This window comes from Watersipora subatra, unplaced genomic scaffold (assembly GCF_963576615.1).
Source record: "Watersipora subatra unplaced genomic scaffold, tzWatSuba1.1 SCAFFOLD_97, whole genome shotgun sequence".
Taxonomy (NCBI): Eukaryota; Metazoa; Bryozoa; class Gymnolaemata; order Cheilostomatida; family Watersiporidae; genus Watersipora; species Watersipora subatra.
In genome coordinates this window covers 256683-317849 of record NW_027045249.1, presented here as the reverse complement: position 1 = coordinate 317849, position 61167 = coordinate 256683, and the positions used below count along the sequence as shown (strand labels likewise).

At 33.9% G+C, this 61167-nt stretch overlaps 2 protein-coding genes across 4 annotated transcripts; one reads left to right on the top strand and one right to left on the bottom strand.

Moving 5' to 3' along the window:
- Window positions 1-820: 820 nt before the first annotated feature.
- Window positions 821-12801, bottom strand: LOC137410084 (uncharacterized). Of its 3 annotated transcripts, none has more exons than XM_068095664.1 (11): window positions 12668-12801; window positions 8537-8606; window positions 7908-7971; window positions 7499-7792; window positions 6294-6394; window positions 5833-5923; window positions 4972-5091; window positions 3001-3106; window positions 2585-2673; window positions 1648-1890; window positions 821-1342 (listed from the first exon to the last, which is right to left on the bottom strand). In XM_068095664.1, the coding sequence occupies exons 3-11, from the start codon at window positions 7953-7955 to the stop codon at window positions 1319-1321; spliced, it is 1116 nt and encodes a 371-aa protein (XP_067951765.1). In that variant the 5' UTR covers window positions 7956-7971; window positions 8537-8606; window positions 12668-12801; the 3' UTR covers window positions 821-1318. The 3 variants fall into 3 exon arrangements, with proteins under 3 accessions (XP_067951765.1, XP_067951767.1, XP_067951764.1); XM_068095666.1 differs by having other exon boundaries at window positions 12731-12786; XM_068095663.1 differs by lacking the exon at window positions 12668-12801 and adding an exon at window positions 10186-10567.
- On the top strand, window positions 10629-18908 carry LOC137410083 (uncharacterized). Its single transcript, XM_068095662.1, has 13 exons — window positions 10629-11040; window positions 11228-11358; window positions 11486-11754; window positions 14248-14322; window positions 14978-15142; window positions 15462-15501; window positions 15610-15767; window positions 15968-16141; window positions 16389-16776; window positions 17047-17308; window positions 17558-17754; window positions 18137-18226; window positions 18344-18908. The coding sequence occupies exons 1-13, from the start codon at window positions 10910-10912 to the stop codon at window positions 18643-18645; spliced, it is 2382 nt and encodes a 793-aa protein (XP_067951763.1). The 5' UTR covers window positions 10629-10909; the 3' UTR covers window positions 18646-18908.
- The last annotated feature ends 42259 nt before the right edge of the window (window positions 18909-61167 follow it).

Here is a 61167-nt window from a genome sequence, read left to right as displayed (position 1 = left end):
AAGAAAATGTAGGCCTATTACTTAATTTTGCAGATATTAAAAACGGCTTGGCAGTATACCGCGATATTGGGCACAGCCTCAGTAAAATCAACAAAATCTTTAGAAAAGTAATAACAGTAACGTGTTGCACACCATCGGTCACTATACTTCGAATGATTATTCTTATTACTAAATTCAATAATAATCTTATAAAATTGAATAATTATTCTCACAATTAAATATTGTAATAATCTTATAAGACTCGTTAGGAAAATATCATCATCATTTCCTTTACTTTTACTTGGACATCAGTTAGAATACCTGTAAGTACTCATTATAAGTGTCCAAAATTTCAGAGTCCGGTAGAATCAGCAAACAAGAAATGATTACTTTTCAGTACACTGTAAAAAAAATCTATGCAGTATTCAATCACCTCAGATGGTCATTTTTCAATGCACCTGAAAAACTACACACTCGAAAATTATGCAATGTCCATGCGCTATTCATTCAATAAAAACACACTTCTATTCATCGTTTTATGCGATGTGCAACTAAAAATTAACGCACTGCTGATGGTCATTTTTCAAGGCAATTTCTATTCACACTGTGCATTAATCATAAAACCAAAATATGTACGCACTTAGCGTTTAAAAATTGCAGTTTTTAAACATTGACTGAGTTTTCTATACGAAGACGATTTTCACACGCTGAGTGCATTTAGCATTGCAACCTGGTTTTACACGCTTGGCGCATTATATTTTAGGGTCAAATTTGAACGCAGCAAGTGTTTACAAGTTTAATCACTTTACAAACAGCTCTGCGTTTTTTTCAGCCAAGGATATTTTTAAACAGCGAGTATATATAATTTATTATTAACATTTAATAAAAGCACTAAATAACTCGAAAAACACACACAGCATTTAATAAAAGCACTAAATAACTCGAAAAACACACACACCATTTAATAAAAGCACTAAATAACTCGAAAAACACACACAGCATTTAATAAAAGCACTAAATAACTCGAAAAACACACACACCATTTAATAAAAGCACTAAATAACTCGAAAAACACACAGCATCTGTTTGATCAAGATCGATTTAGAATAATAATTAAAAAAAACTATCTACAATAATATAAAAGAGAGCACGATTCCATAAAATCCATTGAGTAAGCCCAAACCCCAAATCACGTAAATAATTCGCTCTAAAAGTGGTGTCACTTTGGCATACTGGATTGGAAAGGTTACTATTTCGTGTGAATTGTGTTCTATGAATTTTGTTGTTATGTTTTAGACTTATAGCGTTCCAGGCTTTGCCGGCACTTGCTTTTCTTCGCCTACTCATCGTCGGCTCGGCTTTCCTGCAAAAGAGAAAAAAAATGTTTCTATGATTTATGATAATTCCAACATGAAAAATAAACGTTAAAAATAAGACTAGGAAGACGGCAAAAAGCTCGACCAATGAGTTTAGGATATGAGTGTTCTCGGAAATTTTAGTTTCAATGATTTTACAACTGGTTGAAATCGTTTTTTGCGCCAAAAGTTACATTTTGGAGTTCTCTTCTCATGAATTATATGATAAATTGCTACCATAGAAATTCATTCGAATCCTACTTAGTTTTTCGACAGATATAAAACTAGCATAGCTGAGTCATTAGGTACTCACCCGCTTCATTTTTTCCATAAATTTGTCGACAGACAAATACTTGCTTCCCTTTCTCACGGTGCTGGAGCCCAAGAAGGTAAACTCCAGCAGCTGGCCAAACTTCTTGGCGTCGCCAAACTCGATGTCCCCAATGTAAAATACTGCCAGAAGTTTTAGCAGGACGAGAGGGTCCTCACTAACGCTTAACTTTTCCCCATCCACACAGAGTTTCCCAAATTTGAGGTGGGGAAGAGAATGGCTTACCTAAAACAGTAAAAAGTAAGTCAGATTGGAGCCGAAACCAGTCCAGCCAATTTATGACGTCAACAACATGCCTATAGAAACATCCTAATAACCTCTAACACGCTGAGTTGGAGTTGCGAACCCATAGCCGGGCTAATGTATGACGTCAACAACATTCCTATAGAAACATCCTAATAACCTCTAACACGCTGAGTTGGAGTTGCGAACCCATAGACGGGCTAATGTATGACGTTAACAACATTCCTATAGAAACATCCTAATAACCTCTAACACGCTAAGTTGGAGTTGCGAACCAATAGACGGGCTAATGTATGACGTTAACAACATTCCTATAGAAACATCCTAATAACCTCTAACACGCTAAGTTGGAGTTGCGAACCCATAGACGGGCTAATGTATGACGTTAACAACATTCCTATAGAAACATCCTAATAACCTCTAACACGCTAAGTTGGAGTTGCGAACCAATAGACGGGCTAATGTATGACGTTAACAACATTCCTATAGAAACATCCTAATAACCTCTAACACGCTGAGTTGGAGTTGCGAACCAATAGTCAGCCTAATTTATGACGTTAACAACATTCCTGTATAAACATCCTAATAACCTCTAACACGCTAAGTTGGAGTTGCGAACCAATAGTCAGCCTAATGTATGACGTTAATAAGTTACCGAACTAAGAAATCCACTCACTTTGTGTTCGGGTGTTTCGGCCAGCATCTTTTTGTCTCCAAGGCGCTTTCCAATCACGATCACCAGTTTCTCAAATCCATAATCATTCGCTGCAAACAAAGTATTTTTGTTATATTTAAACTTTTTTTGACTACACACTACCAGGTAAGACCTCCAACAATAGAGACTAGTTCTTGTTTAAGCTGCTGCACATGTAAAGCATTGGAATGGAAAATAGGGTGAGACAAACTCCGTAGATTACTATTATCGTGAGGTAAAAAGCCAGTAATACTGACTAAAATCATGGGCACCCGACTCCGACTTATATCATTTTGGCGGTTGATATTATTTTGATAATTGAGCCGTTGCTAGCGCATAAAGTAACATATTGTTCTGCAAAGAAAGTACGTAAATTTGAAGATAATAAATACACTTACGATTAGTCTCTTTTGGACATGCAGCCATGAACAAATCCTCTGCTCGCTTTCCCAACGCGTCCAAATCCAAGTCCCGATTCAGAAGGAGCTCAAGCTCAGGTATAAGCTAACAAGCAATAAAAAAATAAGCAACTTCAAAATATCGACGCTAATTTGAAAGAAGAAGACATTTTAGCAAGCGAGAAATAAAGTACAAACATTTATCTTCAATATTCTTCCTGTAGCAAATCTATAGAATTCAAGAAATATCGACATTCAGTCGACTTGCCCGTAAATAAAAACTAGTTATGACCCTCAATGAACCACTTTACTGCTCTTACATGAAGTAATTCTAAGCCCTCAACGATATAGACCTTTAACAAACTTAATACGAGTTGACAATATTATTTATATAATCAAAAAACTTTGGTGGTGAATTTTTAAAAGCTGTGGTCAGATAGATGTCCAGTCAGAAACACATATCTGACCTGACCACAACGCCGAAATTTTTTTAGAAATTCAATTATGCTGAAGCCTACTTAGATAGTAATAATTACAATGTAAAAACCTAAACGCATAGGGTCAGATGAATGAAATCGAAGCTAGAAATGTGAGTTGTCTTATATGTGTAGTTTAAACGATGGATAACTAGCAGGCATGTGATTTCCAAAATTCATTTTAGCTTGCTGACGGAAGTCGTTGACAAAGTACTTTGAGCAAAAGCCCGAGGCAGCATTTCAATCATAAAATTATGAAATAAATGTGTTTATATACTGAAGTGGATAGATAAAAATACCACCTAAGGTATACTTAAATGGTGAAGGCAATGAATAGCGTACAGTAAGCCAGCGTTCGGAGCTAATACAAAATAGCTTAAAATAAACTTTTTAGCTTATGAATCACATCCCTGACTGTGATTTGCCATAATTTGCCTGTATAATGCTAGAGGTGCAGGATTATCTCTTTGCCGGAAAACACGGCAAGGCTGTCGTGTTTTCCGGCTAACCCTCTCCCTATTCCACCTTAGATTAAACACTGTCCTACCAGCAGGAATATGTTACAAGCCCAAACTACAATTTTATAGAAAACACATACTAACAATAATGGTTTATGCACATGGGCAAGTTGGAGTGGAATACATAATAGTAAAACAATACCTTACTCTTTCTTGAAATTTATTCCTTTGATTTTGGGCCCAAACATATTTATTTTTAAAAAATAGCCAACAAATCTAGACTTCATAACTTTTTGCTCATAAATTTTCAGAAATTGCTTATTACTAAGAAAACAGGCTAGGAATTCTGACTTAGAGAAGGTATGCCATACATTTTCAGTGAAAACATAGTTCAAAGTCTATGCCAAAGACATATTTGGGAGTAGAGTGCTGAAGATTTTTTAGAAGACCATAAAGTTATCCTCTGATTATGGAGAAGAAAACTCCTAATAGATAGGCAGTAAGTCTGCTCAGTGGTAGGATTACGTTCAATGCTGCGCCAGAATAGTGCTAAATAAAAACTTGGCAATCGTTTAATCCAGTGGCCAGATAGGACAGGCAACTGCCGAAATTGACCATAATCCGGCAAGTCATCCATCGTTTAAACTATAAATTACTGTGCACATATTATAAATTCCCTCCATAGAGAGAAACTAACTGGAATTTTCCCCTTGCAATGAATTTCAGTTCAACTCGGTCTCCAATAATATATAACATTTAAAGTTTCAGTTAATCCCAAGACTAAGACATTATTCTTTGAGAAACTATAAAGAGTGACGAGTCTAGTCAAGTTTATTTAAAATTGTGCTTTGGAAGTAGGTAGCCATCTTCAGCTCATGCAAATTGGTATTCGGTGCAGGTTGTATTGCAAAGACTTCGCTTGTAGCTTTTTAATATCAATCCACTAAAACACTACGTGAGACCTGGGCTCAAAATAGGATACTGGGAGAATGGGCAAAATTTTGAAAGTTCATGTTATTTTGGAGAGTAATACTTACAAAAGCCTCCTGTCCATAAATTGGCCACTCAACAACCATGCCACTCCAACCATCTTTCATGTTCTTAAAAGCCTCTTTCCTAATAGACAATGATGGACGAAGCATCTCCTTTACCGCACTCTGCAATATGAAGACTGATTATAGAGTTCTTATAGTTTACTGTGGTTAAAGTTAGGGCATCATCAACGAAAACTACAAATTTTATTCAACTTGCTATAAAGGGTGAAAAGTTACCATAAAAATTTCAACAATAATCAAGTTTAGCCGTGCCATCAGGGAGTATATAACTGGTTACATAATAGATTGTTAGAAAAATGTCCACCTTTTCAAAGAAGTGGAACCCTAAAAGCCGTGACACTGACACTCCATGCCTCATTATAATATTATTCGAAACGCGACTGTCAGTGAATGCTGCCATTAGAAATATAAGCAAATCTTTAATTTAGAAGCGATTTTGGCGGCGACAAAGTGGAGCCCGATCATTAGCAACAATGATGTATAACAAGAATGGTAATACCACAACAAAAATTACTTGAAACATTTAGCGGATGAAACAAAAGGCGCTCGAAAGGCTGTTGCATAATCAAGACTCCCTCATATATTTTAAAAACACAATAAAGCAAGCTGCACACACCTAAGAGATCTACTGAAAGCAACACAAGATGTTGGTTATAAATTAGTACCACTAGCCTAGATCAAATTTGTGATCCTCATTGTCTGCGTTGGAGTTGCACCCACTATAAGCGGCTACTTCGATCTTATTTTATAGTGGGGGTAACTCCAACGCAGACAATGAGGATCACAAATTTTTATCTACCGCTAGCCCCTGATACTCTTATTGAGTAAACTATGCTACCTTACCTGTGGAATTGTGTCAAGATTTTGAACCCGCAAATTCCTCTTTTCCTTGCTCGGAGAAACCACTAGTGCCTCTGCCCTCACCACTATATCCCTGTAAGAAATTAAAAGATGAAAATTATGGCTACAGAAGACAAAGTGTTTGTCGCATTTTTATGAGTTATATGAGTAGAAATCTTATGAAACATTGAGATGTCTATTTGTCCTTGCAAAGGGAGGGGGATGTGCGGATAATAGATTACAATGATTCACTTCAAACAAAGATCAAAAGCATAACATACATAAAAAACATATTATAATGCTTATAACATACATAAACATACAATATTATAATGCTTATCATCAAAACCTAAGACGTCAATATAAATTGCGATTCTGATTGACTATTCATCTCAAACGGTAAATTTTAAATTATTTTTATGACGTCAACAATAAAGAGGAGAATTAACAAGTAAAATACGAACCCGGTGACCGAAGCAGCAGGTTCTTGATCGAGTTTTTGTTTTTTCGCATAGTAGCTTCTTTTGTTTCTTACGCTGCAAGATAACTGTCTTTTGAAAACCTTCTACAAGCAAAGAATGTAGATCCTGATAAACTATAGATGCGCAAAAAAATAGTATGATTACAAAACTAAAAAGGGAGTATAAAAATATCATATGTGTATAGATTAGCTAGCATGAAAACCAGAGAGAGTTGCTCAGTTCTAGTCCATCAGACAGAATATTTTCCAATCATCTTGAAACAAATTTAAAGTTTACCCAGCTTTGGACTCTTGCAATGGTGGTTATGCAAATCAACGCTAGATTACACTGGCTCATAGCGTTTACTATGATAGTAAAAAAATAAAGCTAACCCTTCATTCCTAATATAAAGCTGAAATGAAGCTATGCCTCCCCAAACAACAATTAGAAGCTCAATCATTTCAGTTTCAGTTGCATAAATATCAACGGAAGGGCTTACATTTTCTGGATCACTTATTACACTTCTCATAATAAATATGAAAATATCACTCAATAGCCCATATTAACATTCATAGTGAATGCATGAAAATAAATGACAGAGTAGACAACTCCGACAGGTATTCAACAAGCATTAGGTATCTCTCTCCCTCCCTGAGAGGGTCAAATGCTTAGAAAATTTCTACATACACGAAATAACCCTTGATGGATAACGGATATGATGTAAGTTTCTGTATAATAAATTGTGGAAAGCTGCACGCCAATGCCAAGTATTGCTAAATGAATCTGCAGGACAGTAGGCTACATGCCCGGTAGTAAGTAGACCTATTCACGATTATAAAAAAAACTCACGTAGCAATCCTTATCTTCGGTATAGCTAGCGAAGATAAGGATTGCTACGTGTAAAATGCATAGTGTCTGCTCGAACGATAAAGTGTGACTACCAAGAGTTGCCCATTACAAGCGCTTTCAATCAAGGCTAACCTACTAAGATTCAACAATTCAAACAGCACCATACTTAGCAGGTCTAATGTACGTAAAAATTTACATTACAAATTTAAGTTGTGCAATCAATTCAACATTATCGACAGCCAAAGAACAGCCAACGAATTTAGACAGGTCGACAGGATTTATTTTCTCTAGCTAACCTCAATAAATATTAACAACAGCAACAACAACAACATAATTTACAGTATATTGCTGTTACTCACTCGCATAAACAATGGAGAGCTAGAGGGTGTTGAAACAGTCGCCTCAGCAGTGGCAGAGGCTGAAGCAATAGGTTCGGCGGCAGGTGATCCTGAAATAGCGGAAACAGCAGAGGAAGGTGTTGAAACCGCAGGTCTAGGTGTGGTAACCACAGGTCTAGGTGTGGTAACCACAGGTCTAGGTGTGGCCGGCATGGAAGCAGGTGGTGATGCGACCGCAGCGCCGAGTGTTGAAGCAGTTTCATTAGGTGTTGGTAGTGTAAGCGCAACAGAGGGGGCAGCACTTGGTAAGTTATTCTGAAAATGCAAAGACCAATAATAGAGGCGCCTCCGATATAAATGATATGCATAAAACTATTATACTCAACAATAATCAAGCTAAATTTTGCTAAAAGAAGAACGTAAAATTTACCTTTTGAACACTTTTGACAAGCTCTTTGAGTCTTCGTAGGTATTTCATACATTTCCCCAGAGAGCTATAAGGAAAGTTCACATACTTAACATAATGCCATAGTAATACTTACTAGTAAAGTTTACAGCATAGGTAAATGTAAATCCAAAACTGGCCATTTCAGAATGTCTTTTTGGATCCACATAAAAACGTAACGCAATGCAATCATAAGCAATTCTTAGCCAATTCTTAATTCTTCCTGTCATACAAGTTAAAATGGCGAACAAAAATGATTGACATTGCTAAAGCCTAAAACAAATTGCAAACCCTAGCTATCAACTAATCCATTTGGGGAGGTAATGTAGTTGATCTTTGTTCTTCGCCTAGACAGTATTTTTGTACTCCTTGGCAATAAGAACTCCTTGGCAAAAAGAAGCTGAGTTGCAAGTAGGCCTAATTTCTATTTGAACCACAGGCCGGCCAAGGTGTTTGGTAGCGCTCGGACGGTGGTGCTCGCCCGAGCACCACCGCCCGAGCGCTACCGAACACGTTGGCCGGCCTGTGATTTGAACAACCAACTGGCGGAGGTTATAACATAGACATGAATACCATGATCGCGTAGTCTATCAGACCAAACAAAGACAACTCACCCAACACCAAGCTGCTGAAGCTGCTCTGGTTGCAAGTCAGGTATCACTTCTTCATCAAGGATATCATTATCTAAAATGAATTCATAAAAAAATCAAACCATACCAGTCTTGTTGGAGGAAAATAATTCCTAGTGAGTTAACTTATATCCTTAATTAGAGAGAGCAGTAGCAGCAGCCCCCACAGACTCACAGAGTTAGAGTTGAATTCAAAGTTACAAAAAAATAGTGACAACCTAATCATTCCAACTTAATTCTAAATCATTGATTTGGGCACCAATGTTGAAGAACCTTTGAATACTCATTGTGGCTTCAATTAGCTCGTTAGAATATTCTTAGCCAATAGCGTATCTGGTAACAAATCTATGCTCATACAGTGAGTCAAGTATTTCATTTATTTGTATAACTTGACAACCATACAACCATACAACCATAAAGTGACACTAATGAGTAACTGAAGGTGCAACTTTTTTGTGATTACAGCTGTCAGAATTTAGTTGCCTTAGTTGGAGTAAAAGTTAAAAGTTAATGAAAGAAAATATTGAAATATAATTCCGACTTAGCAGCCTAGTACTACTAGGCTACTAAGTCTTAATTATATTTCAATCTTTTCTAGGCTAGTAGTAGTACCACAGCCACCCAGGCACAAATGGATGGTGGGGTGGGTGGCTGTGGTTGTGGCTAGTACTAGTAGTCAACAAGATAGTGTAAAAATTAATTATTCAAATGCTGGCTGGCTGCACCAAGGAGTTGGCTACACAAATGTATTTAAGGGTAAGAACACAAGATTTGAAACGAATGATGTTGGAAGTGTGGTGATTGTAAAGATTACTTCTTTCTTTGGCCTTCTTTCTATTCTCTGTTTAGTAGGCTTACATAGGCATTGTGTTTTATACCTTTGAAATTTTAACTACTCTATGGCCTAAACAAGAAATTTTAATTACTCTATAACCCAGGCTTGAATTGTGTCGGCAGTAATCTTTTCTCAATTGAAAACCTCTGAATGTTCTTACAAACAAAATTTCCTTCATGACTTCTATCAAAGACTAAAGAGTTGTATGTGGGATACATACAACTCCTTGCTCCTATCAATATGTCTGTTGCGTTGCATAGGCCTGCATCAAGAACTCCCTGCATGCATATAGCTATCTATTTAATTATGATAAATAATATTCATTCATTGCATATAAATAGGTACGCTTTAGATCTTCTACTGTTCGGGTGACTGCTCTCAAACATACTACTTTATGTAGCGATTAGGCCTCTCTCACAAAAGTAAAAAATATTATTGTTTCATGTTTTCTATAAAAAGGGATTGTAAATTAAAAGAAAGTTGAAACTTGACTTAATAAAGCGAAGAGCCTTTTAATTTAGGTTGATTTCAAGGTCTTGATTTCAATTCAGAAACTTAGGCCTACACCTTTCATTTGTCTAATCCTAGATAGTTGTGATTTTGATTCTGATGATGATTACCCGTTGGGTATGAAACTACTAGTAATAAAATGTTTTAAACGAATTCTATTTTAATATATTTTACGCTTTGTTCAACATTGGGCACTTTAGTAGATGCCTACTTCCAAAGTATATAAAATAAAAATTATCTCGTTGAATTTTAGTGATCAAGTCAAACTATAAATGTAGCGTATACTCACCAAGTAATATTTCGTATGCCGCTGTATCGCCTATCTCTTCAAAAAGGGTTTTGAATTGTTCCATTATTGCAGAAAGTTTGTAACGGCTATTGCTAAAAATCTTAGCCCAACGGATTCAAACGCCAAAGTACTGTAGGTTCAACGGTTACGATACAGTATTCTGACTTGAAATGAACCAACTACACCAAAATTATAGTATTCTCTCTTCATAGCCAAGCCTACTATATTTTATTGGACAAGCTTTCAGCCTAAACAATGACTGCATTGCTATTGGTCTATTGCAACCAATCACATTGTTATTGTCTTGCCTATGATAACCCTTGATAATAAGTTTTATCTGAGTTTATAGATTAGTCCATAAAAAATGGTAGATTGCTTTTGCAATTTTAAAACTTGTTTTAGGACATGTTGTTGACGATACTGTTGTTGAATATATTTCTGCGAACCCGAATCCTGGATCTTGTGGAGGCCCAGTGGACTTTCACTTCAAACTGCCCTATCTTGTACCGAATTCCGACTTAGGCAAGAAATTGTATAGGATATATGTTGGATTTTTGTAATAAGTGTTCTAATATGCCAATTTTCTTTCTGAACAGATCAGACTATAGGGATATTTTGATATTATTTTGTTATTTCAACAAAGTGTCCTCTGAAATGTTAGTAACACTTGCTCTCATTGAGCCATTGGTATTTTGAATAATTTTTAATATTCCAATTTTAGGAAATGCTTTATAGCTGTTCCATATGTGGATTTTCTCACAATTCAAATAAAGTCTTCACTCTCCATGTCATCCGAGTTCATAAACATGATCCAAGGTTTCGGATAACATGTTTCTGCGGCATGAGTTACGGAAGGTATGATATGAAGTTGGCCCTAAAGTCCTATTTGGTATTTTTAAATCTGGCTAATAAATGTCATGTCATATGATAAGGGTTCTGTTTTGAAATTGAGCTAACCATAATGTAAAAGCCCCATTGGAATCAATTTGCCTGATAGGTTGTCAATTTAAAATACACTGAATGGTAGTTGCTTGTTTTACAGCTATCTCAGTTATAGAAGGCACGTTCGTAGGAAACACAAGGACACTGAAACTCATATTGAATCAATGCCTTTAGAACCAGTTGTAGAGCCAGTTTTAGACCCAGATCCGCAATCTCCTCATCATCGTAACAGTAAGTATAAACTCATTATCAGGAAATTCAGACACTATTGGCACATTCTTCCTAAAATTATATTTTTCTCAAAATGGACATGCCAGTCAACAATAAAACGCAATCTTATTCTTGTTAATTGTTTCAGATGAGCAAACTGTTAGACCTCCTTCACTGGAGAAGAACTGTGCCAAATTTATGCTAAGTCTTGCAACAAGTAATATTCCCAATGTACACATTGAAAAGATTGGTTCCACTGTCACTGAGCTGTTGAATGAACAGAAACGATTGTTAACGGATACAGTGCAAAAAGAACATGGAATAGATGTTGGCGGTTTATTCCCCTGTCATGGATTCACGCGTCTAGCCACTCAACACACTAGAATGCGATACTTTAAAGAGAAGTTCAACCTAATTGTGAGTTCTTAATGTGTTTGTACTAAAAAAAGTCAAATTTTAGTTGACACACTGAATCAAAAAAATTATCTAGCTGTTTGCTGCCTATAATCTAAGAATACAAAGCAAATTCGGAAAAGATGCTGATCAAATCCTTAATATTTTTAAACTAAAGAGTATAATATAGGCCTATAATTCTTCTTGCGTTAACTCTTGGGAGTTTTTAAAAGATTACGATCACTCAGTGTTTCATTTTAGTTAACCCTTTCAGCCCTAATTATTTTCCAGTTGAGTGCCCCCCTGGCCTAATTAATTTTTCACACTCAATATTTAATAAAGTGAGGTGTGTTAGATTGAGCATAAATAAAGCTGCGTTCAAGATAAATGAAAATAGTTTTTTGTAACTTGTTGGTAACATTCTTAGCTACATTTTGATACTAACATATACACATTAGGTTAATCTATATAGGATGTTATTGATAAGATTCAAATCAATACATTTTTTGGAAATCGAAAAGTCTAAGTTTGGCTGCTACTACAAGTCAGCTTTTTGGTTGATAACACTTCAGTAACATATTAGGATAACAAGAAAAGGTGTTATCATCAAGTTGCAAAAAAAAATTTGGAGTTCTAACCAATAGAACTGAAATTATGAGCCTATACGCAATATTATGGCATAATGTAGTTTCCGTTCCATTGTTCAATCAATTGGTATATAAGGTCTATATATCATATTTACATTCTATAAGGACAACATTTATTGCAGTTATGATAATAAACACGAGATGCAAACAACTGGAGTACAAAACTAATATAATGTATCGTTTTTATCAACTAAAATTGTGAAAAGATTTGTCAAATAAAATTTTTTTATTCGAAAAATTTAAAAGTTATAACTATTTAGTAATTTTGATGTTGTGCAATTGAAACCCACTTTGTGCTACTAATAAACGGTCATAGTGTTGTTGTAGATCACTGTCACTGCTAAATTCTTCACCTGAACTAATTATTACGTTAGATTGTAAGATTTAGCCGTTGTCTTTCGGCAAACGCATTCAATATGGCGACCTCCAGAGTTGAAGTTTGAAATCTATCACAGGATTTGCCTAGTAAAATGCTTTTATCCAACCACATTTCTGGTATCAAAACAATCCTCAGACTGTTATCTTTCGAAATAAAGCTATAAAAAAACGATAAACACAAAAGGAGTATCAATAAAGTTACTCAGAAAGTGTCCCGAAAGTGTTGGCTTCAGGCCCAAGTGTGAACAACTTCTCCCGAAATAGTTGGCATCAGGGGTGAGAGGGTTAATGCTTTAGTGTCACAGAGTCCATGGACGTATATTAGCATCCATGAGTTACGAGTTTTCGTGTTGAAATCTCTAGTGTGATAATTGTAATGTAAACAAAAGAACAATGCTGTGACTGTGAATCATAATCATAGTAATAAAGGGTTATCTATGCAGTGAATTTAAAAATTAGCATGATATTTATGCCATAATATATATTAATTATGGCAAAATAGTGAGAATAAGGGCTCATTCTTGATCAATCTTTTCAAACTAGTGTGTTGAAAATTGCTGAATATAGCCCCTGTCACGGAGTGATAGCAAATATGTAATATAAAAAGTCAATGCAGTCCTGGGGCATATTAAAAAATATATTTGACCCACTAGTTATCCTGAATGATTGAGGCCGCGCAGCGGCTGAGGGAGCGCGCTGGCGGAGAGGGTCCGGGAGGGGCGCCCGAGCGCCCTTCCAGTGGGGGGTCCGGGGGTCACACCCGGAAAATTTTTTTCTAAAATGGTGAACATTTACAGCATTTCAGAGCGTTTTGCAAGATTCTACTGAGTCCACAAATAACCAAAATTCGAACATAATATATAATATAAAACAGTCAAAAGTTAAAAGCGAGTACGTATAAAACTACAAATGTATTTCGTATGGTCAAAAACTAGATTTTATATCAAGTTTTTAACCATACAAAACAGATTTGTAGTTGTATATGTACTCGCTTTTAACTTTTGACGATTTTATATTATTTTAGCTCCCAATACCTATATACTATATATCTATATGTCAGTGTATTATGATGGCGCTAGAGATTTAAACAAAACTAACTAATGTCGATTGGCTCAATGACAGCAACATGTTATCTCATAATCTCCTTTGTGATCTTTACTAGATTTAATCATGTTAAGGCAATACAAAGAGGTACTGTTATGTTATGCAATAATACATGATCTCACTAATGAGTTTTGGTTATTTGACCCACTAGTGAAATTTTCACTCACGAAAACTCGTAACTCGTGCCCTGTCAAATACGCCCCTGAATTGCAGTCAATTGACAATATTCACATTAGATCACTTGCCTTGGAACCATTGGGGTGTTTAGAGAAATAAAGATATGATAAAAGCCTGTTTGGAAATAAGCCTCTTTCGTTTGAATTTTCCTTAAAGTGTACACCAACCAATTAATTGTATCCTAACCTAAATGTCGTGTTGTGGCTTGTAGGAATCGACTCCAATTCGCTACAACAACACCGCTAGAAGACCATTTTACTATGTATCCGTACTATCAACTCTCCAGGTAAATACTTGTGCGCTTAATAACTGCAAACATGCAAGATAACTTCTGAGAGAAAATATATGAAAAAGGTTGTCAAATGTGCTGCGCTTGTCATAGTTCTGCGATTTCAATAAGAATTGATTCCTGCTAATTACCGTTAGTGAACTGGCTATGGACAAGTAATTTTTTCAGGATTAGCTCTTTAAATTTTTTTCAGTGACACAGCTAAGTTAGTGTAACAAGTTAGGTTCCCTAGGTTGATAGTTGGTCTACAGTTAGTGAGTTTATTTATAGTGACTTATTTTGCTAATTGGCTTGGCCATGTTCCCATTGTACTGAACATATCTTTATTTCAGACCATTTGTAAACCTAATTTGCTAATGATTATGTAAACAAAGAGCGCCTTAGCTGTTCCCATCAACAATATAGCAATGAACAATAAAGCACTTGTCACCCTGAAGAGTTGCTCTAATTTATCAGACAAATATAAACATCACACAATAGGGTTCCATGAGGAAATTGAGTCATCTTTGACTAGAAACACAACATTGTCGACCAACTATCATCACCTCATGGAACCTAACTAAATGCTAAAAGTACAACCAACATTTTGCTTTCAAAATTATGCAAAAAAGCTTTAGTCTATGTTCTCATGTATTCATTCATCTGTTTGCAGATAATGTTAGATAGTCCAGAAATCCGGAATGTAGTACAGTTTCCAATATTCTCTCCAGATGGGGCAATCAAAGACTGCATAGATGCTGATTATGCACAGAATTCTGACTTTTTTGCTGACGGGCAAAAGATAATGGTAGCAGCCTATTATGATGATATTGAAGTGGTATGTCAGCTCAAATAAAAGTGTGTTGATTTAAGGATCATAAAGCCCTTCAACTATGCTACACAAAACTTATTGGCGACTACTGCCTTCTCAAATTTAAGTGCTCATCTAACACAGAAGAATTGGGCATAATTCTGCGTAGGCCTATAAATAAATTTACCATTTATGTTTCGGTTGTGTCAACATGCAGATGTTCAGGTCCCATCACTGACCGTCGTACATGGCTTTTCAAATACTCAATAGTTTTCATTTTTGTTGATCCTTATCACATGCGTTGGTTTGAGGTCATATTCTTTTGATAATCGTCATATTTTTCTAGGTGAATCCAATTGGCTCCAAAAGAAAAAAGCACAAGATAGGTAAAGTGGAATTTTGCTGCATGTTTTCAGGAACAGAATTTCGTGGTTTTACAATATTTGTTTTTTTTTAAACAGCATATCTCACACTGTTGTGTTTTTCATGGTTAGCTCTTTTCTATTGGACGTTACTGAATGTCCCGCCTCAGCACAGATCCCAATTGAAATTCATACACCTGTTTGCTGTGGCATACTCTGCTGACGTTAAGGAATATGGAGTCCAAGCTATCCTTCTAAAGTTTGCCGAGGAAATTAATGTACTCAAGAAGGTAATCATAATATTCTTATAGTAATAGGTTAGCTTTGAAAACCGGAGCTAGAGCCTGGCAATGAATCTAAACTTCAAGTTATTTGACCTCTTTTCTGGCTAGTGAAAGAGTTTCTTTATGAAAAGTCTATGATCGAAAATGTATTTTATTCCATTGTTTGAAAAGGATAAAACAGTAAAGATTCTATGTCTTTTATTCAGGATGGTATTGAAGTTGTGAATCGGGACGGAAAGGACATCTATAAAGGATCTTTGCTTTTTTTTATTGGCGACACTCCAGCAGCCAATATGGTAGCAGGGTTTAAAGAAGGAGTGGGAGGGGCAGCCATGAAATGTCGGACGTGTTATGGTAGCTCACAAGAGATTATCCAACAGGTTTGTGTGTTATGGTATACAGTTTATTGCAGAAGTGTGCTTGTTGTGTTAACTTTTTTAGTTATGCACTTATCATAAGACTTTTATCTTGAATAGAAGCTATTCCGTGCGCTGAATCAGGGATTATGTTAATGCTGTCGCACGTCGCTACTAGTGTGTGGTTGCTAAGTTTCTGAATTTCTAGTTCTTTTCGTCAGTGTGATGCGAAACTTTGTATTGCTTTCTATTGCTTTTAAACATGCTACAGTTTAACCACACGGAGTTTAGACTGAGAGACATAGAGAGTCACCGTCGCCACTGTCTCCTTCTCGGTCCAGAGATGCCTGCTCGGCAGCGTGTAGAATACTCAAAGCGATACGGAATCAACTCGCTATCCATATTAGATAAGATCGATGGATTTGATGTTTGCCAATGCATTCCTGTTGACATTATGCATATTGTGTGCGAAGGAACTCTTCCTTATGCCATAAAGGGGTTCGTATCTAGGCTACTGGAAAACCGAATAATTTCTATATCGTCATTGAATGAACACATCAAAAACTTTCCATACAGAGGAGACGACAAGAAAAATGCACCCAGTAGCTTGGAAAGATCTTGCTTCAATGGACTAGACACCGGAAAAATTGGTCAATCTGGTTCGTATTCAGCCTACTGCAGTTGAATACGTTTTTGTTTGATTTCGACAGTCAATGAGGAATGCTAATGATCTAAATTCTAAACTGGTGATTTGTGGAGCGACTTTCCCAATCTAAACCACTACAATATTTTAGCATTTTTTTAAAGTCCTATTATGTTTGTTGCTTCGTGTAAGAAATAAGGTAAAATAGTTTTTCAAATTTTGATATATTTTTCCTTTTCATGCAACTTATGCTTTTTGTAGATCTAATCTATAACTCTTTTTTCAGCAACTCAAACTATCTGTTTGGGCTTTCTTCTACCTTTAATACTGGCTGGCCACAATATTGAAGAGATTCCAGAATACAGACTGCTGTTGATGATGGTTGAAATTACCTCCGTTCTGTTGGCATATTCGTTCAACAAAGACCAGATTACAACCGCCGCAACGCTAATAAAATTATACCTAGAAACCTGGGTGACCGTATATGGAGCTCACACCATTACTCCCAAGATGCATTACTTGGTACACATCCCCTACTACATAGTGAAGTGAGTTCTCAGGCAAAAACTCTATAATTTTATCAGGCCAGTATAAATATATATAGCATGATTCATGTCATTCCAATTTAATGGCAAGCGGTCCGCTGGCTGCGGTATGTCGGTTGGTTCAGCATCCCACTTTACAGTGATGTTTTTTTTAAAAGTATGTCTCAATCTCAAGCATTATTTTACTATGTAATTATCAGTTGTCACATAAAAACTTTAAACTTCATGTAACTTTATGTAACTGTTTACCAGATTTGGTCTTCCAAGAGGAACCTGGTGCTTAAGGATGGAGGCTAAACATGCGTTCTTCAAATCATTACGCATGAGAAACTTTAAGAATGTGCCGCTAAGTCTAAGTAACAGACACCAACTCGAGTTTTGCCATGATTGGGCAGATGCCAATGTGCATGGCGTATTGCATCACAACAATGCCAAAACCAAGGGCGCACGTAAGTATTGCAGTGGCTGATATCTCAATAGTGTTCGAGTAACGGAGTTGGTGCGTGCATGGAAATATGTTAGTTTACTGAACATTTCTAGAAATTGGGGTACTCTTTTGAGGTATTGTCTGAAGACTTTGGAGTCATTTTGTTATCAGAGTACTCCTCTATCGGAGTACTGGCTTTTCGGTCACCATGTGCAGTAGTCATAGGCTTTCCTGATAGTTCTCATGCATCGAGTTTTGAAATCGCTGCTTTACAGTAACGTGTTCTGAGGAATCATCCACTTGGTTTTTGTCACCTGAGACAGATAGCTGTTGTTAAATGCTATGGCTAATTTCTGCTCTAACTTATCGAACAGGCTTTGAGTAAGATAATTTTTTCTTGATAGGCACCGCTGAAGACAGTCCTGAACCACCTGAGCACATCCAGGAGAGTTTGGGAGATTGCACACAATGCTGCAACACCATCACAATATCTGGTAAGTAATGGGATACGCTGTAAGTAAGCTCTATTGAACTGTTATTGTTATTCAATCACTTATTTATAAACAAATCTTCAAAACACAAAGATTATTCTACACTGTCTTGCTTTGTAGGTTTTAGATATAGCATTGGGGACGCCTTTCGTCTAGCTAGCGATACCTATGGAGTAATTCTGCAAATAGTGGCTAACAATGACTATATTACAGCCTTTCTACTAGAAGAATATAAAGCAGAATGGTTTGAAGCTCGGCTCTTCGCTCACAAATTGCAATGTACCGGAAATTTTGTTTGGCGGCTGGTATCTAGTCTACCCCACCACCATCCATTATATGTATATAAACTGCCGCCATTTCAACCCGCTTGTTATATTCAGCCAAGGTATTTTTCTGATCCTGAATTTGTTGATACCGTATGATCCGGTTTTGAGCGCCCCTTTTCCTGTAGAGACGGATAATACTTTGAGCTGTGGTAAATTGTCTTGTTGAATGCTTTTAAGTTTTTATACATTTTGATTAGTGTTATAAAAATCTTTTGTAATTAATTTCCGTCGATTCTGGTAGGGAGGCCTACTGTTTTAAAGCCAGATGTCGTAGCTTTATATTTTTATTTTACCTAGTGGGCATGAGAGTATTGTCTAGGTTTTGGTTCAGCTTGAAATATATTATATTGACCTTGTCATTCACTTTACTTCCCAGAGATTTTCATGTTTCTATGTTGAAAGGTTCAGTTCAACGTACGGAAAACTTGTATGCCTACCCCATTCTGATACTTATTGTCAAAGAAAGACGCTCTCACCATGCTTGAGGAAACATGTTGAAGCGAAAAATACTGACCACAAAAGATCTAACAAAAGACCAGCTCAAACACTACATATTTTCAGACCCTGTTTTAACAATCTTGAGGCATCTTTAAAAGTAACTATCTAGGGTACATGATTGGGCAGTGCAAGTAGGCTGAATGTAGTGTGTGCACCTCATAACAGGACAGGGTATTTGAATTTCTAACAATGAACACAATAAGTTCCAAAATTCCCATTGTGGGAGAACAAAGGAACCCTCTTTGTTTAGTAGGCAAGGCAAGGGCAAGGCATATTTCTCCCTTAGGTCTTAGCCAATGTTGCCTAATGCCCTCTAAAATACATTTTGCCCTTTACTTTTCAGCTTGCTATTGAGTTCACAAAACTTTTGGCGCTCTTTTTTTCTAAACATCCTGAATCAAATTCGGTACACTTACTCTGCTGTAGCGGGCCGCAGTTGTTTTATATTAGCAGAGGATTGAAGATTTTAAGAAAGGTTCTTTAAATTGGGCTGTGGTGTGGCTAAAATTTGCATGGTCATTTCGTAGATAATGGGTAAGACCCCTTTCTGTGGGATACCCATGTCACAAGTATTTATGCCGACTTAGTGAACATTCTGGCCCATTGTGAAATCACACACTCTCACTTCACAACCAAGCGATTCGAAATGAGTCATTTTTATTTTTCTCCCCCCCCCACCCACCCCTTCTGTGCAACTTATTGTATTCACTGTCAACAAATCAAGTTTGCTTCATACTATAGCCTATCCTACTAACACCCTAGCTGTGTGACTTTTCCATCATCCGTACTGCTGTGCTAATAACAACCCATCATATAGAGTAGTCGATTACGACCTGATGGTTGATTCACAGCACAGCCTGCTTTAGATTCCTATTTTCATGGGCGACTTCTTGTCCATATTTGAATGATACTTTTTGTATTATGACCCATGGCCTAAAAGGTATCTAAGAAATAGCCGATGGTCTAGCTATATTGCGATTGTGTCAAAGCTATGTAGAAAATGTCCGCAATGGAAAATGTCAGCAGCGGCTGCTGTGAGTGAAGGAAATTCTATGACCAAGATTGAACTGTTTTGGTTTAACATAATTTTATGGTCTTTTATATATACCTTTAGAAAGGGTTATGACTGAGTGGTTAATAGTTTAATCAGCAGGGTTAGGCATGAGGCAATACACAGCAATACACAGCAACATCAATACCCCGAGATATTTTCAAAGGAGATAAACTCGGCATAGGTGCATTCCCTGGCCCTGATTTGTAATCAGTTATTTGTGTTGTTCCTTTTTGTTGCTATTAGATCTTTCACAAAACATTTTACGACAAAGAGATCTGGATCATACAGTGATGTTTTCTATCTATTTTTATTGATATACATGTACAGTTCATTATTTTGCTGAAAAATTCTTGTAAAAATTGTAATTTGAGCTTTTTTGTACGCGTGTCGAAGTGGATTTTCCCACAGTGTTGGACGTGTACCCCTCCGCCTCGCAGTGTTTCCCCAAAAAAGTAAATCTGTTTCTAACACTGGTTATAATTATATTTATCACTGATGTATTCCAATCTTGATTATTTAAATTTAAGTCGTTTTTGGATGACATTCATCAACTACTATTTGGTTGAAAATATCTTTTCCAGCAAAGCAATGCCTTACAGACTAGCGGCTTTTTAGCTAACTCAAAATCCTATTCAATATGTTTCCCAGTCATTGTTAGCCTGGGTAGGCTCTTCAACAGAAGAGCCTACCCAGGCTAAGTCATTGTAGTTTAACTTTAAGTGACATAAACTGTTGGCACTTGGTGGTAGTGGCATTCCATTATCAACCACCCACCCAATGGAATGCCACTACAGCCAACTGCCAACAGTTTATGTCACTTAAACTACAGCCATTGGAGAGTTTATAATTTCTCTCAACTGTTATTATTATATCTATTGTTAACCTAGCTAGGCCATAAACAAATTATTAGTTGGTTAATACAGGCTAAGTGTTTTGTGGACCATTTATTCAGCAAAACCGTGCCGAAATACTTTCCATGTCTCTCGCCTTTAAGAAAGCTTCGTCAATAACTCCAACCTTGGCTTCAAATAAAGTTATGTCTCAGAAGTTCTCGAATACCCGACAACGCGAATAACTCATAAATAACTCACTTTAAATGTGGTGCCAGGTTAGCCATAATGATAATCCTATTACTCACTCTAAATTTTGTTGCCACTCAATATGGCTAGTATAATAGAAGAGATGGAGGTATAGAGCTCTACCTTAGCTTAGGACAATTAAAATAATCCTTTGAATGAAGACTTATGAATAGGATTTTTAATTGAATAAAATAACTTTGAAAGTTGTGACATCAGTTGTGCATGCCAATGCTGCACCGTTTTGTTTGAGAGGCTAACCCAGCACCTTGAAGTTCGAGCAAAGGTTTAAATTTCACAGGTTACACAAAAACTAAGTAGCCTATTTATGCTTTACTTGAATTTTATTTTTAATAGGTCTGATTACGCATGTAATTATAGTCAATTTACCAATTGGTAGACACATTTTACTGATAACCACAAATGGCTCTCCGAAAGCTCAAAGTCTAATAGACCTACTCCAGTCTCAGTGCTTTTATGAAGGCTACCGTGAAAAATACAAAAATATTTCCCAATAATCAAGTGGGGCATTATGTAAACAGCTTTTTGCTATTAATAATTGTTTCGACAAAATATTACTTTAGAATTTTCCTCAAAGTGGATGGTGAGGAATGAAAAGCGAAAAATGAAATTTGTCGCACCCATCACTTTGCTCGTTTCCTCAACGAATCTCCGTAGACTCATCAAGGAAGCTGCTCTACAATCTTGCATCGAAGAGAATATGAGGCTCATTATGAGGCGGGATTAAACCACTAATTAATAGTCCTAATCATGCATCTAATTCTAAATTATGCCAATTGGTAATCCACATAGCAGCTTTTTTATATTACGGGAAAAGTGTTGGGAGCAGTTTTAATGATTATAATCTATCCCAACTTTGGTTACTCAGTTTTGGACTTTGGTTGGCGCCATAGCTGCCAAGTCTCCCTTTTTGAGAAGGATATTTCTGATATTTTGGGTAAATTTTCCTCTCCACACGCGATTAGCTATTTTTTTATTCAATAATATTAACAGAGTGTCATACACTATCAGAAAGAGGGCATGAGAGAAGTCCTTAGACACACATTCAAAGTTTTACAGGGTGTAGGGTATGAACCTCAGTCGTTTAAATCCAAAAAAGCTAAAAACCTCACTTTTTCAAATCACGGTTACTTGGCACCTATGGTTGGCGCTCATTCCTATTTTGTTGACAATATCTTTACTGACACTGTAAGGTCATTCATTCAATGTGCGTTTCCCACAGTTTCCCAGCCATTTGTGAGTTTATGATTTCCCTCAACTGTTATTATATCTATTGTTACCCTAGCTTGGCCATAAAAGGATTATGAGTTGGTTAATATAAGCCTTGGTGGGATCTATGAGTTGAAATCTCCTCAGACCACTGTTATTCAGCAAAACGGCACCAAACCATTTCATTATATAAAATCCATTAAGAAAGCTTCGTTCATAAAGCCAACCTTGGCGTCAAATAAAGTTAAATCTCAGAAGTTCTCGAATACCCGACGACGCGAATAACTCACTTTGAAAGTGGTTGATTGTCAAAGAAGCATTAAAATTTTCATCGGTAAAAGCCAGTTTGATGTCAGAAGGAGTGTTCTTTAAACATCGTCATTCCAAAGAGAAAATTAAAAATCAGACTTGGCGACCATTAAAACCCTCCACTTTTGGCTAATCGTGTCTCACTAAAATTTATTTTATTATACCAAAACACCTTATTTTTTCTTTTTATTTAATGGCCTTCAATAATCTCTGCAACTGCTGTATATAACCGAAATTCAAATAACATTTTTCTAAAAAGTAATACTCCAAAATCCAAATATTAAGTAATTTTAAAAATCTAATCTGAACTGCTTTCCCCTGCGGCTGTAATAAAGGCTAAATAATCTTGAGACATCAAAAATACAGGTTTTATAACTTTTTCAGTGAACCATCAGAGAGCAAATTTATGATCAATGGGCAAATAACACCTGTCTATGACATCGTAAGCCTACAGAGTTTTACAAGAACCCTAAAGAGTCAATGGAGCCGAAGAGCGAAAGGGTCTATTTGTAACGGTATGACTTGTCCCTTCTTAACAAACGTATTAGCTTGTTTTACACCAATAGTCAGGGCCAGTAAGATTATAGGTGTCTGTACTATTGAATAAGCAACACAGTGTAGGCTAGGAGGTATGATGGATCCAAAAAACTTTGACAAACCTTTTGTGTTAGCCTACACGCCCGTTGCAGTTAACCGGTTATTCTTCATGGGATAGCAATTCTGTTATTAATTATTTATATTATAAACCATATTATATCCCTCTAAACAGAGTTACCTAGCTATTTTTGGAGCAAGCAGTTAGGAGTACCTCCTAAATTTACCACTCGATATTTTTGTCCAGGCTAATTAATTCCAAATGACTTGCATTACCAACAGTGTTGCAGTTTGGGTAGGTAAGCCGACAGCTGATTGCCATTGAGAATATGGGAATGTTGCGGTGCTGACAGTATCAGAAAAAATATCGCATGCCAACATCAGAGATATAAGGCTGCAATATGTAATGTGTTTTCACCAGACTGACTTGCCACCGTCAGTTTTGGCTCCATTTGGATCTTACAAGCTAGAAAGTAATGTGGTTGTGCTGACAACTCCTTGATACTTTCAGTATTATACAAATTTCTATGCAGGTTGATTTCACTAAGGATAAAGCTATATACCATTGCGTCTCTTAGTTTGTGAACAGCACCGCTTTATTATTATAATTTTATGATTTTTATAATTTAAATATTTTGTTGAGAAAGCTATGCAATAAATTTAGCCTTAGTGGCAAAAAGCTGTCAACATCCAATCCAACGCCAAACTGCACAAATATAATAACCCTCTCTAAGATGCTCTGCGACAACCGTTTAGAATTATTTGCTGTTTCCAAACGAATAATGACTAAAAATTTTCTATCTTTCTGAAGAACATGAAAAAACACAGTGTTCACTTGAAGTTCCGATGAGATTAACCCTGTACTATATGTATACTAGTTAAAGCCACATTGTATGAGACGTGATATTTTTTCAGATTTCGCCAGGAAATGTGTGGCAGATAAGCTAAGTGGAGGATCAAGGATACCAACAGAAAACCTGTGATGCCGACAGTAAGCGCTTAGATAATCCTATTTTTTTTAACTCAAGAACATAGATTTATTATCTTTAGGCCTACATTGATATTTTTATGTAACTGAAACGACTTGAGCTTCTAACTGTGGTTTGGGAAGACATAGCTTTATTTTAGCTTTATATTAGGATTTGACTTTGAGGCTTATCAATCGTTATTGTAATATCATAGTACTCAATGACGCTCACGATTCAATGAGAGTTGCATGAAAACTCTGAGCTATCTTTACTCACATCAAATATATATTTTTAAATTAAAAAAAAACATTTCCACAGCAGTCAATGTTCTTCAATCCAATCATGAGCATGGGTCATTATTGTTGGTAATTCTTATACATTTACTTTGCTAGTGATAAATGCAATAAATGGCATACCGGTATGAATTTTCATGACATATTTTAAAATTAAAAATAACAATATCTTTGGTTAGGCAGACCACTCCCATTGCAATATCCTAGTTGTGATTAAAAACTTTAAAAAAAACTTAATTTTTATTAGATATTCTTGTATCTTACCCCTTTTTACAAGGGTAGATAATATTGAACCTCCAATTCTGTGCAAGGAGGCCGCATTTTCGTTGCCCGTAAATATATCAATTGACGCCAGTTATGGAAATTTTGTTCATGATATGACAGGTCACCGCTTGGATTCCCAACCCCGTGTGTTCGGATCAGCATGGTAATCATAACAAGGAAATAGAGATATACCAGAAGTTATCTTGGCATGTCGGTAGCGGTAGCAGGGCAGTATTTATAATATAATATCTACATCTACTCTGCACTTTGAATTAACCCACTTTATAGAATGTATCCGGCAGTTTGATGGTTAATAAGACTTGTGTGGTGAAAGTGTAGCATAGGCTAAATAAGTCAATTAAATCAACATATTATTTGTATTTTCAGACAGTAGACGCGTTCTCGGTTGTGTCAAGTTGATGTCAGAAATAGACTACAAGAAGAACTCCTCATACGCCAAAAAAATTTCACTCTCAGGTGAGCACAACTATAAAACTTAGTTCTGTAGATGGCAAACCTTTGGAGCAAGCCATCCTTTTTGCAGAATACGTAGGTCCACTAATGATCGCCACTAATCGAGAGATAATTGCACTTTCACATTAGTTCTACTAGTAGATAGGCTCAAAAATCTTAGGACATCTTAATGCAGAGCAGTATGCCTGTTGTTCACATTGTTTCAAAAGAATTGAAGCGGGTTTACGATGCTTCAAAGAAAAAAAGATACATGGGCTGGTGAAGTCACAATGGTCCTGGTCTGCACTGCACTGCCGACTTGTCGATTATCACAATTGCATATTTTCCGAGCCATTGTCGATAAAATGAAAAATGAGATTTTAATTGTGAAATTAAGTTAAAATGAACGATCCACACTAGCTAAATTAGTAGCAATAGCGAGAGAGGACAATTCCACCAATTATCAATAGCTGCACTCTATGTTAGTGGTGTGAAATTTCCAACTCTAAAATGCTATAACACTTATTACCAGCTGGTTTACTGTTTTGCGGTCTATTGAAAACTATGAGTATGTAATTTTCTTGCAATTCACATTATTGAATAGAAGAAGATAATTTTTTGCGAGAAAGTTGAAGTTAGGGTAAAATGCACTATTCTCTGCGAAGTGGGAATAGTTTGGGTATACGCAGGGTGTTAATGGTAATAATAATATACTAACAGATGGTGATGGGCAAGCTAAGCTGCTTGGGAGTTGGCCAACTTTGTTTGCAGTGGCCAATGATATTAAACATGCTGTCGCTAAACTAGTATCAAAAGCGAGAGAGGACAATTCCGCCAAAGCAGGAGAACAATATTTTTGTTCAATTATCAATAGTTGCATACTATATTTAGGTTGCAGAAAATTTGCGGCTCTAAAATAATAATAGCAGTGACAATTTATAATTACCAACTGTTTAACGTAGCAGACATAAAACACTTGTGAGGGGCGTGTGAGTCGGGGCATTTATTTATAGTAGTTCGCTCACAGCTCACATCTTTGAATTAAATAAAAGTTTTTCAAGAATGGTGGAGCTATGGTGAAAATACCAAATTGATTTTCATAGTGAAGAAGTATACACAGGGTAATGGTAGTAATACTAGTAGGTGGTGATAACAGAGCTCACCTGCCAAAGGGTTAACAACTCCCGATGGAGGAAGTTAAACTCGAAAGGCGAGAGGGGGCAACTCCCCCAAAACATTACATGATCGGTTTTATTATTCAACCAATCGGTTCGCTTTATGAGTTAGGGAAATGAAAAACTTTGTCGCCTTAAAAAACTAATAATAGTTGGAGGAATTACTAACCCGTTTTATTAACTTCCAATTCAATTGGAATATTCCAATTATGTCTACCGCTCTCCACATCCCTATCAACCGTATCACTTTTCTGTAGAAATTGTCAAGTCTTATTTTGTAAAGTTGAATATACCTTGGTTTTTTTTTTGGGAAATAGTTAATTTTCTTTTGCGGAAAAAATTTCAAGGGTTTGGTTTGTCGCAAACGGAATCACATATGCAGAGTTCACCTCAAATATTGGTGTTGTTTTCCATGTCTCAAACTACTCCATGTTGGATGTAATTCAGCTGGAAATGTTGCCTGCCCTTGACCATCTCGCAAAATGACCAACTCTTAAAGCCATTGAGATTATACACACGAGATATAATCACTTACTATAATAACACAGACCTGTAGATCAGAGGATGGCCATATTAAAAGTTTAACCACTTGGTGTCTGCTTGTCAAGGTCTTCCTTTGACATGTTGAAAACCGGTAATTATGAAAACAAAGTTTGGTAATCCTTTAGATGTAGACCTATGCTCATCAGATATTACCAGCAAACAGCAATTGAAAAAAGGTAGGATTCCGCAATAGAATTGTCCCCACTCGAAATGGTCACGTGACCATTTCAAATTGGGACAACTCCAATTCAGATAAAGTGATTAGGGCCTGAGCTAGTGCAGACCTAATGAATTGATCGCATTGTAAATTAAGATGAGCTATTACATTGACAGGTCAGAATTTGAACATCTGGTAATCTGTTGAGGTTTAGTGTAAATAATACATTCAGCTCATAGGCTTTCAAAACAAACGACGCTGACTACCTTGATATATACTTAAACTAGTCAATGCATTAATATTCTCAACTATACACGCCTATTGAGTTCAAGTACAAAATCACACAACCATTGCATAAATGTGGAAATTTAATGCGCTGACTGTTTACTGTATCTTATTTATTTGTCAACTATTAAGCATGTAGTGAGTTTTTTTTGTAAACAATTCAACCAGTGCATAAATTTTTGCTAATAATGCAATGGCTGTGTTGCAAGTTTAATGCAGCTGACGCATTACTGTTCAAAATTTTAATCGCTTATCAAGTTTTTATTTAGTTAACACAAGCAGTGCATAAATGCCTGAAGCCTACACCCTCACCGCATAAAAATTATAAACAGTTAATGCATAATTATCAATGCTCTCTATGCACTCATTGTGTTTATCTTAATTTAATTCACTCGGCGCTGTTAAGCGGATCACAAACGCATCATACGCATTAGCTTTATATACAAAGTGCAATGTTTAAGCATTAAGCGCATTGTAATATACTGATAGGTAATGGCAAAATACACACTGAATGCGATTTCATTGCATTGCCTGAGAATTTAATTCAATATTTAGTTCATCACAGTGCGTTTTAAAGAAGGGGATATTTTAACAAAGTGCATTGTTTTTCGGACTGCAGAAAAATATTCATCCAATGCCTAATATTATGCATTATTCAAGCAGTCACTGCACTGAATCACTCACTTTTCACACGCACTAAGTCTGACAGTTTTTACAGTGTATGCTTACACAGCATTTAGAGGAAAACAATGGGACAAATTCTAACCAAAATATCTTTAAATCATTTGAAATATCTATAGCAGTGTACGTATCTGGGACTATACTTGAAGTTTTATTTAAACAATCCTGAGCAAATACAAAATAAAACATATGTCACTATATATAGAGATGTGTAACACTGCAGATTGAATGAACAGCCAATGTCACAACGAGAGGGACAAACATGAAGTGCGACTATTGACGTCATTTTTGAAAAAGTGATTTTCTTCTGAGCATTTTAAATGCGATCAAATTTATCAAGTTATGTTAATTTTAATCTTGAAACATCCTGGCAGTCAGATCACCTAAAACGGTACAGAGAATCTCAAATGATAAAAGATATCTAGACTTTCTAATAAAATATTTTGAAATATGATGCTAGTAAGCGATCAATGAAAGTAATCTAGACTTGCACACTACGCTTACTGCTTCTAGCGAGCTGCTCTTCCTTGTGTTAGTCTAGCAAAACATTATCGAAGTAATTGTTACATGATATACCTTACCCGCCTTAGCTTATTATGGCATAGACTTATTATGGCAATAACTTACTTAACAAGTTGTATACCATTACTGTTAACAAACTGTAGATTTCACCTTAGTTGGTGGTCTTTAATACTTCTGAAAAACTCAGATTTTGCCCCCAAGTGAACAATAGTCTAGAGACACCTCATTTAATACTCTAACATAGAATTCAATTCTTTTTTAAAAATTACAGATAAATAATTTATAGATAGGCTAACTTTCAATATTATTTGCGTTCAACAAAGTTTACATAAGTTGGTAAAGCACAATGTTCAAATACTATTTGACTAAGAAAAATGTAACTAGCAGTTGTGACAGAGCTAAAACATAAGTTAATCATGTAAAATGTATCAAATAGTTTGTAGCTCTGAAAGTTTCAAGTTAATTACAAAAGATACATGAACGCTACGTTTTTTGTGGCGTTAAGAAGAAAAGCAACAAATGACAGCCACTGACTTACATTTAAAAAATGTGTCAAAATGTGTAAGAGTTGAGGCTGTTGTGGCTAGACACACGAAATAACGCGTCACATTGACAAATAAATGGACGAGTGCGAATTAGCCTTTACCAGGCGAAGGCCATGACATTCTTGTTAGATTTTTTATTATCATTAGTTGTTATTATTAGCGTTTTTAAGGAAATTTTGTTGTGTAAGTTTTACTGTTGGTTTGGAAAGAGAATAAATTGATTGGTTAAAAAAGGTCAGACTTTACAGAATCCAGCTAGTTTTTTTCTGCCTTAACAACAACAACTTAAAAGCATACTATATAAAACATGTAATATAATTATTAAGTTAACAAAACTGTGTTTTGCCAAATAAACAACGACATTGATTCAAATTGTCTTTGTAATTTATTCAAATATCCATTCGTATCTTACTGACACTTAACAATGACTGAACAATGCGTGCAGAGTTATTGAAATTAATAATAAATGCCTGTTCAATAAATCAATAAAGGTCAGTATTACCTGAGGTATTGAAGAAACGGAATTGTTATCCATTTCAGTAGGAAGTGTTTGCACAGAACTATCACCACTAGTGCCACTGCTATACCGTTCTAGATCTCCGCAGGCAGAAAAAGTAGATTAAGGCCGGTCATACGGAGCAAGTTAATGCCTGTCATACAGAGTAAGTTAAAGCCTGTCATACGGAGTAAGTTAAGGCCTGTCATACGGAGCAAGTTAAGGGCTGTCATACAGAGTAAGTTAAAGCCTGTCATACAGAGTAAGTTAAAGCCTGTCATACAGAGTAAGTTAAGGCCGGTCATACAGAGTGAGTTAAAGCCTGTCATACGGTGTAAGTTAAGGCCTGTCATACGGAGCAAGTTAAGGGCTGTCATACAGAGTAAGTTAAAGCCTGTCATACAAAGTAAGTTAAAGCCTGTCATACAGAGTAAGTTAAGGCCGGTCATACAGAGTGAGTTAAAGCCTGTCATACAGAGTAAGTTAAAGCCTGTCATACAGAGTAAGTAAAAGCCTGTCATACAGAGTAAGTTAAAGCCTGTCATACGGAGTAAGTTAAGGCCTGTCATACGGAGCAAGTTAAGGGCTGTCGTACAGAGTAAGTTAAGGCCTGTCATACAGAGTAAGTTAAGGCCTGTCATACAGAGTAAGTTAAAGCCTGTCATACGGAGTAAGTTAAGGCCTGTCATACGGAGCAAGTTAAGGGTTGTCATACAGAGTAAGTTAAAGCCTGTCATACAGAGTAAGTTAAAGCCTGTCATACAGAGTAAGTTAAGGCCGGTCATACAAAGTGAGTTAAAGCCTGTCATACAGAGTAAGTTAAAGCCTGTCATACAGAGTAAGTTAAAGCCTGTCATACAGAGTAAGTTAAGGCCGGTCATACAGAGTGAGTTAAAGCCTGTCATACAAAGTAAGTTAAAGCCTTTCATACAGAGTAAGTTAAAGCCTGTCATACGGAGTAAGTTAAGGCCTGTCATACGGAGCAAGTTAAGGGCTGTCATACAGAGTAAGTTAAAGCCTGTCATACAGAGTAAGTTAAAGCCTGTCATACAGAGTAAGTTAAGGCCGGTCATACAGAGTGAGTTAAAGCCTGTCATACAGAGTAAGTTAAAGCCTGTCATACAGAGTAAGTTAAAGCCTGTCATACAGAGTAAGTTAAGGCCGGTCATACAGAGTGAGTTAAAGCCTGTCATACAGAGTAAGTTAAAGCCTGTCATACAGACTAAGTTAAAGCCTGTCATACAGAGTAAGTTAAGGCCGGTCATACAGAGTGAGTTAAAGCCTGTCATACAGAGTAAGTTAAAGCCTGTCATACAGAGTAAGTTAAAGCCTGCCATACAGAGTAAGTTAAGGCCGGTCATACAGAGTAAGTTAAAGCCTGTCATACAGAGTAGGTTAAAGCCTGTCATACAGAGTTAGTTAAAGCCTGTCATACAGAGTAAGTTAAAGCCTGTCATACAGAGTGAGTTAAGGCCTGTCATACAGAGTGAGTTAAAGCCTGTCATACAGAGTAAGTTAAAGCCTGTCATACAGAGTAAGTTAAGGCCTGTCATACAGAGTGAGTTAAGTCCTGTCATACAGAATGAGTTAAGGCCTGTCATACAGAGTGAGTTAAGGCCTGTCATACAGAGAGCTAAAAGCTACTAAAACTGATAGTAGCTATTTACTATAAATACTATTTACTGTGTGTGTGAACTTGTAGCTGTCATAGATAGATTTGCTGGAGCTCACCCTATAAAATTTTACTTGCATTCACAAACATGATTTAATGCAATGTCCGTAGTCATGTATTTTAATAGTCATTTTATTGCACTAGTGCTTTAAAAAAATTTCGAAAAAGATTAAATGTCCAGTAAACTGATGCAAATAGAAACAATCACATTAACTATTTGCAACTGTAATTACATCGCCAAGCTACTTCATTCTTTTTGCTGAATTACGATGATCTTAAACATTCCAAGTAGATAAGGAGGTCAGGCTGACAAAGTTGCTCATGCTCACCGCATTGCTGGAGTTTCAGCCGTGTCAGTAAGTTCAACATCACTGTTCCCAGAGGAATCGGAGAGAATATCGGCAGAAGATCTATCTACAGCGTTCTCTACTGCACTGTCTGTGATGGCGCAGCAGCCTACGCGTGTTTCTCCAAGATGGTTCCTATCCATTGAATGCCTGCTCGCTACAGTGCATATAAATAGTTATCAGTATCTGCAGAATTAAGCCGTTTTATAAACTTTAAAGTCCAATTATACTGTAGAGTATATTATTGAAGTTTCCAAGGCATTGAAACCCAGAAAGAACGCAAAAGAAACTCTACTTTAAAATATTCTACTGCCCCAATATGATGTTTCCTCTCCATGCTGTTATTACATTGACAATAAATGAATATGTATTCTGTGCTGTAATATCTACGGACAAAATGAAGTAACTTATTAGCTTCCACTTCTTATTTCATTATAATTTATTATTAACACAGAATTCAAATAAACACCTAACTTTACCCGATAATAAGTAACTTAAAACTCAAGTAAGCACCAAACTACCACATAATAATTAACATAACACTCAAGTAAACACCAAAATCTACCAGATAATCATTAACATAACATTCAAGTAAACACCACACTACCAGATAACAATTAACATAACATTCAAGTAAACACCAAACTCTACCAGATAATAATTAACACACCTTTCAAGTAGACAAAAACCTGCCAGATTACGTTGCTTACCATCATAAGGAATGATTGTCGGTTTAAACATCAATGTACCACAGATGTGGTCATGTGGCGTTCGACCAATTAATTGACAGCTAACAGTCAGCCTGGAACAAACAGGAAAGCAGTTCATCAAATGACTTACCACGATATCACCTGAAGACTCAATGTACTACAGATGGTAAAAAGATGGCCTAGGAAAGGTTGCTCTCGTAAACCTTTACTAACCTTTGTCTGTTTGCTAAGGAATCAAAAGGGATTCTCTAGTTGCCTGGTGAATGGAATTCATACACTGAATGCAATTCAAATATTTACTACAATTGTGGTTATCTGAACGGACAAACTATAAGTCCGACTGCTCATCAACTGTACCGCCAACATGACATGAGATGAACTGTACTAGCTTTACGCTACAACTAGCATATTTGGATGTTGCTCCTTCTTTTCATGACTGAGAAGACTTGAAAGTCAACGTGTAATAACCCCACACGATGCTAGAAACTAGTTATGCTTGCATCAATGATCAGTAAAGATCTCCTGGAAGTCTCTTGTAAGTAAAAAAATCAGCCATACAGATGACTGGCTTGCTCTGGTCTACACATCAGGATAAGATCCTTGAGGCAGTAATTTTGAATAGTGACTAACATTCTATGTAGATTAGCAAGATACTATTCATGTGTTCCAATTAATAGCCGAATTTGTACCATTTGACAATTTATACCATGTGCGCTTTCGTGCTATATCATGTACATAATGCTATATCATGTATATAATGCTATGCATTATATTATAACCAGTGTAAACCAGAGTTTTTCAGTTTAGTAAAAACTAGTGGATAGTCATTTTAGGAAAGCAGATGGCTTGCAAGTCTGGAGGCAAAAAAGAAAACACAAGAATATTGAATGAAAAATTCCGGTTCTCTCTTTTATGATGAGCATCACAGACATTGAAAAGAAACGCATATTCAGCCTTTATGCATATTCTGTTTCAAAAATTAAATCCTTACGCTATAAAAAAATTATACAAGACACTCTCTGACCAAGACTGATGGATGATGCCGATAGATTTCTCAGGACAATTGCAGTAAATTGTTTAACAAGTTCACAGAAGCATTGTTTTAATATAATAATTTGGTAAAACATTGTGTACTCTAGCCATGTTACATACTAGTTGTATTCAATTTGGCAAGCATTTTTAGTGAACCTACTACTGCCATAAACTAAAATGTATAAACATGTTTAGACCGAATTATTTGCATAATAAAATGCTGTCACGAGAATTCATTATATTTAATATATGCTCAATTTCAAAATATATTCAGCGGAAACAACCCACAATAACTTTCAAAGTGCCTATTAAGGTTACCAACAGCAAAGGGCAGTGTGACAAACGGGACTACAAATCTTACCCGAGTTTAGCCTTCTCTATAACTTGCTTCATAGGAAGAGATAGTTGACCTAAGAACCGGAGAAGAGTGGGGCGAGCAGTGGTGAATCGATCCTTTACTTTCATAAAAAGAGTGTCTGATGGCAGCGCAGTAAAGTGGAATATCAAAAAGACAAGTAAAGTGTTAGCAGTAGTAACTAGTAACTTAATGCTAACTGACACTGCAGTCAGCATATACTCATTATCTTGAATTTCTTGCTGAACCAACATTGGATAGCCCACCTGCTCCATCATCGAATCAGTTATCGGAAAATCACTGCAACTTTAGAAGCAGGTTAGAGAGATGTTTTGAAATCCTCTACTATGTTGCATGGGACTGTCAACTGTAAAGCTACATTTAAGTTAATTAATGTTTCTAAATGCTCTATTGAGCTAGATGGAGTTGTCATTTAGGAAACTATGGTAAAACCTATATTATAACACCACATTGATTTAAACGCCACCTCTAATAGAAGCCAATATAAAAGGGTTGAAAAATACAATGTAACCGTCTATTTGAACATCACTTCTAATAAAATGCAACTGTAGTGGAATTGTTGAAAAATAGAGCGACATAGCATTCAAATAAAGGTATTACGGTATATTCATTTGAATATCATCATTTTTTTTAAATGCTCTACGGAGTTGGACAGTATTCAAATGCTATTTGACTGTAATCCAATTTGAAGAGAAATTTATATTTCTAACAGTAATAGTCTATTTCAAATACATGTACTACAAGAATGTACCTCATTGTGCCACCTTGGCTCAGTTGTATTGTCGCAAACAGATGTCCTAAAATCCTTGTAGTGGTAAGAGAGAGCAGGTTGAGACCTATCCTGTCCTAGCTCTACTCGTATTTTTACATAAGGGTCAGGATTGAAGAACATGCCCTTTCTCACATGAGTAGCCTCAATGTCTGCATACAATGGATCTTAGAGATTATGCATGATCTTGACAAGGTGTATTTTATGCCTTCAAACATGTTATCACTACGTTAGTGAAAACATTTTAAATGCTGAAGAACAACACCTGATAAACAAACAGTCCAATGACAGCAGTCAGAAAGTGACCACAACGACTCGACACGTGAGTAACATTATGACACTACATGTAAGCAAGCAGACAGCCTAGCAACAGTTAGCCTACCTTCGATTGCTAGATGCACTATTTCTGCCTCACTGTCCATGGATGTCTGACCCCATAGACCACTCTACAACAAAATTGTATGTAGCAACCTTGAAGGTGCTGGGTACATCCTCTTATCGCTATAGTGAGATCTCAACAATAGGTTAATGTAAACAGAAAACTTATCTCTTACACCAGAAGAAGAGGCCAAAGAATTCCTGACTAGAATTGGCTCTGTAACAGCTCTCAGATTTCCAGTGTTACCATGGTAATACCGAAAACATATTCTTGTTTCAGCTAAAAGATATAACACGAACGGAGTAAAATATTTAGTATCTATGTAATCTAGTGGTATAATGTAAAAGAAATCTACGTAATATTAAAAAATTAATTTGTGTACATAAAGATAAATATTTTATTCATGTTATGCTAAAGATCTATCTGTATTTTTAAAACAATTGTGTCAGATTGTGCAAAAGTTTGAAGAAAGCATAGGAGTAGGAAGCGGACTGAATATGAACATACGTTCTGTGAATACGGAGGCTATTCTATTAAAAGGCCAGACAAGATCTCCTTTTTTGCTGCCACTCACGCCACGATTCCTGTAGTCAAGTCATTTTCCAAGATGAGCTTGATCTAAATATAACAGAGGATATGCCAGTTTAACTGTGGATAAATGTTAGATGCATTTTATCATGAGTGGAAGGTTGCTGACATCAATTCCTAAATACTCAGGCTGCAATAACCTTCATAGCTTGGTCCTTTAAATTTAGATACATTGCTAGGTACTCGACAAAGACCATTTTAAAACACCCTGTTACAGAAAACATGACTATGACCTACAGATAAGCATTCAGGAAACATAATAGCAAAAGCTCAAGCTTCTGTAACCTCTTTCCAACCAGCAACATCAACCACAATAAGCTAATTAGCTCAATTGGAGCATTTCTAGCATGTTTGGTTGAAATTGGAAATTTACATTTTTCAGTGTTGTCAGACGTTTGAAATATTCTAGCAATAAGCTAATTAGCTCAATTGGAGCATTTCTAGCATGTTTGGTTGAAATTGAAAATTTACATTTTTCAGTGTTGACAGACGTTTGTAATATTCTCACAATAAGCTAACTAGCTCAATTGGAGCATTTCTAGCATGTTTGGTTGAAATTGAAAATTTACATTTTTCAGTTTTGTCAGACGTTTGTAATATTCTCACAATAAACTAATTAGCTCAATTGGAGCATTTCTAGCATGTTTAGTTGAAATTGGAAATTTACATTTTTCACTTTTGTCAGACAATTGCAATATTCTCTCAATAAGCTAATTAGCTCAATTGGAGCATTTCTAGCATGTTTGGTTGAAAATGGAAATTTACATTTTTCAGTTTTGTCAGACGTTTGTAAAATTCTTACAGTAAGCTTATTTCCGCAATTGGAGCATTTCTAGCATGTTTGGTTGAAATTGAAAATTTACATTTTTCAGTTTTGTCAGACGTTTGTAATATTCTCACAATAAGCTAATTAGCTCAATTGGAGCATTTCTAGCATGTTTGGTTGAAATTGGAAATTTACATTTTTCACTTTTGTCAGACAATTGCAATATTCTCACAATAAGCTAATTAGCTCAATTGGAGCATTTCTAGCATATTTGGTTGAAATTAGAAATTTACGTTTTTCACTTTTGTCAGACGTTTGTAATATTCTCACAATAAGCTAATTAGCTCAATTGGAGCATTTCTAGCATGTTTGGTTGAAATTGGAAAGTTACAATTTTCAGTTTTGTCAGACGTTTGTAATATTCAGCTCAATTGGAGCATTTCTAGCATGTTTGGTTGAAATTGGAACTTTACATTTTTCAGTTTTGTCAGACAATTGCAATATTCTCACAATAAGCTAATTAGCTCAATTGGAGCTTTTCTAGCATGTTTGGTTGAAATTGGAAATTTAAATTTTTCACTTTTGTCAGACAATTGCAATATTCTCACAATAAGCTAATTAGCTCAATTGGAGCATTTCTAGCATGTTTAGTTGAAATTGGAAATTTACATTTTTCAGTTTTGTCAGACATTTGTAATATTCTCACAATAAGCTAATTAGCTCAATTGGAGCATTTCTAGCATGTTTGGTTGAAATTGGAAATTTTACATTTTTCAGTTTTGTCAGACGTTTGTAATATTCTCACAATAAGCTAATTAGCTCAATTGGAGCATTTCTAGCATGTTTGGTTGAAATTGGAAATTTACATTTTTCAGTTTTGTCAGACGTTTGTAATATTCTCACAATAAGCTAATTAGCTCAATTGGAGCATTTCTAGCATGTTTGGTTGAAATTTGAAATTTACATTTTTCACTTATGTCAGACAATTGCAATATTCTCACAATAAGCTAATTAGCTCAATTGGAGCATTTCTAGCATGTTTGGTTGAAATTGGAAATTTACATTTTTCAGTTTTGTCAGACGTTTGTAATATTTTCACAATAAGCTAATTAGCTCAATTGGAGCATTTCTAGCATGTTTGGTTGAAATTGGAAATTTACATTTTTCACTTTTGTCAGACAATTGCAATATTCTCACAATAAGCTAATTAGCTCAATTGGAGCATTTCTAGCATGTTTGGTTGAAATTGGAAATTTACATTTTTCACTTTTGTCAGACAATTGCAATATTCTAACAATAAGCTAATTAGCTCAATTAGAGCATTTCTAGCATGTTTGGTTGAAATTGGAAAATTACATTTTTCACTTTTGTCAGACGTTTGTAATATTCTCACAATAAGCTAATTAGCTCAATTGGAGCAATTCTAGCATGTTTGGTTGAAATTGGAAATTTACATTTTTCACTTTTGTCAGACGTTTGTAATATTCTCACAATAAGCTAATTAACTCAATTGGAGCATTTCTAGCATGTTTGGTTGAAATTGGAAATTTACATTTTTCACTTTTGTCAGACAATTGCAATATTCTCACAATAAGCTAATTAGCTCAATTGGAGCATTTCTAGCATGTTTGGTTGAAATTGGAAATTTACATTTTTCACTTTTGTCAGACGTTTTTAATATTCTCACAATAAGCTAATTAGCTCAATTGGAGCATTTCTAGCATGTTTGGTTGAAATTGGAAATTTACATTTTTCAGTTTTGTCAGACGTTTGTAATATTCTCACAATAAGCTAATTAGCTCAATTGGAGCATTTCTAGCATGTTTGGTTGAAATTGGAAATTTACATTTTTCAGTTTTGTCAGACGTTTGTAATATTCTCACAATAAGCTAATTAGCTCAATTGGAGCATTTCTAGCATGTTTGGTTGAAATTGGAAATTTACATTTTTCACTTTTGTCAGACAATTGCAATATTCTCACAATAAGCTAATTAGCTCAATTGGAGCATTTCTAGCATGTTTGGTTGAAATTGGAAATTTACATTTTTCAGTTTTGTCAGACGTTTGTAATATTCTCACAATAAGCTAATTAGCTCAATTGGAGCATTTCTAGCATGTTTGGTTGAAATTGGAAATTTACATTTTTCACTTTTGTCAGACAATTGCAATATTCTCACAATAAGCTAATTAGCTCAATTGGAGCATTTCTAGCATGTTTGGTTGAAATTGGAAATTTACATTTTTCACTTTTGTCAGACAATTGCAATATTCTCACAATAAGCTAATTAGCTCAATTGGAGCATTTCTAGCATGTTTGGTTGAAATTGGAAAATTACATTTTTCACTTTTGTCAGACGTTTGTAATATTCTCACAATAAGCTAATTAGCTCAATTGGAACATTTCTAGCATGTTTGGTTGAAATTGAGAATTTACATTTTTCAGTTTTGTCAGACGTTTGTACACTTCTTACAGTAAGCTTATTTCCGCATTTGGAGCATTTCTAGCATGTTTGGTTGAAATTGGAAATTTACATTTTTCAGTTTTGTCAGACGTTTGTAATATTCTCAAAATAAGCTAATTAGCTCAATTGGAGCATTTCTAGCATGTTTAGTTGAAATTGGAAATTTGCATTTTTCACTTTTGTCAGACAATTGCAATATTCTCCCAATAAGCTAATTAGCTCAATTGGAGCATTTCTAGCATGTTTGGTTGAAATTGGAAATTTACATTTTTCAGCTTTGTCAGACGTTTGTAAAATTCTTACATTAGGCTTATTTGCGCAATTTGAGCATTTTTAGCATGTTTGGTTGAAATTGGAAATTTACATTTTTCAGTTTTGTCAGACGTTTGTAATATTCTCACAATAAGCTAATTAGCTCAATTGGAGCATTTCTAGCATGTTTGGTTGAAATTGGAACTTTACATTTTTCACTTTTGTCAGACAATTGCAATATCCTCACAATAAGCTAATTAGCTCAAATGGAGCATTTCTAGCATGTTTGGTTGAAATTGGAAATTTACATTTTTTAGTTTTGTCAGACGTTTGTAATATTCTCACAATAAGCTAATTAGCTCAATTGGAGCATTTCTAGCATGTTTGGTTGAAATTGGAAATTTACATTTTTCACTTTTATCAGACGTTTGTAATATTCTCACAATAAGCTAATTAGCTCAATTGGAGCATTTCTAGCATGTTTGGTTGAAATTGGAAATTTACATTTTTCACTTTTGTCAGACAATTGCAATATTCTCTCAATAAGCTAATTAGCTCAATTGAAGCATTTCTAGCATGTTTGGTTGAAATTGGAAATTTACATTTTTCAGTTTTGTCAGACGTTTGTAATATTCTCACAATAAGCTAATTAGCTCAATTGGAGCATTTCTAGCATGTTTGGTTGAAATCAGAAATTTACATTTTTTACTTTTGTCAGACGTTTGTAATATTCTCACAATAAGCTAATTAGCTCAATTGGAGCATTTCTAGCATGTTTGGTTGAAATTGGAAATTTACATTTTTCAGTTTTGTCAGACGTTTGTAATATTCTCACAATAAGCTAATTAGCTCAATTGGAGCATTTCTAGCATGTTTGGTTGAAATTGGAAATTTACATTTTTCACTTTTGTCAGACGTTTGTAATATTCTCACAATAAGCTAATTAGCTCAATTGGAGCATTTCTAGCATGTTTAGTTGAAATTGGAAATTTACATTTTTCAGTTTTGTCAGACAATTGCAATATTCTATCAATAAGTTAATTAGCTCAATTGGAGCATTTTTAGCATGTTTGGTTGAAATTGGAAATTTACATTTTTCACTTTTGTCAGACGTTTGTAATATTCTCACAATAAGCTAATTAGCTCAATTGGAGCATTTCTAGCATGTTTGGTTGAAATTGGAACTTTACATTTTTCACTTTTGTCAGACAATTGCAATATTCTCACAATAAGCTAATTAGCTCAATTGGAGCATTTCTAGCATGTTTGGTTGAAATCAGAAATTTACATTTTTCACTTTTGTCAGACAATTGCAATATTCTCACAATAAGCTAATTAGCTCAATTGGAGCATTTCTAGCATGTTTGGTTGAAATTGGAAATTTACATTTTTCAGTTTTGTCAGACGTTTGTAATATTCTCACAATAAGCTAATTAGCTCAATTGGAGCATTTCTAGCATGTTTGGTTGAAATTGGAAATTTACATTTTTCACTTTTGTCAGACAATTGCAATATTCTCACAATAAGCTAATTAGCTCAATTGGAGCATTTCTAGCATGTTTGGTTGAAAATGGAAATTTACATTTTTCACTTTTGTCAGACAATTGCAATATTCTCGCAATAAGCTAATTAGCTCAATTGGAGCATTTCTAGCATGTTTGGTTGAAATTGGAAAATTACATTTTTCACTTTTGTCAGACGTTTGTAATATTCTCACAATAAGCTAATTAGCTCAATTGGAACATTTCTAGCATGTTTGGTTGAAATTGAAAATTTACATTTTTCACTTTTGTCAGACGTTTGTAATATTCTCACAATAAGCTAATTAACTCAATTGGAGCATTTCTAGCATGTTTGGTTGAAATTGAAAATTTACATTTTTCACTTTTGTCAGACGTTTGTAATATTCTCACAATAAGCTAATTAGCTCAATTGGAACATTTCTAGCATGTTTGGTTGAAATTGGAAGTTTACATATTTCAGTTTTGTCAGACGTTTGTAATATTCTCACAATAAGCTAATTAGCTCAATTGGAGCATTTCTAGCTTGTTTTGTTGAAATTGGAAATTTACATTTTTCAGTTTGGTCAGACGTTTGTAATATTCTCACAATAAGCTAATTAGCTCAATTGGAGCATTTCTAGCATGTTTGGTTGAAATTGGAATTTTACATTTTTCACTTTTGTCAGACGTTTGTAATATTCTCACAATAAGCTAATTAGCTCAATTGGAGCATTTCTAGCATGTTTGGTTGAAATTGAAAATTTACATTTATCAGTTTTGTCAGACGTTTGTAATATTCTCACAAAAAGCTAATTAGCTCAAATGGAGCATTTCTAGCATGTTTGGTTGAAATTGGAAATTTACATTTTTCACTTTTGTCAGACAATTGCAATATTCTCACAATAAGCTAATTAGCTCAATTGGAGCATTTCTAGCATGTTTGGTTGAACTTGGAAATTTACATTTTTCAGTTTTGTCAGACGTTTGTAATATTCTCACAATAAGCTAATTAGCTCAATTGGAGCATTTCTAGCATGTTTGGTTGAAATTGGAAATTTACATTTTTCACTTTTGTCAGACGTTTGTAATATTCTCACAATAAGCTAATTAGCTCAATTGGAGCATTTCTAGCATGTTTGGTTGAAATTGGAAATTTACATTTTTCAGTTTTGTCAGACAATTGCAATATTCTATCAATAAGCTAATTAGCTCAATTGGAGCATTTCTAGCATGTTTGGTTGAAATTGGAAATTTCTATTTTTCAGTTTTGTCAGACGTTTGTAATAATCTCACAATAAGCTAATTAGCTCAATTGGAGCATTTTTAGCTTGTTTGGTTGAAATTGGAAATTTACATTTTTCAGTCTTGTCAGACATTTGTAAAATTCTTACAATAGGCTTATTTGTGCAATTTGAGCATTTCTAGCATGTTTGGTTGAAATTGGAAATTTACATTTTTCAGTTTGGTCAGACGTTTGTAATATTCTCACAATAAGCTAATTAGCTCAATTTGAGCATTTCTAGCATGTTTGGTTGAAATTGGAAATTTACATTTTTCACTTTTGTCGGACGTTTGTAATATTCTCACAATAAGCTAATTAGCTCAATTGGAGCATTTCTAGCATTTTTGGTTGAAATTGAAAATTTACATTTTTCACTTTTGTCAGACAATTGCAATATTCTCACAATAAGCTAACTAGCTCAATTGGAGCATTTCTAGCATGTTTGGTTGAAATTGAAAATTTACATTTTTCAGTTTTGTCAGACGTTTGTAATATTCTCACAATAAGCTAATTAGCTCAATTGGAGCATTTCTAGCATGTTTGGTTGAAATTGAAAATTTACATTTTTCACTTTTGTCAGACAATTGCAATACTCTCTCAATAAGCTAATTAGCTCAATTGGAGCATTTCTAGCATGTTTGGTTGAAATTGGAAATTTACATTTTTCAGCTTTGTCAGACGTTTGTAAAATTTTTACAGTAGGCTTATTTGCGCAATTGGAGCATTTCTAGCATGTTTGGTTGAAATTGGAAATTTACATTTTTCACTCTTGTCAGACAATTGCAATATTCTCACAATAAGCTAATTAGCTCAATTGGAGCATTTCTAGCATGTTTAGTTGAAATTCGAAATTTACGTTTTTCAGTTTTGTCATACGTTTGTAACATTCTCACAATAAGCTAATTAGCTCAATTGGAGCATTTCTAGCATGTTTGGTTGAAATTGGAAATTTACATTTTTTAGTGTTGTCAGACGTTTGTAATATTCTCACAATAAGCTAATTAGCTCAATTGGAGCATTTCTAGCATGTTTGGTTGAAATTGGAAATTTACATTTTTCAGTTTTGTCAGACGTTTGTAATATTCTCACAATAAGCTAATTAGCTCAATTGGAGCATTTCTAGCATGTTTGGTTGAAATTGGAAATTTGCATTTTTCACTTTTGTCATACAATTGCAATATTCTCTCAATAAGCTAATTAGCTCAATTGGAGCATTTCTAGCATGTTTGGTTGAAATTGGAAATTTACATTTTTCAGTTTTGTCAGACGTTTGTACACTTCTTACAGTAAGCTTATTTCCGCATTTGGAGCATTTCTAGCATGTTTGGTTGAAATTGGAAATTTACATTTTTCAGTTTTGTCAGACGTTTGTAATATTCTCAAAATAAGCTAATTAGCTCAATTGGAGCATTTCTAGCATGTTTAGTTGAAATTGGAAATTTGCATTTTTCACTTTTGTCAGACAATTGCAATATTCTCTCAATAAGCTAATTAGCTCAATTGGAGCATTTCTAGCATGTTTGGTTGAAATTGGAAATTTACATTTTTCAGTTTTGTCAGACGTTTGTAAAATTCTTACAGTAGGCTTATTTGCGCAATTTAAGCATTTCTAGCATGTTTGGTTGACATTGGAATTTTACATTTTTCAGTTTTGTCAGACGTTTGTAATATTCTCACAATAAGCTAATTAGCTCAATTGGAGCATTTCTAGCATGTTTGGTTGAAATTGGAACTTTACATTTTTCACTTTTGTCAGACAATTGCAATATTCTCACAATAAGCTAATTAGCTCAATTGGAGCATTTCTAGCATGTTTGGTTGAAATTGGAAATTTACATTTTTCACTCTTGTCAGACAATTGCAATATTCTCACAATAAGCTAATTAGCTCAATTGGAGCATTTCTAGCATGTTTAGTTGAAATTCGAAATTTACGTTTTTCAGTTTTGTCATACGTTTGTAATATTCTCACAATAAGCTAATTAGCTCAATTGGAGCATTTCTAGCATGTTTGGTTGAAATTGGAAATTTACATTTTTTAGTTTTGTCAGACGTTTGTAATATTCTCACAATAAGCTAATTAGCTCAATTGGAGCATTTCTAGCATGTTTGGTTGAAATTGGAAATTTACATTTTTCAGTTTTGTCAGACGTTTGTAATATTCTCACAATAAGCTAATTAGCTCAATTGGAGCATTTCTAGCATGTTTGGTTGAAATTGGAATTTTACATTTTTCACTTTTGTCAGACAATTGCAATATTCTCTCAATAAGCTAATTAGCTCAATTGGAGCATTTCTAGCATGTTTGGTTGAAATTGGAAATTTACATTTTTCAGTTTTGTCAGACGTTTGTAATATTCTCACAATAAGCTAATTAGCTCAATTGGAGCATTTCTAGCATGTTTGGTTGAAATTGGAAATTTACATTTTTCACTTTTGTCAGACAATTGCAATATTCTCTCAATAAGCAAATTAGCTCAATTGGAGCATTTCTAGCATGTTTGGTTGAAATTGGAAATTTACATTTTTCAGTTTTGTCAGACGTTTGTAATATTCTCACAATAAGCTAATTAGCTCAATTGGAGCATTTCTAGCATTTTTGGTTGAAATTGAAAATTTACATTTTTCACTTTTGTCAGACAATTGCAATATTCTCACAATAAGCTAACTAGCTCAATTGGAGCATTTCTAGCATGTTTGGTTGAAATTGAAAATTTACATTTTTCAGTTTTGTCAGACGTTTGTAATATTCTCACAATAAGCTAATTAGCTCAATTGGAGCATTTCTAGCATGTTTAGTTGAAATTCGAAATTTGCATTTTTCACTTTTGTCAGACAATTGCAATATTCTCTCAATAAGCTAATTAGCTCAATTGGAGCATTTCTAGCATGTTTGGTTGAAATTGGAAATTTACATTTTTCAGTTTTGTCAGACGTTTGTAATATTCTCAAAATAAGCTAATTAGCTCAATTGGAGCATTTCTAGCATGTTTGGTTGAAATTGGAAATTTACATTTTTCACTTTTGTCAGACAATTGCAATATTCTCTCAATAAGCTAATTAGCTCAATTGGAGCATTTCTAGCATGTTTGGTTGAAATTGGAAATTTACATTTTTCAGTTTTGTCAGACGTTTGTAATATTCTCACAATAAGCTAATTAGCTCAATTGGAGCATTTCTAGCATGTTTGGTTGAAATCAGAAATTTACATTTTTTACTTTTGTCAGACGTTTGTAATATTCTCACAATAAGCTAATTAGCTCAATTGGAGCATTTCTAGCATGTTTGGTTGAAATTGGAAATTTACATTTTTCACTTTTGTCAGACGTTTGTAATATTCTCACAATAAGCTAATTAGCTAAATTGGAGCATTTCTAGCATGTTTGGTTGAAATTGGAAATTTACATTTTTCACTTTTGTCAGACGTTTGTAATATTCTCACAATAAGCTAATTAGCTCAATTGGAGCATTTCTAGCATGTTTGGTTGAAATTGGAAATTTACATTTTTCAGCTTTGTCAGACGTTTGTAAAATTCTTTCAGTAGGCTTATTTGCGCAATTTGAGCATTTCTAGCATGTTTGGTTGAAATTGGAAATTTACATTTTTCACTTTTGTCAGACGTTTGTAATATTCTCACAATAAGCTAATTAGCTCAATTGGAGCATTTCTAGCATTTTTGGTTGAAATTGAAACTTTACATTTTTCACTTTTGTCAGACAATTGCAATATTCTCACAATAAGCTAACTAGCTCAATTGGAGCATTTCTAGCATGTTTGGTTGAAATTGGAAATTTACATTTTTTAGTTTTGTCAGACGTTTGTAATATTCTCACAATAAGCTAATTAGCTCAATTGGAGCATTTCTAGCATGTTTGGTTGAAATTGGAAATTTACATTTTTTAGTTTTGTCAGACGTTTGTAATATTCTCACAATAAGCTAGTTAGCTCAATTGGAGCATTTCTAGCATGTTTGGTTGAAATTGGAAATTTACATTTTTCACTTTTGTCAGACAATTGCAATATTCTCACAATAAGCTAATTAGCTCAATTGGAGCATTTCTAGCATGTTTAGTTGAAATTGGAAATTTGCTTTTTTCACTTTTGTCAGACAATTGCAATATTCTCTCAATAAGCTAATTAGCTCAATTGGAGCATTTCTAGCATGTTTGGTTGAAATTGGAAATTTACATTTTTCAGCTTTGTCAGGCGTTTGTAATATTCTCAAAATAAGCTAATTAGCTCAATTGGAGCATTTCTAGCATGTTTAGTTGAAATTGGAAATTTGCATTTTTCACTTTTGTCAGACAATTGCAATATTCTCTCAATAAGCTAATTAGCTCAATTGGAGCATTTCTAGCATATTTGGTTGAAATTGGAAATTTACATTTTTCAGCTTTGTCAGACGTTTGTAAAATTCTTACAGTAGGCTTATTTGCGCAATTTGAGCATTTCTAGCATGTTTGGTTGAAATTGGAAATTTAAATTTTTCAGTTTTGTCAGGCGTTTGTAATATTCTCAAAATAAGCTAATTAGCTCAATTGGAGCATTTCTAGCATGTTTAGTTGAAATTGGAAATTTGCATTTTTCACTTTTGTCAGACAATTGCAATATTCTCTCAATAAGCTAATTAGCTCAATTGGAGCATTTCTAGCATGTTTGGTTGAAATTGGAATTTTACATTTTTCAGCTTTGTCAGACGTTTGTAAAATTCTTACAGTAGGCTTATTTGCGCAATTTGAGCATTTCTAGCATGTTTGGTTGAAATTGGAATTTTACATTTTTCAGTTTTGTCAGACGTTTGTAATATTCTCACAATAAGCTAATTAGCTCAATTGGAGCATTTCTAGCATGTTTGGTTGAAATCAGAAATTTACATTTTTTACTTTTGTCAGACGTTTGTAATATTCTCACAATAAGCTAATTAGCTCAATTGGAGCATTTCTAGCATGTTTGGTTGAAATTGGAAATTTACATTTTTCACTTTTGTCAGACGTTTGTAATATTCTCACAATAAGCTAATTAGCTAAATTGGAGCATTTCTAGCATGTTTGGTTGAAATTGGAAATTTACATTTTTCACTTTTGTCAGACGTTTGTAATATTCTCACAATAAGCTAATTAGCTCAATTGGAGCATTTCTAGCATGTTTGGTTGAAATTGGAAATTTACATTTTTCAGCTTTGTCAGACGTTTGTAAAATTCTTTCAGTAGGCTTATTTGCGCAATTTGAGCATTTCTAGCATGTTTGGTTGAAATTGGAAATTTACATTTTTCACTTTTGTCAGACGTTTGTAATATTCTCACAATAAGCTAATTAGCTCAATTGGAGCATTTCTAGCATTTTTGGTTGAAATTGAAACTTTACATTTTTCACTTTTGTCAGACAATTGCAATATTCTCACAATAAGCTAACTAGCTCAATTGGAGCATTTCTAGCATGTTTGGTTGAAATTGGAAATTTACATTTTTTAGTTTTGTCAGACGTTTGTAATATTCTCACAATAAGCTAATTAGCTCAATTGGAGCATTTCTAGCATGTTTGGTTGAAATTGGAAATTTACATTTTTTAGTTTTGTCAGACGTTTGTAATATTCTCACAATAAGCTAGTTAGCTCAATTGGAGCATTTCTAGCATGTTTGGTTGAAATTGGAAATTTACATTTTTCACTTTTGTCAGACAATTGCAATATTCTCACAATAAGCTAATTAGCTCAATTGGAGCATTTCTAGCATGTTTAGTTGAAATTGGAAATTTGCATTTTTCACTTTTGTCAGACAATTGCAATATTCTCTCAATAAGCTAATTAGCTCAATTGGAGCATTTCTAGCATGTTTGGTTGAAATTGGAAATTTACATTTTTCAGCTTTGTCAGGCGTTTGTAATATTCTCAAAATAAGCTAATTAGCTCAATTGGAGCATTTCTAGCATGTTTAGTTGAAATTGGAAATTTGCATTTTTCACTTTTGTCAGACAATTGCAATATTCTCTCAATAAGCTAATTAGCTCAATTGGAGCATTTCTAGCATATTTGGTTGAAATTGGAAATTTACATTTTTCAGCTTTGTCAGACGTTTGTAAAATTCTTACAGTAGGCTTATTTGCGCAATTTGAGCATTTCTAGCATGTTTGGTTGAAATTGGAAATTTAAATTTTTCAGTTTTGTCAGGCGTTTGTAATATTCTCAAAATAAGCTAATTAGCTCAATTGGAGCATTTCTAGCATGTTTAGTTGAAATTGGAAATTTGCATTTTTCACTTTTGTCAGACAATTGCAATATTCTCTCAATAAGCTAATTAGCTCAATTGGAGCATTTCTAGCATGTTTGGTTGAAATTGGAATTTTACATTTTTCAGCTTTGTCAGACGTTTGTAAAATTCTTACAGTAGGCTTATTTGCGCAATTTGAGCATTTCTAGCATGTTTGGTTGAAATTGGAATTTTACATTTTTCAGTTTTGTCAGACGTTTGTAATATTCTCACAATAAGCTAATTAGCTCAATTGGAGCATTTCTAGCATGTTTGGTTGAAATTGGAACTTTACATTTTTCACTTTTGTCAGACAATTGCAATATTCTCACAATAAGCTAATTAGCTCAATTGGAGCATTTCTAGCATGTTTGGTTGAAATTGGAAATTTACATTTTTCACTCTTGTCAGACAATTGCAATATTCTCACAATAAGCTAATTAGCTCAATTGGAGCATTTCTAGCATGTTTAGTTGAAATTCGAAATTTACGTTTTTCAGTTTTGTCATACGTTTGTAATATTCTCACAATAAGCTAATTAGCTCAATTGGATCATTTCTTGCATGTTTGGTTGAAATTGGAAATTTACATTTTTTAGTGTTGTCAGACGTTTGTAATATTCTCACAATAAGCTAATTAGCTCAATTGGAGCATTTCTAGCATGTTTGGTTGAAATTGGAAATTTACATTTTTCACTTTTGTCAAACGTTTGTAATATTCTCACAATAAGCTAATTAGCTCAATTGGAGCATTTCTAGCATGTTTGGTTGAAATTGGAAATTTACATTTTTCACTTTTGTCAGACGTTTGTAATATTCTCACAATAAGCTAATTAGCTCAATTGGAGCATTTCTAGCATGTTTGGTTGAAATTGGAAATTTACATTTTTCACTTTTGTCAGACGTTTGTAATATTCTCACAATAAGCTAATTAGCTCAATTGGAGCATTTCTAGCATGTTTGGTTGAAATTGGAAATTTACATTTTTCAGCTTTGTCAGACGTTTGTAAAATTCTTTCAGTAGGCTTATTTGCGCAATTTGAGCATTTCTAGCATGTTTGGTTGAAATTGGAATTTTACATTTTTCAGTTTTGTCAGACGTTTGTAATATTCTCACAATAAGCTAATTAGCTCAATTGGAGCATTTCTAGCATGTTTGGTTGAAATTGGAAATTTACATTTTTCACTCTTGTCAGACAATTGCAATATTCTCACAATAAGCTAATTAGCTCAATTGGAGCATTTCTAGCATGTTTAGTTGAAATTTGAAATTTACGTTTTTCAGTTTTGTCAGACGTTTGTAATGTTCTCACAATAAGCTAATTAGCTCAATTGGAGCATTTCTAGCATGTTTGGTTGAAATTGGAAATTTACATTTTTTAGTTTTGTCAGACGTTTGTAAAATTCTTACAGTAGGCTTATTTGCGCAATTTGAGCATTTCTAGCATGTTTGGTTAAAATTGGAAATTTACATTTTTCACTTTTGTCAGACAATTGCAATATTCTCACAATAAGCTAATTAGCTCAATTGGAGCATTTCTAGCATGTTTGGTTGAAATTGGAAATTTACATTTTTCAGTTTTGTCAGACGTTTGTAATATTCTCACAATAAGCTAATTAGCTCAATTGGAGCATTTCTAGCATGTTTGGTTAAAATTGGAAATTTACATTTTTCACTTTTGTCAGACAATTGCAATATTCTCACAATAAGCTAATTAGCTCAATTGGAGCATTTCTAGCATGTTTAGTTGAAATTCGAAATTTACGTTTTTCAGTTTTGTCATACGTTTGTAATATTCTCACAATAAGCTAATTAGCTCAATTGGAGCATTTCTAGCATGTTTGGTTGAAATTGGAAATTTACATTTTTTAGTTTTGTCAGACGTTTGTAATATTCTCACAATAAGCTAATTAGCTCAATTGGAGCATTTCTAGCATGTTTGGTTGAAATTGGAAATTTACATTTTTCAGTTTTGTCAGACGTTTGTAATATTCTCACAATAAGCTAATTAGCTCAATTGGAGCATTTCTAGCATGTTTGGTTGAAATTGGAAATTTACATTTTTCACTTTTGTCAGACAATTGCAATATTCTCTCAATAAGCTAATTAGCTCAATTGGAGCATTTCTAGCATGTTTGGTTGAAATTGGAAATTTACATTTTTCAGTTTTGTCAGACGTTTGTAATATTCTCACAATAAGCTAATTAGCTCAATTGGAGCATTTCTAGCATGTTTGGTTGAAATTGGAAATTTACATTTTTCACTTTTGTCAGACAATTGCAATATTCTCTCAATAAGCTAATTAGCTCAATTGGAGCATTTCTAGCATGTTTGGTTGAAATTGGAAATTTACATTTTTCAGTTTTGTCAGACGTTTGTAATATTCTCACAATAAGCTAATTAGCTCAATTGGAGCATTTCTAGCATTTTTGGTTGAAATTGAAAATTTACATTTTTCACTTTTGTCAGACAATTGCAATATTCTCACAATAAGCTAACTAGCTCAATTGGAGCATTTCTAGCATGTTTGGTTGAAATTGAAAATTTACATTTTTCAGTTTTGTCAGACGTTTGTAATATTCTCACAATAAGCTAATTAGCTCAATTGGAGCATTTCTAGCATGTTTAGTTGAAATTCGAAATTTGCATTTTTCACTTTTGTCAGACAATTGCAATATTCTCTCAATAAGCTAATTAGCTCAATTGGAGCATTTCTAGCATGTTTGGTTGAAATTGGAAATTTACATTTTTCAGTTTTGTCAGACGTTTGTAATATTCTCAAAATAAGCTAACTAGCTCAATTGGAGCATTTCTAGCATGTTTGGTTGAAATTGGAAATTTACATTTTTCACTTTTGTCAGACAATTGCAATATTCTCTCAATAAGCTAATTAGCTCAATTGGAGCATTTCTAGCATGTTTGGTTGAAATTGGAAATTTACATTTTTCACTTTTGTCAGACGTTTGTAATATTCTCACAATAAGCTAATTAGCTCAATTGGAGCATTTCTAGCATGTTTGGTTGAAATCAGAAATTTACATTTTTTACTTTTGTCAGACGTTTGTAATATTCTCACAATAAGCTAATTAGCTCAATTGGAGCATTTCTAGCATGTTTGGTTGAAATTGGAAATTTACATTTTTCACTTTTGTCAGACGTTTGTAATATTCTCACAATAAGCTAATTAGCTAAATTGGAGCATTTCTAGCATGTTTGGTTGAAATTGGAAATTTACATTTTTCACTTTTGTCAGACGTTTGTAATATTCTCACAATAAGCTAATTAGCTCAATTGGAGCATTTCTAGCATTTTTGGTTGAAATTGAAACTTTACATTTTTCACTTTTGTCAGACAATTGCAATATTCTCACAATAAGCTAACTAGCTCAATTGGAGCATTTCTAGCATGTTTGGTTGAAATTGGAAATTTACATTTTTTAGTTTTGTCAGACGTTTGTAATATTCTCACAATAAGCTAATTAGCTCAATTGGAGCATTTCTAGCATGTTTGGTTGAAATTGGAAATTTACATTTTTCAGTTTTGTCAGACGTTTGTAATATTCTCACAATAAGCTAATTAGCTCAATTGGAGCATTTCTAGAATGTTTGGTTGAAATTGGAAATTTACATTTTTCACTTTTGTCAGACAATTGCAATATTCTCTCAATAAGCTAGTTAGCTCAATTGGAGCATTTCTAGCATGTTTGGTTGAAATTGGAAATTTACATTTTTCACTTTTGTCAGACAATTGCAATATTCTCACAATAAGCTAATTAGCTCAATTGGAGCATTTCTAGCATGTTTAGTTGAAATTGGAAATTTGCATTTTTCACTTTTGTCAGACAATTGCAATATTCTCTCAATAAGCTAATTAGCTCAATTGGAGCATTTCTAGCATGTTTGGTTGAAATTGGAAATTTCTATTTTTCAGTTTTGTCAGACGTTTGTAATAATCTCACAATAAGCTAATTAGCTCAATTGGAGCATTTTTAGCTTGTTTGGTTGAAATTGGAAATTTACATTTTTCAGTCTTGTCAGACATTTGTAAAATTCTTACAATAGGCTTATTTGTGCAATTTGAGCATTTCTAGCATGTTTGGTTGAAATTGGAAATTTACATTTTTCAGTTTGGTCAGACGTTTGTAATATTCTCACAATAAGCTAATTAGCTCAATTTGAGCATTTCTAGCATGTTTGGTTGAAATTGGAAATTTACATTTTTCACTTTTGTCGGACGTTTGTAATATTCTCACAATAAGCTAATTAGCTCAATTGGAGCATTTCTAGCATTTTTGGTTGAAATTGAAAATTTACATTTTTCACTTTTGTCAGACAATTGCAATATTCTCACAATAAGCTAACTAGCTCAATTGGAGCATTTCTAGCATGTTTGGTTGAAATTGAAAATTTACATTTTTCAGTTTTGTCAGACGTTTGTAATATTCTCACAATAAGCTAATTAGCTCAATTGGAGCATTTCTAGCATGTTTGGTTGAAATTGAAAATTTACATTTTTCACTTTTGTCAGACAATTGCAATACTCTCTCAATAAGCTAATTAGCTCAATTGGAGCATTTCTAGCATGTTTGGTTGAAATTGGAAATTTACATTTTTCAGCTTTGTCAGACGTTTGTAAAATTTTTACAGTAGGCTTATTTGCGCAATTGGAGCATTTCTAGCATGTTTGGTTGAAATTGGAAATTTACATTTTTCACTCTTGTCAGACAATTGCAATATTCTCACAATAAGCTAATTAGCTCAATTGGAGCATTTCTAGCATGTTTAGTTGAAATTCGAAATTTACGTTTTTCAGTTTTGTCATACGTTTGTAACATTCTCACAATAAGCTAATTAGCTCAATTGGAGCATTTCTAGCATGTTTGGTTGAAATTGGAAATTTACATTTTTTAGTGTTGTCAGACGTTTGTAATATTCTCACAATAAGCTAATTAGCTCAATTTGAGCATTTCTAGCATGTTTGGTTGAAATTGGAAATTTACATTTTTCACTTTTGTCAGACAATTGCAATATTCTCACAATGAGCTAACTAGCTCAATTGGAGCATTTCTAGCATGTTTGGTTGAAATTGAAAATTTACATTTTTCAGTTTTGTCAGACGTTTGTAATATTCTCACAATAAGCTAATTAGCTCAATTGGAGCATTTCTAGCATGTTTGGTTGAAATTGGAAATTTGCATTTTTCACTTTTGTCATACAATTGCAATATTCTCTCAATAAGCTAATTAGCTCAATTGGAGCATTTCTAGCATGTTTGGTTGAAATTGGAAATTTACATTTTTCAGCTTTGTCAGACGTTTGTAAAATTTTTACAGTAGGCTTATTTGCGCAATTGGAGCATTTCTAGCATGTTTGGTTGAAATTGGAAATTTACATTTTTCACTCTTGTCAGACAATTGCAATATTCTCACAATAAGCTAATTAGCTCAATTGGAGCATTTCTAGCATGTTTAGTTGAAATTCGAAATTTACGTTTTTCAGTTTTGTCATACGTTTGTAACATTCTCACAATAAGCTAATTAGCTCAATTGGAGCATTTCTAGCATGTTTGGTTGAAATTGGAAATTTACATTTTTTAGTGTTGTCAGACGTTTGTAATATTCTCACAATAAGCTAATTAGCTCAATTGGAGCATTTCTAGCATGTTTGGTTGAAATTGGAAATTTACATTTTTCAGTTTTGTCAGACGTTTGTAATATTCTCACAATAAGCTAATTAGCTCAATTTGAGCATTTCTAGCATGTTTGGTTGAAATTGGAAATTTACATTTTTCACTTTTGTCAGACAATTGCAATATTCTCACAATGAGCTAACTAGCTCAATTGGAGCATTTCTAGCATGTTTGGTTGAAATTGAAAATTTACATTTTTCAGTTTTGTCAGACGTTTGTAATATTCTCACAATAAGCTAATTAGCTCAATTGGAGCATTTCTAGCATGTTTGGTTGAAATTGGAAATTTGCATTTTTCACTTTTGTCATACAATTGCAATATTCTCTCAATAAGCTAAATAGCTCAATTGGAGCATTTCTAGCATGTTTGGTTGAAATTGGAAATTTACATTTTTCAGTTTTGTCAGACGTTTGTACACTTCTTACAGTAAGCTTATTTCCGCATTTGGAGCATTTCTAGCATGTTTGGTTGAAATTGGAAATTTACATTTTTCAGTTTTGTCAGACGTTTGTAATATTCTCAAAATAAGCTAATTAGCTCAATTGGAGCATTTCTAGCATGTTTAGTTGAAATTGGAAATTTGCATTTTTCACTTTTGTCAGACAATTGCAATATTCTCTCAATAAGCTAATTAGCTCAATTGGAGCATTTCTAGCATGTTTGGTTGAAATTGGAAATTTACATTTTTCAGTTTTGTCAGACGTTTGTAAAATTCTTACAGTAGGCTTATTTGCGCAATTTAAGCATTTCTAGCATGTTTGGTTGAAATTGGAATTTTACATTTTTCAGTTTTGTCAGACGTTTGTAATATTCTCACAATAAGCTAATTAGCTCAATTGGAGCATTTCTAGCATGTTTGGTTGAAATTGGAACTTTACATTTTTCACTTTTGTCAGACAATTGCAATATTCTCACAATAAGCTAATTAGCTCAATTGGAGCATTTCTAGCATGTTTGGTTGAAATTGGAAATTTACATTTTTCACTCTTGTCAGACAATTGCAATATTCTCACAATAAGCTAATTAGCTCAATTGGAGCATTTCTAGCATGTTTAGTTGAAATTCGAAATTTACGTTTTTCAGTTTTGTCATACGTTTGTAATATTCTCACAATAAGCTAATTAGCTCAATTGGAGCATTTCTAGCATGTTTGGTTGAAATTGGAAATTTACATTTTTTAGTTTTGTCAGACGTTTGTAATATTCTCACAATAAGCTAATTAGCTCAATTGGAGCATTTCTAGCATGTTTGGTTGAAATTGGAAATTTACATTTTTCAGTTTTGTCAGACGTTTGTAATATTCTCACAATAAGCTAATTAGCTCAATTGGAGCATTTCTAGCATGTTTGGTTGAAATTGGAAATTTACATTTTTCACTTTTGTCAGACAATTGCAATATTCTCTCAATAAGCTAATTAGCTCAATTGGAGCATTTCTAGCATGTTTGGTTGAAATTGGAAATTTACATTTTTCAGTTTTGTCAGACGTTTGTAATATTCTCACAATAAGCTAATTAGCTCAATTGGAGCATTTCTAGCATGTTTGGTTGAAATTGGAAATTTACATTTTTCACTTTTGTCAGACAATTGCAATATTCTCTCAATAAGCTAATTAGCTCAATTGGAGCATTTCTAGCATGTTTGGTTGAAATTGGAAATTTACATTTTTCAGTTTTGTCAGACGTTTGTAATATTCTCACAATAAGCTAATTAGCTCAATTGGAGCATTTCTAGCATTTTTGGTTGAAATTGAAAATTTACATTTTTCACTTTTGTCAGACAATTGCAATATTCTCACAATAAGCTAACTAGCTCAATTGGAGCATTTCTAGCATGTTTGGTTGAAATTGAAAATTTACATTTTTCAGTTTTGTCAGACGTTTGTAATATTCTCACAATAAGCTAATTAGCTCAATTGGAGCATTTCTAGCATGTTTAGTTGAAATTCGAAATTTGCATTTTTCACTTTTGTCAGACAATTGCAATATTCTCTCAATAAGCTAATTAGCTCAATTGGAGCATTTCTAGCATGTTTGGTTGAAATTGGAAATTTACATTTTTCAGTTTTGTCAGACGTTTGTAATATTCTCAAAATAAGCTAATTAGCTCAATTGGAGCATTTCTAGCATGTTTGGTTGAAATTGGAAATTTACATTTTTCACTTTTGTCAGACAATTGCAATATTCTCTCAATAAGCTAATTAGCTCAATTGGAGCATTTCTAGCATGTTTGGTTGAAATTGGAAATTTACATTTTTCAGTTTTGTCAGACGTTTGTAATATTCTCACAATAAGCTAATTAGCTCAATTGGAGCATTTCTAGCATGTTTGGTTGAAATCAGAAATTTACATTTTTTACTTTTGTCAGACGTTTGTAATATTCTCACAATAAGCTAATTAGCTCAATTGGAGCATTTCTAGCATGTTTGGTTGAAATTGGAAATTTACATTTTTCACTTTTGTCAGACGTTTGTAATATTCTCACAATAAGCTAATTAGCTAAATTGGAGCATTTCTAGCATGTTTGGTTGAAATTGGAAATTTACATTTTTCACTTTTGTCAGACGTTTGTAATATTCTCACAATAAGCTAATTAGCTCAATTGGAGCATTTCTAGCATGTTTGGTTGAAATTGGAAATTTACATTTTTCAGCTTTGTCAGACGTTTGTAAAATTCTTTCAGTAGGCTTATTTGCGCAATTTGAGCATTTCTAGCATGTTTGGTTGAAATTGGAAATTTACATTTTTCACTTTTGTCAGACGTTTGTAATATTCTCACAATAAGCTAATTAGCTCAATTGGAGCATTTCTAGCATTTTTGGTTGAAATTGAAACTTTACATTTTTCACTTTTGTCAGACAATTGCAATATTCTCACAATAAGCTAACTAGCTCAATTGGAGCATTTCTAGCATGTTTGGTTGAAATTGGAAATTTACATTTTTTAGTTTTGTCAGACGTTTGTAATATTCTCACAATAAGCTAATTAGCTCAATTGGAGCATTTCTAGCATGTTTGGTTGAAATTGGAAATTTACATTTTTCAGTTTTGTCAGACGTTTGTAATATTCTCACAATAAGCTAATTAGCTCAATTGGAGCATTTCTAGCATGTTTGGTTGAAATTGGAAATTTACATTTTTCACTTTTGTCAGACAATTGCAATATTCTCTCAATAAGCTAGTTAGCTCAATTGGAGCATTTCTAGCATGTTTGGTTGAAATTGGAAATTTACATTTTTCACTTTTGTCAGACAATTGCAATATTCTCACAATAAGCTAATTAGCTCAATTGGAGCATTTCTAGCATGTTTAGTTGGAATTGGAAATTTGCATTTTTCACTTTTGTCAGACAATTGCAATATTCTCTCAATAAGCTAATTAGCTCAATTGGAGCATTTCTAGCATGTTTGGTTGAAATTGGAAATTTACATTTTTCAGCTTTGTCAGGCGTTTGTAATATTCTCAAAATAAGCTAATTAGCTCAATTGGAGCATTTCTAGCATGTTTAGTTGAAATTGGAAATTTGAATTTTTCACTTTTGTCAGACAATTGCAATATTCTCTCAATAAGCTAATTAGCTCAATTGGAGCATTTCTAGCATATTTGGTTGAAATTGGAAATTTACATTTTTCAGCTTTGTCAGACGTTTGTAAAATTCTTACAGTAGGCTTATTTGCGCAATTTGAGCATTTCTAGCATGTTTGGTTGAAATTGGAAATTTAAATTTTTCAGTTTTGTCAGGCGTTTGTAATATTCTCAAAATAAGCTAATTAGCTCAATTGGAGCATTTCTAGCATGTTTAGTTGAAATTGGAAATTTGCATTTTTCACTTTTGTCAGACAATTGCAATATTCTCTCAATAAGCTAATTAGCTCAATTGGAGCATTTCTAGCATGTTTGGTTGAAATTGGAAATTTACATTTTTCAGCTTTGTCAGACGTTTGTAAAATTCTTACAGTAGGCTTATTTGCGCAATTTGAGCATTTCTAGCATGTTTGGTTGAAATTGGAATTTTACATTTTTCAGTTTTGTCAGACGTTTGTAATATTCTCACAATAAGCTAATTAGCTCAATTGGAGCATTTCTAGCATGTTTGGTTGAAATTGGAACTTTACATTTCTCACTTTTGTCAGACAATTGCAATATTCTCACAATAAGCTAATTAGCTCAATTGGAGCATTTCTAGCATGTTTGGTTGAAATTGGAAATTTGAATTTTTCACTTTTGTCAGACAATTGCAATATTCTCTCAATAAGCTAATTAGCTCAATTGGAGCATTTCTAGCATGTTTAGTTGAAATTCGAAATTTACGTTTTTCAGTTTTGTCATACGTTTGTAATATTCTCACAATAAGCTAATTAGCTCAATTGGATCATTTCTTGCATGTTTGGTTGAAATTGGAAATTTACATTTTTTAGTGTTGTCAGACGTTTGTAATATTCTCACAATAAGCTAATTAGCTCAATTGGAGCATTTCTAGCATGTTTGGTTGAAATTGGAAATTTACATTTTTCACTTTTGTCAAACGTTTGTAATATTCTCACAATAAGCTAATTAGCTCAATTGGAGCATTTCTAGCATGTTTGGTTGAAATTGGAAATTTACATTTTTCACTTTTGTCAGACGTTTGTAATATTCTCACAATAAGCTAATTAGCTCAATTGGAGCATTTCTAGCATGTTTGGTTGAAATTGGAAATTTACATTTTTCACTTTTGTCAGACGTTTGTAATATTCTCACAATAAGCTAATTAGCTCAATTGGAGCATTTCTAGCATGTTTGGTTGAAATTGGAAATTTACATTTTTCAGCTTTGTCAGACGTTTGTAAAATTCTTTCAGTAGGCTTATTTGCGCAATTTGAGCATTTCTAGCATGTTTGGTTGAAATTGGAATTTTACATTTTTCAGTTTTGTCAGACGTTTGTAATATTCTCACAATAAGCTAATTAGCTCAATTGGAGCATTTCTAGCATGTTTGGTTGAAATTGGAAATTTACATTTTTCACTCTTGTCAGACAATTGCAATATTCTCACAATAAGCTAATTAGCTCAATTGGAGCATTTCTAGCATGTTTAGTTGAAATTTGAAATTTACGTTTTTCAGTTTTGTCAGACGTTTGTAATGTTCTCACAATAAGCTAATTAGCTCAATTGGAGCATTTCTAGCATGTTTGGTTGAAATTGGAAATTTACATTTTTTAGTTTTGTCAGACGTTTGTAAAATTCTTACAGTAGGCTTATTTGCGCAATTTGAGCATTTCTAGCATGTTTGGTTGAAATTGGAATTTTACATTTTTCAGTTTTGTCAGACGTTTGTAATATTCTCACAATAAGCTAATTAGCTCAATTGGAGCATTTCTAGCATGTTTGGTTGAAATTGGAACTTTACATTTTTCACTTTTGTCAGACAATTGCAATATTCTCACAATAAGCTAATTAGCTCAATTGGAACATTTCTAGCATGTTTAGTTGAAATTCGAAATTTACGTTTTTCAGTTTTGTCATACGTTTGTAATATTCTCACAATAAGCTAATTAGCTCAATTGGAGCATTTCTAGCATGTTTGGTTGAAATTGGAAATTTACATTTTTCAGTTTTGTCAGACGTTTGTAATATTCTCACATTAAGCTAATTAGCTCAATTGGAGCATTTCTAGCATGTTTGGTTGAAATTGGAACTTTACATTTTTCACTTTTGTCAGACAATTGCAATATTCTCACAATAAGCTAATTAGCTCAATTGGAGCATTTCTAGCATGTTTGGTTGAAATCGGAAATTTACATTTTTCACTTTTGTCAGACAATTGCAATATTCTCACAATAAGCTAATTAGCTCAATTGGAGCATTTCTAGCATGTTTAGTTGAAATTCGAAATTTACGTTTTTCAGTTTTGTCATACGTTTGTAATATTCTCACAATAGGCTAATTAGCTCAATTGGAGCATTTCTAGCATGTTTGGTTGAAATTGGAAATTTACATTTTTTAGTTTTGTCAGACGTTTGTAATATTCTCACAATAAGCTAATTAGCTCAATTGGAGCATTTCTAGCATGTTTGGTTGAAATTGGAAATTTACATTTTTCAGTTTTGTCAGACGTTTGTAATATTCTCACAATAAGCTAATTAGCTCAATTGGAGCATTTCAAGCATGTTTGGTTGAAATTGGAAATTTACATTTATCAGTTTTGTCAGACGTTTGCAATATTCTCACAAAAAGCTAATTAGCTCGAATGGAGCATTTCTAGCATGTTTGGTTGAAATTGGAAATTTACATTTTTCAGTTTTGTAAGCTGTTTGTAATATTCTCACAATAAGCTAATTAGCTCAATTGGAGCATTTCTAGCATGTTTGGTTGAAATTGGAAATTTACATTTTTCACTTTTGTCAGACAATTGCAATATTCTCACAATAAGCTAATTAGCTCAATTGGAGCATTTCTAGCATGTTTGGTTGAAATTGGAAGTTTACATTTTTCAGTTTTGTCAGACGTTTGTAATATTCTCACAATAAGCTAATTAGCTCAATTGGAGCATTTCTAGCATGTTTAGTTGAAATTGGAAATTTACATTTTTCACTTTTGTCAGACAATTGCAATATTCTCACAATAAGCTAATTAGCTCAATTGGAGCATTTCTAGCATGTTTAGTTGAAATTCGAAATTTACGTTTTTCAGTTTTGTCATACGTTTGTAATATTCTCACAATAAGCTAATTAGCTCAATTGGAGCATTTCTAGCATGTTTGGTTGAAATTGGAAATTTACATTTTTTAGTTTTGTCAGACGTTTGTAATATTCTCACAATAAGCTAATTAGCTCAATTGGAGCATTTCTAGCATGTTTGGTTGAAATTGGAAATTTACATTTTTCAGTTTTGTCAGACGTTTGTAATATTCTCACAATAAGCTAATTAGCTCAATTGGAGCATTTCTAGCATGTTTGGTTGAAATTGGAAATTTACATTTTTCACTTTTGTCAGACAATTGCAATATTCTCTCAATAAGCTAATTAGCTCAATTGGAGCATTTCTAGCATGTTTGGTTGAAATTGGAAATTTACATTTTTCAGTTTTGTCAGACGTTTGTAATATTCTCACAATAAGCTAATTAGCTCAATTGGAGCATTTCTAGCATGTTTGGTTGAAATTGGAAATTTACATTTTTCACTTTTGTCAGACAATTGCAATATTCTCTCAATAAGCTAATTAGCTCAATTGGAGCATTTCTAGCATGTTTGGTTGAAATTGGAAATTTACATTTTTCAGTTTTGTCAGACGTTTGTAATATTCTCACAATAAGCTAATTAGCTCAATTGGAGCATTTCTAGCATTTTTGGTTGAAATTGAAAATTTACATTTTTCACTTTTGTCAGACAATTGCAATATTCTCACAATAAGCTAACTAGCTCAATT

What these genes read in the sequence shown, in the direction of transcription:
- LOC137410084 (XM_068095663.1), bottom strand. Translation starts at nt 10,249, where the DNA reads ATGGAACAATTCAAAACCCTTTTTGAAGAGATAGGCGATACAGCGGCA. An exon ending in CTTCAGCAGCTTGGTGTTGG is followed by an intron (nt 7,972 to 8,536) that starts GTGAGTTGTCTT and finishes CTTTCCTTATAG; the next exon opens with CTCTCTGGGGAAATGTATGA. An exon ending in TTGTCAAAAGTGTTCAAAAG is followed by an intron (nt 7,793 to 7,907) that starts GTAAATTTTACG and finishes TTGCATTTTCAG; the next exon opens with AATAACTTACCAAGTGCTGC.
- LOC137410083 (XM_068095662.1), top strand. Translation starts at nt 10,910, where the DNA reads ATGCTTTATAGCTGTTCCATATGTGGATTTTCTCACAATTCAAATAAA. An exon ending in ATCTCCTCATCATCGTAACA is followed by an intron (nt 11,359 to 11,485) that starts GTAAGTATAAAC and finishes TAATTGTTTCAG; the next exon opens with ATGAGCAAACTGTTAGACCT. An exon ending in ATTATGATGATATTGAAGTG is followed by an intron (nt 15,143 to 15,461) that starts GTATGTCAGCTC and finishes ATATTTTTCTAG; the next exon opens with GTGAATCCAATTGGCTCCAA.